The sequence below is a fragment of the Myxine glutinosa genome, unplaced genomic scaffold (genome assembly GCF_964187855.1).
Source record: "Myxine glutinosa unplaced genomic scaffold, kmMyxGlut1.1 SCAFFOLD_619, whole genome shotgun sequence".
Classification (NCBI taxonomy): Eukaryota; Metazoa; Chordata; class Myxini; order Myxiniformes; family Myxinidae; genus Myxine; species Myxine glutinosa.
Genome location: NW_027616714.1, coordinates 125,167 through 197,255, shown reverse-complemented (window position 1 = coordinate 197,255; position 72,089 = coordinate 125,167). Strand labels below are relative to the sequence as shown.

Genomic DNA, 72,089 nt, shown 5'->3' with positions numbered 1-72,089 from the left:
GGCTGGGTGTGGGTACCTCTCTCACCAGCCATGGCTCCTCAGCAAAGGACTTCTGCGACTCACTGGGACTGACACAATCTGTCAATTTCCCGACCGGGATCTCAGTCAACGGAGCATCTTCTCTTCTGGACTTGGTTATGACTAACTTCCCTGAAAATGTCTGCTGCTCTTCTTCTGCTCCAATCGGCTCATCTGATCATGTGCTTGTTAAAGTGGACATCTCTCTGACCATTCTCAGAGAGCCTCGTCAGCGTCGACGAGTCTGGCATTTCACTCAGGCCAACTGGCACGGTCTTCAAGCAGCCATCAATCATCTGGACTGGTCTCCCATCTCTACCACCTCTGACATCAACTCATCCTGGGAATTCTTCCAAAGTAAATTACTCTCTCTCATGCACAGATTTATCCCATCTCGTCTTCAGTTGTCATACCCTTCCTCCCGTCCATGGTACACGGAATCCTGTGGTGAGGCTGTTGCCCAGAAACAACTTGCCTTCGTCTCCTGGAAAGCAAATCCAACGGAAGGAAATCTCATTTCCTTTCACAAAGCCCGAAACAAGTGTGTGTCCACCCTCAGGAGAGCCAGGAAACAATATCTCTCCATTCTCAAGACCGAACTCTCTTATCTGTCTCCCTCTTCCAAATCCTGGTGGCGTCTGGTCAAATCTGTTTCTGGTGTTTGTTCCCCCTCCATCCCCTCCCTTACCTCAAATGGCTACACAGCTGACTCCGCACGTGAAAAAGCTGAATGCCTCAACTCTGTGTTTGCCTCTAAAGCTTGTGTCCCAAACCCATCCCTCTCTGTACCCACCATACCCAGTCATACCCAGCTGCTCCTGGACTCCGTGTCCTTTCCTCCTGACAAGGTGGAAAAGTTTCTGTCAACCCTCGACTCTGATTCTGCAACTGGACCTGACGGCATCAGCCCACGGGTCCTAAAATCCTGTTCTGCCGCTCTTTCACTTCCTCTCTCTGTTCTCTTCACCCTCTCTTTTGCTCAAGGTCAACTGCCATCTGCTTGGAAATCAGCCAACATCACCGCTTTGCACAAAAAAGGTGCAAAAACAGATCCTAGCAACTACAGACCAATCAGCCTTCTCCCAATTATCAGCAAAGTCATGGAATCCATCATTGCTTCGGATATGAAATCTTTCCTCTTCTCCAATGGCTTGTTCTCTGATCATCAATTTGGTTTCAGACCAGGTCACTCTACTCTGGACATGCTGCTTCTGCTGTCTCAACAATGGATGGAGGTCCTCAATGTCAAACAGGAAATTAGAGCTGTCTCCCTCGACATATCACGTGCCTTCGATACGGTCTGGCACCCCGCTCTGCTCACCAAACTTTCCTCCTTTGGTATCCATGGAAATCTCCACGCATGGCTGGCGGACTTCCTCTATAGTCGTAGTCAACGTGTGGCCCTCAATGGTTTTCTCTCATCTCCTCTTCTTGTTCAGGCTGGAGTTCCCCACGGCAGTGTTCTGGGCCCTGTGCTTTTTCTGGTCTTCATCAATGATCTCTCTGACTCTCTTGAAAATCCTCTCTATCTCTTTGCTGATGACTCCACTCTCTGCCGCTCCATTCCTCATCCCTCAGATCGGCAGTCTGCAGCCTCCTCACTCTCTGCAGACCTGGACAAAATCACAGACTGGGCAAACAAGTGGAACATGTCTTTCAATCCTGACAAATCTCACACTCTTACGATGTCTCTCCAAAAAGACCGACTGGACAACCCTCCCATCTACTTTCTGAATAATCCTCTCCAAGAAGTTCTGTCACTCAAGCTTTTGGGTCTCACTATCTGCCATGATCTTTCCTGGGAAAACCAAATTTCCAAGCTGGCCTCCAAAGCCAGTCGCCGACTGGGCATCCTCCGTCGTGCGAAGTCCTTCCTTGGCACACCTGAGCTCCTCACCACATACAAGGCTTTCATCCGCAGCTCAATGGAGTACTGCTCTCCCCTCTGGGCCGGTGCCCCTGCCTCACACCTACCTCGTCTTCATGCTGTTGAAACCAAAGCGTTCAGAATCATTGGAATCTCCCGCGATGACGCTATCTCCGAGGGCCTTTCACTTACTCACCGCAGGCAGGTTGGTGGTCTTTCCGTCTTCTACCGACTCCTCTCCGGCCTTGCTCCCCCAGCTCTGTCTGTGCTCTGTCCCCCAAATATTCCTACAGGTCGCACAAGATCAGCCTGCAACCCTCTTATGGTTAAACTGCCAAAATCAAGACTCTCTGCTCACCTTCACTCCTTCATTCCTCTTTTCTCCCACCTCTGGAACAAACTCCCTCACTCTCTTCAATCCCACTCCTCCCTCCCGGTCTTTAAAACGGCTGTTCACCACCATCTCTTATCTTCCCCAATCCAAAACCTTGATCTTTTCTACCCCCACTAATTTCACCCCAAATAACCTTTTTTAGGTGACTTTTGACTTCTTTCCTGGAAGTCCTTGGTGGCCTTACGTTTTGTACCTATCCTGCCTCCCCCCAGGCCCTCTTCCTCCCACACATCTCCCGATGTCCCTGCTCTCAAATGTTGTGTTTGTGTGCTTCCTCCCCTTCTCTCCCCATCTTGTCGACCGCTCCCTTTTTTATATCGTTTGTTTGCTTGCTTGTCTGATTTGTTTGTTTGATAAATATGTTAGCTCTTTCACGAGCCTCGACTCTGTATACAAAAAAAAAAGAAAGAAAAAAAAAAGTGTTTGAATTTACATTTTAACCCTCGGGGGCTCGAAGGGCCGATCAATTGGCGCACAGCACAGCTTATTGCATCAGCCCTTGGGCGCAGAGGGTTAAATATAGTTTGGGGATGATGTGTAGAACTTACTCATGTTGGTTTCTTTGTGATGGCCCGTGCTTTCCATGATGGTCAATGTAGGCGTAGTTAGCTGTTCGCAGCACATATGTGTCAAAACAGCATGATGCAAAACCAGGGTGGTTGATAATGCATGAAAGTACTCCAGCGTTTTCTATTTCCTCTCTAACTTTAGGTATCTCCCTGCAGCACTTGCACTCATTCACCTGTGGCATGGCCTCACAATTACCACAACTGCACCTGTTACTAAAGCTTGTACATGAACACTACAACTGATACACCTGCAGTGCTGCACTAAGTCAATAAAGTCGTATTTCGTTTCTGTGTTTCTATCCATTTCTTGCCTCACGGCACCGGACATTAATTAAATATTAGTTATGTATTCCATTGACCAGAAAAAGAAACTTTTTCAATTAAAAGAGACATAAAAATGAATACCATTCAGTATTTTGGAGGCACCCGAGATCAAAATCGATCGCCATTGTGTCTGTGTCCTACGATTTCTCTTCTTCACCCTCTGGACGGTATGGTTTGAATCTGTATGGGAGAATCGAGTGTGATTCCCCAAGATTATTAACTTTCTCTTCATTTTCCGCATCAGATTGGTCAGAAATATCGCTGATATCCAGACTTACGCAACGATCGGAGTCGGTGTCTGCCATTGTTTACTATTGCACAGTCACATCAGCTTCCTCCGATGACGTCACATCGTGGAGGGCAGATTATCGCGAGATGCTGGCCGGCGCGAGAGAAATCGTCTGCTATTGGCATTTTAAAACTCGGATATCTCACGATTCACGCATGCTGGAGCAACAATTTTTGCGCCAAACTTATCTTTTTTGTTGCTACAATGAATTAATCTTAAGCATTTGATGTTTATACTCATGTCCGTTCTCTTTTAACGTCCACCAAACTCATGCCAGCAGACGGGACACCCGGCTTAATGTCCTTGTGAAGCACCAACCCGACAGTTTATAGGAATATGGGAAATCCAACATCGATGCATGTAGATTGACAGCTCAAAGGTAAGATGCCTCCACCACGATTTGCAGCACCCTGTCACACTACATTAATCTCACTGAACATTGACACATCCCGAATTAACATGCAGGTAACAGGTAGGTAATTTCACCCAGGTAGTGGCACTGGCACACAATGAGAAACTCATTTTCAGAGCTTCCGGTGAGATCTTAAAAGACAACGTTCCGCTTTCCGTACCCACCAAGGTGTACTACAGGTAAAACCTCTCTGCCAGCACTGCACCAGAACGGCAGTCCTTTGCTGGGCATCCATAGTAATTAGCTGTGTGGTTTCCAGAATCGCATCTATAGTATAACACGTCTTCCCTTGAGCCGGTTTGGATCGCTGATCTGAAATACCTCTCCCAGCGAGTCTAAAGGGTATTTTGCTGCTCTGCGAATCCTGTGTCTGCACAGGGTGTATGTTTGGCCTGGATGGCACGAGCAGCCCCTTGGCCTATGATCTTGGCCTCCGCCATTGCCGACTCAGTCTGTCTGGCGATGGTTATAGCTTTCTGTAATGTCAGTCCCGTTTCTAGCAGTAACCGCTCTCTAATGTGAGGTGAGTTTGTTTTCTCGACCAGCTGGTCCCGGATCATTTCGTCTGCCCGCTCTCCAAACTCGCATGTGACGACCATCTCCCTTAATGAGGCGATGTATTGTGCCGTAGATTCGCCATTTTCCTGACCACGTTGCCGAAATTTATATCGTTCTGCCACGACATTAACTCTTGGGACAAAAAAAAATTCCTCAAGTCCTCAAGTGCATCTCATAGCTTTTATCAGCCACTGTTAGTGTATGGAAGAGTCTCTGACCTTCGGTGCCCAAGCAATGTATCAAAAGTGCGCGCTTTCTAGCATCAGCCAGTGTAGTCTCCTGTATCGCCAGCACGTAGTTTTCAAAGACACGAGTCCAGGCCGTAAAAGGCATCGAGGGCTCACCCGGGTTTTGCAGAAAGGATGTCGGTGGATGCAAGTTCAATCCCATTCTCGTCTCCAATTTGTTGTGTCGTAAAGTACTCCAATAATTAAGATTTCAGGAAGGTCCAACAATTTTATTCAATCCAACATCGGCCCCACGTCCTGTTCCTATCCTCTCCATGCTCCGTCCTCTACCCGGGTCCCGGAGGCCAGAACTCCTCCTCCTTTTCGCCACGCCCCCTCTAACGTACCTCCCACTTCCACATCCTATTGGCCACGCCCCCTCTAGCGTACCTTCCACCTCCTATTGGCCACGTCCCCTCTAGCGTACCTTCCGTGCACAACACCACAAACTGTTCCCCAAAATAAATATATAACGATTGATTTGTTTCAAAATTAATAAATAAAATAACGTTGAAGACTTAGAATCCACCAATCTGATCGCGGTTAAACTCGTAATTCTTGGATCCGAACATCCGGGTACTTTCACCGGAAGCGATCACCAAGCGATCGAAACAGAAGCTAAAAACCGAGGTGAACCAACTGCAACGCTGACGCAATCAATACAGCGGAGAGTTTTGTTTTCACCCACCCTGAGTATCACTCGGTCGGATTCAAGGCCAATGCCAGGAAGTGACGTCACGTCGGATCCGATAATTATTTAAGGACGAGGAAGGCGACGTCACAAATGTATCCTGTGGTGACAAGGGAAGCATTTCCACGCGGATTTCTTGTGAAGCAGGGCGTGTTTTCGACGCCTCTCGGATTTTTTAAACTGAAATTTTCTTTGGAAGCGTTTTTTTATCTCCCAACATGCGGATTTTAAAGAAGAAATCGCAACGGAGGTACCAGACGGGTTTTCGCAACATTCAGTGAATTTTATCTTTTAATGTCGAGTATTGACTATTGTGTGCTAATAAATTATTAATTTCCCGGAAATAATTTCCCGCGCGGATCATGAAAGGGACATTTCAAATGACAATATGAAATTTTGTTCCCAAGGGAATGGGGAAAATTATTATTATTTTGTGAAATTTGAAATGAAAGTGACATTTTGAATGGATTTGTGACCGATTTTTCATTTTTGGCTTAATTAGTCTGTGGCGCGCCAATTAAAAAAGTGCTGACTCTGCATTTCTTTATTTAATTAATATTGTGATGCCTGAACTTTGTATCGACCTACAGGCCAAACCGTTGGTCAGATTAACTTGATACCTTGACCACTTATGGTATGGCACGTGATTGTATACATATCATAAATATGACGTCATAGGTCACGTGACATGGCGGCCATTTTGGATTTTATGCAAACCTTTAAAATGAATCCCCACCTTCAGTTTTCGACCGGATGCATATCCTACTTATGACGTCATAGGTCACGTGACATGGCGGCCATTTCGGATTTTTTGAAAACTTTTAAAATGGATCCCTGCCTTCATTTTTCGATCGGATGCATATCCTACTTATGACGTCATAGGTCACGTGACATGGCGGCCATATTGGATTTTTTGAAAACCTTTAAAATGGATCCCTGCCTTCATTTTTCGATCGGATGCATATCCTAATTATGACGTCATAGGTCACGTGACATGGCGGCCATATTGGATTTAATGCAAACCTTTAAAATGCATCCCTGCCTTCATTTTTCGACCGATTGAGTTGAAACTTTGACCACTTATGGTATGGCTTGGGATGGATGAACTTGGGATGGAGCTCTCTGGTCCCCGGATCATCACTGCCCGCAGTTCAAGTACGAGAAGCAAAAATGAGCAGTATATCTTCAAAATTACACAAAATTTCATCGATTTGGCATCTAAGTACGCAATTCATGCCATTATTGGCTAATTACATATGCTAATTAGGTGCTAAATGATGCACACAAAAATAAATTATATCAATTTGTAACAAGTTCAAGTACGAGAAGCAAAAATGAGCAGTATATCTTCAAAATTACACAAAATTTCATTGATTTGGCATCGAAGTACGCAATTTACGCCATTATTGGCTAATTAAATATGCTAATTAGGTGATTAATTATGCCAATTATTTCATTTTTTCGAGTTTCATCTTAAAGAGCATACAATTTTCATCTGACTGTCCAAATTTCATCCATGTGAGTATACTGTAGATGAAACCATGACATTTTGATGGGAAAAAACTTGCTAAGTACAGCCAATTATGGTGCTATTATCTATTACATAACTGCAAGGCAATTGTTTCTCTGATTCCACCCATTTCCCGGATCTTCAAACTGGAATAACTCTGGAATGCCTTGACCAATTGACATGATGTTGGTGTCATTTTTTTCAGACAAGGTTTGTCTATCTATTTAACATGGTTTAGAAGCTGCAATATGAGAATATATTTTTTCCCTGACGTCCCTTAAATTTAAATTAAATATTAGACATCCTACAGACGTAAATGGACACTCGTTTTACTCTGCGCACTTTGCACGTCACGGTCAGCGAATGTCACCTCCCTGTGCCTTTTATTTATTGTGATTAAAAAAAAACGCTTCCGTACACCGACCTTGAGGCTCGGTTTGCAAGCCACCGTCTACAATTCCAATGTAAGAGACATGATTACTCTTATTTTGGGTCTTTAGAGTCCTTGGGGTCTTTTGGTTCCTCTGGTTCATTTGGGACTTTTGGGTCATTTGGGTCCTCAGGGTCTTTTGGGTCATTTGAGTCTTTTGGGTCCTCTGGATCTTTGGAGTCCTCGGGTCTTTAGGGTATTTTGGGTCTTTGGGGTATTTGGGTCTTTAGGGTATTTTGGGTCTTTGGGGTAATTTGGGTCTTTAGGGTCCACTGCACCCTCAGGGTATTTTTGGTGTTTTAGATTGACATCCTACAGACGTAAATGAACACTCGTTTTACTCTGCGCACCTTGCACTTCACATTCAGCGAATTTCACCTCCCTACGCCGTGTATTTATTGTAATTTAAAAAAACCGCTTCCGTTCACCGACCTTGAGGCTCGGTTTGCAAGCCACCATCTACAATTCCAATGTAAGAGACATGATTACTCTTCTTTTGGGTCTTCAGAGTCCAAAGGGTCTCTTGGGTCCTCTGGTTAATTTGGGTCCTTTGGGTGCTCAAGCTCTTTTGCATCCTTGGGATCTTCAGGTTAATTTGGGTCTTCAGGGTGTTTTAGGTCATTTGGGTCCTTTGGGTCCTCTGCCTCTTTGGGGTCCTCGGGTCTTTTCAGTCATCTCGGTATTTTGGGTCTTTGGGGGTAATTTGTGTATTTGGGTTCCACTGGGTCCTCAGGGTCTTTAAGAGTCTTTTTGGTGTTTTGGATTGTTTGGTTCTGTGGGGTTATTAAGGGTCTTTGAGGTATTTTGGGTTTTCAGGGACTTTTTGGTCTTCTGGGTCTTTTTGATTTTTGGGGATCTTTGAGATATTTTAGGTCTCTGGGGTCTTTTGGATTTTTGGGTCTTTTTGCTCTTCTGGGTCTTTAAGGGTCTTTGAGATATTTTGGGTCCTTGAGGTATTTAAGGGTCTTCTGGGTCTTTTGGATCTTTGGGTTTTTTTTTTTAGTTTTCATGGTCTTTTGGGTCTTCTGGGTATTTAAGGGTCGTTGGGGTCTTTGGATCTTCAAGGTCTTTGGATCTTCAGGGTATTTTGGGTCTTTGGGGTATTTTGGGTGTTGGTGGTCTTTTGGGTCTTTTGGGTTTTCTTGATATTTAAGGGTCTTCATGGGTTTTTTTGGTCTTCAGGGTATTTTTGGTGTTCATGGTCTTTTGGGTATTTAAGGGTCTTTGGGTCTTTTCAGTCTTTTGGGTCTTTGGGTCTTTATTGGTCTTTGGGGAATTTGGGGTCTTCAGTGTCTTTTGGTTTTTTGTGGTCTTTTGGGTATTTAAGTCTTAGTTAAGTTTAACAGTCTTTTGGGTGTTTGGGGTCAATAGTGTTTTCAATGACTTTTCTGTCTTTTGGGCCTTTGGGGACTTCTGGGTCTTCATGGTCTTTTGTGTCTTTAACAGTCTAGGGGTATTTTGGGTGTTTAAGGACTATTTGGTCTTTGGGGTCTTCTGGGTCCTTGAGGTCTTAGGGTCTTTGGGGTCCAATGAAATATTTCGACGCGGCTTTTGTTTTAATTAAAACTTGTTTTTAGATGTAAAGCTCTCAAAGGTTAAAAAAAAAAAAACTTTACATTAATGTGAGCACACAGAAGAGGAAGAAGAAGATGTAGTGAATGGTTGTGCTGTGATTGTTTGTATGTTTTCAGGGAAAAGCACGTGGGCCTGCCGTGTACAAGATTGAGGTCTACCATTCCTGTTGTGAAATTCCTACCCGAGGCAATTGTTTGCAAGATTCCAGAATGCAAGGTTCTGGGAGGTATGGTTTGTTGTCCAAACACTTTATTCACTCGCTCATCACGATTATTGTTTGTTTGTAACGAGTATCACCCTTTTTTAATCGCTGCAGAACGTCATCATTTGGCCTTCAAGCTTTTTGGGAGCTCTCGACCCCACCTCATCCGCACTGTTCTGGAAGCGCACGGCTTTTTTGAGGTGATACGTTGCACGTATTCAGGGCGAATGATATTTCATTTCATTTCACATTCATTTCCATCACTCTTCTCAACCAGTCACTTTCATCCTTCCTCAAAACATGACCAAACCATCTCAACCTGTTCCTCTTCACAGCATCAATCACAGGCTCTATTCCCATCATCTTTCGCAATTCATCATTTGTCTTCCGCTTGGGTTAACGATATACACCTTGGCAGGATTTTTTTTTTTTTTTTTTTTTGTATACTGAATCGAGGCTCGTGAAAGAGCTAACATTTATTTCACAAACAAATCAACCAGACAAACAAAATATACAAAAAGAGGGAGCGGAAGACAAGATGGGAGAGATGGGGAAGGACACAAAACACACACAGAGAACAGTAGTGTATATATGTTGCTTCTGGGACACTCTCATTTTCCCATTGACTTACATGTTAATTTTTCCCCTCCCTCATTGCCCCTAAACACCTCTATTTCTCTCACCCTGTTCTTTACAAACTTTTTTTTTTAAACCCCCTTAACTGTTGCTCATCCATTTCTATGCACCCAGTGAGTACTACTGACACCAGTATGCCAATATAGGTGTGCGAGTTTAACAAATATGTTGCAGGTACACGTGACATCGCGTTCTGAGTATAAATAACGTAACAGCGCGTTCATGGCTGCCCCTTGGTTTAAGATTCACAATGCATTCCGTTTTAAAACTCACAATAGTTCTAATAAGTCTGATTTTCTTTACTATTTTCCCATATCATCTATGCCTAATACACATCCATACATGCAGCACAATTTATATGCTGATCAAATTCAAGTTTATATATATATTGTTACAGATCGCGGTTATGATGTTATAGACCGAGCGGTGGTTTAAAACCGCGACCTAACAAAAACTCACCCGATTCACCCAGACTTTGGCCGGATCGCACCGCAGCTGCTCAATGAGGGGAAAAGACAAAAACGACGAATGCAAAGAGGAAAAGGAATAAAACGAGAAGACGTACAGACGAGTAATGGGTTTTATTATTTACACACACAAGCAAAAAGGGGCAATCAAGTTTTATTTACAACACATAGTCATAAGACGCAGGTGACACAGTGCAAATTTAGCTTACCTACAGGCTTAACTTATCCCAGGACAGAACAAACAGAACGCTGACTCACGCGGGGGATGCCAGGAATGGCAGAAGGTGGATGGCTGGAGGGAGAGGGAGAGGTCCAAGGGGGGGTCCCGCAGCACAACCGGCGCGTTCAGCAGCCGCCGTTCCTCTTTGGCCCTGCTCCAAACCGCCGTTCAGGCCCCCTTTGGCGGTTGGGTGGTCTTGCGGCTGCGGCCTCTGTCCGCTACGTTCTCAGGACTTGTCTGGTCCAAACCCTCAACTCTTCCTTGCTTCTTTCACTCCTCACCACCGACTCCTCACCGCAACCAACAACCTTGCAACCAACTCCTCAACCAACTCTTCTCCCTCAACAACCCTTCTCTCTCTTTTGCGACCGACTCAGTCCAACCCAGAGTGCATCTCTCTCTACTCACTTCCGGTTGCGCTTTTTATAGCGCCCCCAGCGATCACGCCCCCGGCGCTTTGGACACGCCCATCGGGGGTGCTCACCTCGGCCCTGGTTGGTCGCGCGACCCTCGGGCTCCGCCCTGGATGACGACGGGCGGGCGCGCCCCTCCTCCCCTCTGACGAGGTGCGACACGCCTTTCTTCTCCGACTCAATGCCTCGTGGTTAATGGCGGCAATTGGATCGGAGGTAATTGGTAATCGAGGGCTCAGCAGTGACGAGAGGGGGAATGGAGGTTTTGGGAATGGGAATGAAGGGAATCTATCTCTTTCACTGGTGCAATGGAGTATTTCAATTAATGGAAGACACAGCCTTACACTAATACACAGAATAAGATATAACTGTCAAAAGAAAGGATATATCGTGTCCTGCATGTATGTTTTATGGACTAACTACGGAAACGCCCTTTGACCTTTATACAACCACAAACGGAGGGAGGAGGGGTGATATTTTACAACAACCTTTTACAACAACATTTTACCACAACAACAAAATAAAAAAACATTCTCATATCCACAACACTGCACCCTCCTCCCCTTAGGCACGTCCCGGGCCTATTACTTTTACCTTAGTGTGGCATGTAGGTGTAGTTCCCTCTACTTTTAGCCTGACCCTGAGTGCGACAGTTTTAAAACATAAATAAATGTGTCCCGCTGCTCCATTGCACCCTGCCTAACAGACTTACGCCCACAGTTAACCGAATTGCGGAATGGTCTTCAAACTACACACTGACGGTGGGAAGCATTATTTACAATTGACGCTATTTTTATTTACAAAACTAACCCAGGACCTGTAATTGTTCTTTCTGGGGGGAGGACAGTCTGCTCTGCATCAATGCACCATGAAAGCACCTATAACGCACCAATCAGTGCAGTCACCACTGTTCATCAATAAAATAAATCCAACAAACCCAAACCCTGCAGGTGATCTCTTGCTCTTCGGCTCCCTCTGCTGGTTATTATTTGTTCTTCCAGATGTTGTCATTCTTTTGCTTTGCTTACTGGCGGCCTATTTTCAATAAAGTGTGCCCAATGTGTCCTTTTTTTATTTGATTTTATTTATGGCCCACAGGGCCGACTAGTGTGGTTCACCTGTGGGGCATCGGTGCCCTGTGGCCAAGGTCCGCCAGCAAGATTTCGGGCCCTCATGGCCGGTTCCAGCAGAGGGGCCTTGCCCCAACCCATGGGGTCCATAAGTGGTGCTCGGCCACTGACATGTGGTCCATAACGTGGTGCATCGATGCAGACAGCTGGTTCTGGGAATTTCGGGCGCACAATGGCCGACCCACGCACGCTCCCCTCGGCGCCCAACGGCGCTCAGGTCCTCATGTGGGAGACAAAAAGGGGGGACAAGACAGATGAGCGAGGGGTAAGGTCTCAAGGGTACACGTCAAAAAGGCAATGCAAGGCAAAATGCGTACGGAGGGCGAAGTGAGAAAGCTCGTCCCTACCGTACGTCACCCCCCTGTCACCTAGCCTACCCTTGCCCTTACGCCATATGTACAAAATCTACACATTACCAATTCGTCACTACTGTCACGTCTTCCCCATATTTCCCCTATACCAAATTCGTCACCACAATCCCTCTACTTCAAAAATTTGCCATCATCAATTCATCATCAATCCTCATAAGGAGGAAGAGATGGAATTACGCACAATGTCACACCCACGTCATGATGCGTCTCACATTCCAAACATTTGCACAGTAAAAATAATTAAACATGGCATGGTGTGGAGTACCTGTCACCTCAGGTGAGTGGATGCAGATGGTGCGAGGAGATCCTTCATCCTAACTATCCTCTAAATGATTTTAACACACTTTACACTACCCGGGTTCTTTCTCCGGCCAAACCATTGGCCCTCTTACACTATGGGTTCTAAAAACCAATTCCCATTGGCCAAACTGTGGTGCTTCTCAATTTGGGGTCTCACTCCCCCGATTCATCTCCCGGTGCTCTAGCACAATTTCTGGGCTGCGACGTGTACCTCTCCCAGTGGGTCTACCCACCTGCACACCTCCACCACTGCAGTTGCCACCCGAGCTTACCTAGCTCCTCACCCTAACCTATCTAACTGGGGCAGGCCCCTCCTGGCTCTGTCACCCCACTCGGTGCCCTCTGGCACTGGGCTACCCGGGTCCGTCCTCCGGATCCTCGGGCCCCATCCACAACAACTACTACCGGCTCCCAGAGCCCACCTGCGGCCTCACCTGGCCGACATCCTCACAGTGGTGGAGCGCCCAACCAACTACACACACTAACAGGCTACACGCCCAGCCATTTCCACAACACCAACGCACCCATCCACTTACCATTCTGTCACCCGCACCACAGATGCCAATATCCAACTACAATTTACCTGTACCCTCTACCTAACACTTACACTACCCGCCCCGGGTATCCGTGATGGGGGTCCACTCTTCCCCCATTCACACCTTTGCACCATCCACTCCACTCCACAATTTCCACCATTCTCACTCCACTACCATCCATTCCACTACTCCATACCATTTATTCCATACAACCACATACACCTGTTGTTGCACACCTGTGCAATCCTACCTGGTGCCACCTGCACCCTCCTCCTCTTCCTGGACCAGTTGGTCAACACAACACACAATCACCACTACTCCCTCATACACTGCTCCACACACCTGTTCAGTTGCACACCTGTGCAATCACACCTGTCCAATTCTCACCTGTTCAATCCTCACACACACGGCATCATCTCAGCTAACTACTCCCTTCTGAAACTTGCGCTTCCCAGTCGTCCCTTTAAACTATTGCGCTCCCACGTCATTATCATCCACACTAATCTACCTGCGTCCCCACTACAGGTATCAGTCACTAACTAACCTTAACGTTACCTAATGTCAATCTCTTCTAGATCCCTACAATATAACCTAACCCACCCGGGCTAGTTTTCACTGCCATACACCCCATAAACTATAGCTCCTTTGCCCCACGTCTGTGAGGGATGGTGGATTTGCCATCCCACCACATCGGGGGTCTCTCACTATCAATTTTGTACACCTAAATTCCAACCAATCAAAAATTTGCCAATCACTACTCATCATCTGCCAATCATTACTGCCAATCCTTTGCCAATCATCAAATTTTGTTTTTCTCTAATTTTGGGCCCAAAACACTATTACTATCACGATCACCATCATCACAGTCCGCTATATCCTAGCCTCGGTGCGTCATGACATCATTAAACTCGGCTTCGTAAAGCCGAGCAATGAATTCGGGTGGTTTGGTTGCCTGCAGGTTGAATCCGTCCGGCTTTCGGTTCAAGGGAGGTGGTTTGGTTGGACCGAGATTCCACGCACCATCTCGGCGCGGCACCTTGCGGTCCCGGGCCCGATGGCTCCATCTCCCCCGGTCGGAACCCCGTCCCCACGAGGGGGCACCGTTCCGCCTCCTCCCACTCGCCCTTGAACCGGACCGGTCGCCTCGCCCGACAAAGCCCGGACTCGACCGTGCGGGGCGGGGCCAAGCCCGAATCGGCAACGACGCTTCGAAGAGAAACGACGCAGCTTCGATCGACGCCGGGCCTCGCACCCAACCAAGCACCCCTCGCACCGAGTGCTCGCATCGGCTATCCGTCGCTCTAACCACTAAACCGGTTACCATCGACGCTTCACTTGCATGCTTACAAGCATACGCTACCCCTTTCACCCTCACAAAACCTGGCGTTCCAACGCCGTCCGTACATTCCACCAACGCTCTCTCTGTTACACACCACACCTCTTGCGCACACTTCGGTCCACACCTCTCCTCCGTTACGTCCTCCGTAACACTCACCATGGGCGTGCACTCCGTATTGCTCTCACTCCCTGTGTCACACCCCGTACACACCGACGTGCATTCTTGCTCGCACTCGGTTTCACTCCCACACTTTATACCACACCCACTCGCCGACGCACACTTTTTTTTTCCACGCGTGCCATTTCCACTCACACGGGACCCTTCACCAACGCCCGGGTGTTTCCTCGATCCCAAGCGCGCGAAAATTCTTTTGTCGCTAAACATCCTCCTGCAAAATCTACCCGCACAATATACAGCACGACTCACCTGGGGGATCCTTTTCTCCACGCGAACCTGCAAACTTCCATTCGGGTTAGCGAGTACAGCATCATGATTTGAGCAGGGACTTTGTACATAATCCATTTCTCCCTGCAATTCCCGGGTTACCTCCGTCATCTCTTCAATTTTAATTCCCGCTACTGCTTTTTCTTTATTAACCTCGGCGACCGTTGGCTTTAATAAAATTCCCTCTACTTCATCGGTCGCCGGCTTTTCCAAACCCCGTGTCGCGATTTCTACCCCCGTCATTGTACCCGTGCTTTCCTCCGCTTCGCTCAACCAGCGCTTTTCGACACGCGTTACCTCCCCGTGCACCCCTGGGACCCTTTCGCCCAACTTGCGGTCTCTGTCCCTCTGCTCCCTTGCCTCCCTATCGGCCCTCATTCCGTTCGTTGTTTCTTTTAGTTCCTTAGTCATTTGAACACCCATGTTGTTAATTTCCCTGTTGGATATGAGCCCCTGGGCATACATTTTGTTTTCTTCATCCCACTGGGTCAAAAATTTCAACATATTTGCAAGAAATGGATCCCAGGCCGTTGGCACCGCGGGCTCGGCTGCCGCGCGCTCGTACGAGGCGCCTTTTTGCGCGCCTGATACCTCGTGCGTGAGAGCGCCATTTTGTGCACCTGATACACCCTCAACCACACCTTCTTTACTCTCCTCCACCACTTTTCCCACTTCTTCCCTGGGGTCCTGGGTCGATTCTACCCCGTCTATCTCTCCCACCGGCATCCCGTCGCCTTGAACAGCCATGGCGCGATTTCAAAATTCGGGTTTTGCTTAAAAAAAAACCAAATTTCGGCAGCTCGTAATTTTGACCAAAATTTTTTTTTAGATGTTTTAAAAATTTGGTTCGGGACCCGAATTCCACTCCCAGACACCAATTGTTACAGATCGCGGTTATGATGTTATAGACCGAGCGGTGGTTTAAAACCGCGACCTAACAAAAACTCACCCGATTCACCCAGACTTTGGCCGGATCGCACCGCAGCTGCTCAATGAGGGGAAAAGACAAAAACGACGAATGCAAAGAGGAAAAGGAATAAAACGAGAAGACGTACAGACGAGTAATGGGTTTTATTATTTACACACACAAGCAAAAAGGGGCAATCAAGTTTTATTTACAACACATAGTCATAAGACGCAGGTGACACAGTGCAAATTTAGCTTACCTACAGGCTTAACTTATCCCAGGACAGAACAAACAGAACGCTGACTCACGCGGGGGATGCCAGGAATGGCAGAAGGTGGATGGCTGGAGGGAGAGGGAGAGGTCCAAGGGGGGGTCCCGCAGCACAACCGGCGCGTTCAGCAGCCGCCGTTCCTCTTTGGCCCTGCTCCAAACCGCCGTTCAGGCCCCCTTTGGCGGTTGGGTGGTCTTGCGGCTGCGGCCTCTGTCCGCTACGTTCTCAGGACTTGTCTGGTCCAAACCCTCAACTCTTCCTTGCTTCTTTCACTCCTCACCACCGACTCCTCACCGCAACCAACAACCTTGCAACCAACTCCTCAACCAACTCTTCTCCCTCAACAACCCTTCTCTCTCTTTTGCGACCGACTCAGTCCAACCCAGAGTGCATCTCTCTCTACTCACTTCCGGTTGCGCTTTTTATAGCGCCCCCAGCGATCACGCCCCCGGCGCTTTGGACACGCCCATCGGGGGTGCTCACCTCGGCCCTGGTTGGTCGCGCGACCCTCGGGCTCCGCCCTGGATGACGACGGGCGGGCGCGCCCCTCCTCCCCTCTGACGAGGTGCGACACGCCTTTCTTCTCCGACTCAATGCCTCGTGGTTAATGGCGGCAATTGGATCGGAGGTAATTGGTAATCGAGGGCTCAGCAGTGACGAGAGGGGGAATGGAGGTTTTGGGAATGGGAATGAAGGGAATCTATCTCTTTCACTGGTGCAATGGAGTATTTCAATTAATGGAAGACACAGCCTTACACTAATACACAGAATAAGATATAACTGTCAAAAGAAAGGATATATCGTGTCCTGCATGTATGTTTTATGGACTAACTACGGAAACGCCCTTTGACCTTTATACAACCACAAACGGAGGGAGGAGGGGTGATATTTTACAACAACCTTTTACAACAACATTTTACCACAACAACAAAATAAAAAAACATTCTCATATCCACAACAATATATATAAATCCATGAGCAGAGTATTCTGGGAAGTCAGTGTAAGACCTCTCCCAAATTTGGATAATTTGGTACTCCCTCATTTCCTTTTATGAAGCTCATATCCATAAATAGATGTTATTCTCATATAAATTCTATCAAAAATGGAATCCCAAAATTACTCACAATTTTACTATTAATTAATGGCTGCTCATAACCCAGCACATCAAATCTTTATATTCCATTTCCCTTGACAAAAGAGATAATGTTCATAATCAAATTATATTTCTATTTTATTTTACGGATTCTCTGGATATTCAATCCCATCCACATATCCCAATCCCATCCACATAAAACTATCCATTTCCAGACAGGCACACTGTCGGTGTCAACAATCTTGTAAGATTGATATACAAAACAACAAAAACAAAAACACTAACATTGACACACATAAACACACACACACATGCATTATGCGTATTTGTTTGCGTTGGAACCATTATTTACAGATCAAGATGGGTGTCAATTTTATTTCAATTTCATAAAATTTGTCCTTCAATTTTAAAAAATGCTAATACACAAATAGACCAAAAAGTTTATTCTTAGAAAACCCCTATAATGTCACATTGAAATTACCCTTTCAGTTCCCACCATAATTTATCCAAATTTGACTACACACCCATTTGCATGTCAGTCGACCACTGACCTATCAATCATGCGGAACACTAGTCCGAAATTCCCACCTGATCATCATGTGACTCTTGTCACTTAGTTTCAAAAATTTGCAAAGCAATTGTTCCAACTTTGTAAATTTAAAATTGTGTGCCCAACATAAAAGATCCAATTTCGGCATTTGATCAATTAATTACTAATTTGCTTACAAGCAAAAGAAAGAATGAATAATTCTTGCTCCGAAAACTTTTCAGACCCAAGAATCATCGACAGTTATTCATGTTTGTCCAGTAATCTAATTTGTTGAGGCCAATCGTCATTTGGGATTTGTCGCAATGAAGGCCTAATCATTGTCTGAGGTATTGGTCAGCACTGGTACCCTTGATCTTGGTTTACCCTATTAACTTGTCTTCCTTTTGGTATACGGACATCCTCTTTTCCAATGTCCCATCCGTCCACACTTGAAACACCGGTTTCTGTCGTTGCCTGGTATGTCCACTTGTTGACTTGTCTTGCTGGGTTGCATGTCTGGGTCTCTGGGTTGCCATTCTGACCTCTGGTTTTCTCCTGATTCATAGTTGTTGTCTGTTGCATTGTTGCGTTGTTGCATAGAAAACCTATTGCGTTGGTTCGTAGTCATCAGGGCTTGTGTCTGTAGTTGCATCAATTTTTCAGCATTTATAGCACTGTTCCTGGCCTGAATTCGCTGATGATGCAAAGCATAATTCAATATTTCTTGCATCGGCTTGCCTTCCCAAGCAATACACTGTCTTTCCACTTCACTCTTCAATTTCGGCAACAGACCATTAATAAAAAGGGGTTTTAGGGCATTGTCGATTTGTGCCCGGTCTATTCCCGAATATAGTCGAAAAACATCTCTCAATCTGTCTAAATAATCACTAGCATCCTCTCCTGTTCTCTGTTTGCACGTAACCACTTTATTCCAATCAGTCACGGGCGGCAATTTTTGTATGGCCTCTATTAATTTATTTATCTGTGCCATTTTAGCCTCCGTGGGTATGTCTAATTCTCCATTTACTGCATGTACCCAGTTTGCCTCACTCATTAATGTCTTCAAAGTGGTGGTATTAGGAATTACCCACTTTAAGAGTATTTCCATGTCTCTTACAGTCGGCAATTGCGTCTCCACGATCAATCGTAGCTCTTCTGCGAATTGAAGTGGATCTGTTTTGATTGATGGCATACCGCTCTGTAATGCCTTCAATTGGTGTATTTGCCAAGGTCTATACATCAAATCTGGGCGTTCCTCATTTGCCCCTGGAAATTGCCGTTGCGGGAAATTCATAACGCCACATTGTTCAAAACCTCCCTGTGGGAGAGTCAAGTTTTGAATGTTCATTGGCAGATCATATTGATCGTTGGATAGATTGGCATTCATCACAGAACCCTTACTCCTTGTATGGTGGTATGGGACGTATGTTGAAGTTGTTGCAGCTGGTTGTATTGCTTGCCCACTTTGAGTCGGTTCCTGTCCTCCAGTTGCACCCTCTGGGGTAGTTACCTCAACTGGGGCACTGCTTTCACCTGTCTTCTGTCTGCTAGAGCCAATCGTTTCACTCTGTACTGGCCCTTCGGCAGGTAGAGGTACGGGTACCTGTACTTCCTGTGGCTGATATACAATATTTCGCCGATAGGGTGGAGGAGTTTCCTCTTCTAGTTCATTTATCTCATATGACCTTGCGTCTGGGTACAATCTGGACTGGGATCGCTTTCCATTGCTAACTTCAAGAGGCATTTGAGTGGATACCTTTTCCAACCTATGTTGTATCTGCTTCATTTCTTTCTTCACACCCCCCATTTTCGTTTTGGTCTCCCTGTCTCTAGACTCGATGTCCCAGTAATAAAATGGTTTCCAATCCACCTTCAACTTCTGTCTGTCTCTTGCTTCTAATTCTTCTCTGAGTGTTTCCAATGTGTTCCTGTCAAACGTGCCATCCTTGGGGAATTCCTTCTTTCTCCCTTTTGTCCATTCATGCCAAGATTCCAAATCTTTAAGTGAATGTGGACCATATTGCTGATACATGTGGTTGACGCAAGCACCTCTTTGGGACAAGTCTAGCTGACCTTGTTTACCCTTGCAGACTCCATTTCCCATTTTGCCTGTATGTGAATAACACTCAATATTCACTCAATGTACCAGGTAGATTACTAGGATCTGCGCTTTGGAATGCACCTGTACACACCTGTACTATATGTCCTATAAATAAAATCTACTGGAGTTTGTTCCACCTTTTATCAAAGTAGCGTTGGATGCGTTGTAGCTTGCTCCAGGTTCCTCCAAAGCTTCCCTCGTACTTCCAGGAAGGATCTCTCCACCTGTTCACACGGTGATTTCCAGAGAATCTCTCTCACCTGTGGCTTTTGCACAATCCAATCTCACAGATCAGTATTTGCAGATGAGCCAAAGGGTCAGTATGAAATGGGTGAATCCTCAGGTGTCCGCTCTGTTGGCGGGGAAATCACACAATGGTAACCGCACATATATATCTGTATATAAACTCACCACCTTGCTCAATTTTCCCAGGTTGTCTCCACATTGATAATATCTCGCAAAGATATCAAAGCTTCTTTCTTGAGACCGCATTTTCATCAATCAAACAATCAATATATTCAATTCAATTTATTCAGTTCAATTTATTCAGTTAAATTTATTCAATTAAATTCAATCAATTAGATTCAATCAATTAACAATTCAATCAATTATTCAATTTCAATTAATTCATCAATATTCATCAATAAATCAAATTAATCATTTTGAATGACTCCTTGCATAAGCCCTTTCCCCAATGATGTCAGGACAGGTCCATCCATTGACTGAGATCGAATCTCATCGGTCGTCACCTCTGGTTCGTACCTCATGTCAATTGATGAATCACCGTCCTGTCCTAGGGTCATTTCTGACATATTTCCCCATTTTGCCTGGTCTCCACAAATTTTCTTTGCAACCACTAAAGGCAACTCATCCTTCATTCGTGAGACAGCCAAAATGGATGGCAGATATTAAAGTTCATTGGGAAAAATATCTCATCATTTTTTCCTTTAATAGTACCCAAAATCTCTTGGCAATTTAAATTTCGTAAAACTCCTGAAATAAGACTGTAAAATTCCTTCAATCATGCTAAATTTTGAAACTCCATCGCTTGTAACACCCAATTTATCCCATAGGGCTTGAAAGTTCTTTCCCAAGTTCATGCAATCATTCTGCATTTGAACCCTATGATATCATTCATAATAATCATCATGATTTTATAGTCATGGTCATATCATAATCATCTATTTAAAACGAACATTTCCTTTATCACCACAGTTATGTGGTATAATCAACAATATAATAAAACTGTACATAGCAACAGGCTACCTCATGGCCACTTAGTATACCTATTGACAATAAGTCATAACAATATCGAATAATCATTGAACAATTCAAAAATCGCTTCCACTGCTCCAGCCGCAGCATTCGTCATTTTGTCTGCTCGTCCGCATGACCAAAACGAAATAAAGGGAGCTCAACCATTACACAGCGCTTTTAATGGCGCATGCCATAGGACCTCAACGCAATTTCGACTCAGCCAGAAAACGAGCAAATTTTGCAGGATGTTAACTGGAATTAGTCGTGAAAATATATCCAAAATACACAAAAAATACACACCCACAAAAATAAACAACAAACCCAAACAAACCCAAGGTCGACCCTCTTACACAGTAAATTACATCATTTCAGCATCGTATTGATTGCTGAAATATTCCAGGGTTTATACACACCTTAAAAGAGGTATGCGTGGTGTTGCCCCCTCCCACGTTTATTCCAGGGTTTATACACACCTTAAAAGAGGTATGCGTGGTGTTTCCCCCTCCCACTTTAAATTCCTCATTAAATTCCTCATTAAATTCCTCATTAAATTACTCATTAAATTACTCATTAAATTACTCATTAAATTACTCATTAAATTACTCATTAAATTACTTATTAAATTACTCATTAAATTACTCATTAAATGACTCATTAAGTTACTCATTAAATTACTCATTAACTTACTCATTAAATTACTCATTAAATTAACTTAATTAATTAAATTAAATTAATTAAAGGCTGGGGAACTCCAGCCTGAACAGGAAGAGGAGATGAGAGAAACCCATTCAGGGCCACACGTTGACTACGACCAGAGAGGAAGTCCGCCAGCCATGGGTGGAGATTTCCATGGATACCAAAGGAGGAGAGTTTGGTGAGCAGAGCGGGGTGCCAGACCGTATCGAAGGCACGTGAAATGTCAAGGGAGACAGCTCTAATTTCCTGTTTGGCGTTGAGGACCTCCATCCATTGTTGAGAAAGCAGAAGCAGCATGTCCAGAGTAGAGTGACCAGGTCTGAAACCAAATTGATGATCAGAGATCAAGCCATTGGAGAAGAGGAAAGATTTAATATCTGAAGCAATGATGGATTCCATGACTTTGCTGATAATTGGGAGAAGGCTGATTGGTCTGTAGTTGCTGGGATCTGTTTTTGCACCTTTTTTGTGCAAAGCGGTGATGTTGGCTGATTTCCAAGCAGATGGCAGATGACCTTGAGCAAAAGAGAGGGTGAAGAGAACAGAAAGAGGGAGTGAAAGAGCAGAAGAACATGATTTTAGGACCCGTGGGCTGATGCCGTCAGGACCAGTTGCAGAATCAGAGTCGAGGGTTGACAGAAACTTTTCCACCTTGTCAGGAGGAAAGGACACAGAGTCCAGGAGCAGCTGGGTACAACTGGGTACGGTGGGTACAGAGAGGGATGGGTTTGGGACACAAGATTTGGAGGCAAACACAGAGTTGAGGCATTCAGCTTTTTCACGTGCGGAGTCAGCCGTTAAGCCGTTTGAGGTGAGGGAGGGGATGGAGGGGGAACAAACACCAGAAACAGATTTGACCAGACGCCACCAGGATTTGGAAGAGGGAGACAGATAAGAGAGTTCGGTCTTGAGAATGGTGAGATATTGTTTCCTGGCTCTCCTGAGGGTGGACACACACTTGTTTCGGGCTTTGTGAAAGGAAATGAGATTTCCTTCCGTTGGATTTGCTTTCCAGGAGACGAAAGCAAGTTGTTTCAGGGCAACAGCCTCACCACAAGATTCCGTGTACCATGGACGGGAGGAAGGGTATGACAACTGAAGACGAGATGGTATAAATCTGTGCATGAGAGAGAGCAATTTACTCTGAAAGAATTCCCAGGATGAGTTGATGTCAGAGGCGGTAGAGATGGGAGACCAGTCCAGATGATTGATGGCTGCTTGAAGACCGTGCCAGTTGGCCTGAGTGAAATGCCAGACTCGTCGACGCTGAGGAGGCTCTCTGAGAATGGTCAGAGAGATGTCCACTTTGACAAGCACATGATCAGATGAGCCGATTGGAGCAGAAGAAGAGCAGCAGACATTTTCAGGGAAGTTTGTCATAACCAAATCCAGAAGAGAAGATGTTTCGTTGACTGAGATCCGGGTCGGGAAATTGACAGATTGTGTCAGTCCCAGTGAGTCGCAGAAGTCCTTTGCTGAGGAGCCATGGCTGGTGAGAGAGGGACCCACACCCAGCCAACTGGCATGATGACAGTTGAAATCACCACATATGAGGAAGAGAGAGTTGGGATGAGTAGATAGAAGTTGGTCCATATTATCAGACAGCGAGATGTAGATGGAGTCATCACTGTTTGGTGGACGGTACAACACACATATGAACAAGAGGTGGGAGCGAAGGGGAAGCCGTAGCCAGAGGTATTCCTGGGGGTGAGGTGGAGAGAGGGCAGTGGAGGGCGAGTGAGGAAGAGTTTTTTTATAAAGATAGCAACCCCACCTCCAGGACGAGGCTCAGGTCTATCATACCGGAGGAGGGAGTAACCTGGGAGAGATACCAAGGCATCAGAGACATCATGAAGGAGGAAAGTTTCTGTTAAGCAGATCACGTCTGCTTTGTCAGAAGCAACCTGTATGGAGAGGTCAGTCAAGTTTGAGCGAAGGCCCCGGATGTTTGAGGTCCATACCGTTAATGAAGAGGAAGGGGGAGCATCGGGTCCAGAACAGGGGGGGGGGAGGGGTAGGGTAAGATGTGGAAGAGGAGGAAGAGGTAGGGAGAGCTGTTGAAGGTGTGTCAGAGATTTCAGAATAGCTTGGAGAAAGGGAAGAATGGGGCAGACAAAAGGTTTGATGGAGATTGGGTGAGGCACAGTGAGGTGTTATTTGAGGAGGGGGAAGAGCAAGGCAGGAGGTTTGGGGAGATGAAGGTGAAAGTTGGAAGGAGGAAGAAGCAGGGAGGTTGCTTTGAGGAGGAGGGGTGAGAGGGGAGGCTAGGAGGGGAGGAGCGAGGGAGAGTCTCGGAGGGGAGGGGTGTGGGGGGAGTTTAGGAGGGAGGGGAGGGAAGGGGCAAGGGCGGAGATTTGAAAGGGATGGGTGATGGGGAGGATTTGGAGGGGAGGGGTGAGATTGGATTTTGAAAAGTGTACGATTCATGGGAAACGAACATTTTTTGCAAAATGAGTTTGAGACCTTCGAGTCAAAAATACGTTTGAGGACACTGGAGGAGGGATGGAGTTCTGGATAGTTTATGGAATGTAGAAAGGAGGAACTGTAAGAGATGGTATTATATATATTTTTTGGAATGAATAGATTTGGTGAGCAAGACGAAAGCATCCTTTTGTAGGAAAAGAAGAAAAGGGTGTTATAATATATGAGAGAAAATAGTTGTTCAGGGGAGAGATTATACATTTCTAACCGCATGATCGCGAACGAAGAACGAACGAACAAAAAGAACAACAAATAAACGAATAAGACCTGGGAAGGAAATATTTTTTGGGTTTTTTTTTTTTTTTTTTTGTGAGTACAGATATTAAACAAGGAGGTACGGGGTGAACGACTGGTACGAAACAGAGAACGAAAATAATTTCAGCGCATTCGACGAATCGCTGAGAGAAAAACAAACCACAAGGTCTGAGACGGTACGGTAGTCTAAGCCTACGAGTACTAGGCCGCAGAATACTCGATACCATTAACCGCCGATTGTGTATACATGAACGAAAAATTAGCACCGAAAATTTTCCAAAAGATACGCTGTAGGTACATACACCGAAAGATAGATACAGTCTCGACAAAAACACAATTGAGAAATGTCACTTAGCTTCGAAAGCGTGAGCGCATGGAGCAGCTTCGAAAAGACGTGACCTCGCCGTGATCTCGCGAGATCTCGAATACTTGAAATAAACTTACTTGAATATAGCTGATAGTTTCTTGCTGTGTAAATTTAAATTCACTAAGGCTGCAAATAATACTAATGCTACACTCGTAAATGATTTCTTCTGGAAAATGTTTGACAGTGTCCGCCTGTATATTGGAACACAAGAGGTTGAAGCAGTTGATTATGTCTCTGCTACATCTGAAATGATGAAATTTACACTATATTCGTTTAGTGATAGAATGGGTAAGGGAGCTGTTGAAGGTTTTATTCCTGATATGTCAATGGGTACAAACGCAGACCCTGGTTATAGTCAAAGGAAGTCAATGTATAATGATGACGCAAAAGCTGAGAATAGTTTTACCGTAGCAGTACCTCTGAAAGGTATATTTGGATTTTGTGATTATGACAAAGTTTTGTATGGTCTTAAAATTAGATTTCAACTACAAAGGAATGATAATGTAAATAGGTTGCTTTTTGGGGTTGAAAATGCTTTTGGAGACAACAATAAATTTGTTATTAATGATTTGTGTTGGTATATCAGTGAATATACTCCTAATCTTAAAACGGAAGAGATGTTAAATAGAAGACTTAACTCAAAGAAACCACTAAATGTATCATACCTTAAAAGAAGATGTCAACACGTTAAACTGGAACACACTACCTACACTTGGAATTTAGGTGTTCTTCAAGGAAAGCCATGATACCTATGGCTCATTTTTTAAAAAACCAGATGGAGAGGACGGTACTAATAAGAATAATGCGCTGAGTGATAATGCTAAGGTGAAACAACTTCGGGTTTCTCTTGATGGCACATTTTATCCGCGAGATAGATTGGAAATTGATTGGGAAAAAAATGATTATGCGGAAGCCTACAAGTCCTACCAAAAGGTGTGTGAAAGTAATGGTAATAATGATCCTATTTTGGATATGGTTGCGTTTCAAAAACTTTATACAATCTACGCAATTGACCTGAGTTCTCAAAAGGAAACTATAAAGTCTAATCGAGTGGATACTTCTCTATACATTGAAAGAGGGGAGAGTGAAGAGGTTAATGCATATTGTTTGCTTTTGGAGGAAACAGAATTACAGATTAATACAGATAATGGTGTTATGATTAATATCACATAGGTTTTTTCTCATAAATAAATGGTTGGGGTATATGTTAATCAAATCAATCTTAATAAATTAACATCTTGTATTCAAAATCAAAAGCCTTGTATTATTAATGTTAATACAATTCAAAGAAAAGGAGCTGTAAGAATTGATGTTTTACTCACACACACACAAGTAAAAACACTAAATGATACTAGTTCACTTAAAATTAAAATGACGAAACCTATGTTAAAGAAATATTCAATAGACGAGTCAAGAGGAGGATTTCTCCCATTTCTAATTCCTTTGTTTGCTGGTTTAAGTGCGGCGGGAGCATTGACTGGTGGTATTTCAGCAGCGGTAAAAACTGCTAATGAAAGGAAGGCACAACTAAAAGCTCAAAAAGAATTGGAAAGACATAACAAGGAGTTGGAGAAACAAATGAGTGGAAGTGGTGTAATTGTAGATTTTGCTCAAAAACTTGAAAGTCTACCTGATAAAGCTAGATTGTTGGTTGGAGATATGCTTTCCTCTATCGCTCAAGCGGGTGTTAAACTAACTAAACGGGGTAATGGATTGTATCTTTCTCATAAATAAATGGATAAATGGTTTAAACAATTTGGAAAGAATACAACGGCAAATATAGAACTAGCTAAGTTTTGTAAAACACTAAAAATTGATAATGTGGTTATTTGTATGAGAGATGAATTAATACATATAAATAAGAATACAAAGAATATTATTATGAATTTAGACACACAGAATGGTTCTCATTGGGTTTGTATTCATAATAGTCAGGATAAATATTATTTTGATAGTTATGGTATGCCACCACCTGTTGAAGTAATACAATTCTTACAGAATGGTGTTTATCAAACATTTCAAGTTCAAGAAATTAATTCTAAATGTTGTGGTCAATTATGTTTATATGTATTATTTCAACTCAACAATAATGAAAATTTTACTGATATCATTTTAAATCTAATATAAATGACTTATGTTGGAAAAGATGGTTCTATCTTTGGAAAATCCTCTCAGGATATTGATTTATCAAATTATTATACAAAGGCACAGGCTGAACGACAAAAATATAGTGTAAGTAAAAATATTAATATGAAGAATACTTATAAATTAATCAATTATCCAAACCCTACAGATGCGAATGACTTAATTAGATTTAGTGATTTATCACAATATATACAGTATATTTAAAGAAAACAGCACGTTTTGTTAAACAAGTAAAATTTACAACCACAACACCTGGTTATACTGACCATACACCTTTCCTCATTGAATTTAACTACCTGCTTACAATTGAATTTTATAAAGAAGGACATATAGTTAATATGCGAATTAATAAATGGGGGTACGATATGCCTGATTTAGGGTATAATTGGTCTTTTTCAATAAACATAGAAGACCTACATGATTTGAATCAGTCTCGTAAAGAAGAATATTATCCACTTGGTGAGGATAAGGATTTATGTGGAAGTACAATTAATAAACAACAAATACATGGTTTTAAGAAAAGAAAAATATATGATAGTATAGCGATGGTTAGCATGACAAAGAAGGAAGGTCATGAGATAAGGATAGAAAGCCAAGGAATACAAACCAATTTGGTAGTGGGAAGATGGGGTGGTATTACCTGTCATAATATTAATCTCACATATATTTCTGATACATAAATGGCAGGAAGAAGACTACAAGAGAATTATAATTTTTGTATTCAAGGATACCTACAAGAAAAGGGTGCTCAGTATTACATACCTTATGATTTGGAGCATATACATACATGGGAATTTTGTCATTAAAAACTGGCCTTATACTGATATTGTTAAACCCACAAATAGAGACTTGTTTAAAATATTAAATAAAAATGAACTTCTCAAAGTTATGAAATATAAAACTCTTTTAGAAATCGTCAACAAATCTTATTGGTATCCTATTATGAGAAAAATAATTATAGATACAAGAATATCTCAAAATCCAGATGAGTATATGTATAATATTCTTTGGGGTTCAAACTCAAGGGTAGCAAGGGATGAGGAAGGAGTTGAAGAAGAGAAGGAGGAAAGAGAGAAAAGAGAGAAGGAGGAGAGGGAACAAAGAGAGAGGGAGGAGAGGGAGATGGAAATCAGAGCGATTCAAAAAAGAGTGGATGTATTACAGCAAGAAGATCAATCTCAACTCACCGAAGAGGAAAATAAAGAACGAATGAATGCTGTGAAAATATTGATATCAAAAATTGCTAAGATAAATGAGGAAGGAGTTAAAGAAGAGAAGGAGGAAAGAGAGAAAAAGGAGAAGGAGGAAAGGGAGAAAAAGGAGGAGGAGAGGGAGAAAAAGGAGAAGGAGGAGAGGGAGGAAAGGGAGCAAAGAGAGAGGGAGGAAAAATATAAAAAGATGGAAATCAGTGAGATTCGTAAAAGATTGAGTGTATTACAGAAAATAAATCAATCTCAACGCACCGAAGAGGAAATTAAAGAATTAACAACTCTTATGAAGATAATGGTTTCAAAAATAACAACGTCAATGTCTTCAATTTCAGGGAGGAGATTTAAACGAGAAAGTGGTGAAGAAGAAGAAGAAGGAAAAGATTATGTGATTGATGATGTTGGTGTCATTGACTTTAGTTAGTTTTTATTTGTAAATAAATGGAGGAGAGAGTGAAGGCATTCCTTAGGATTCTTTATGTTTTAAAAATAAAGATTGAAATGTATATGTTGAAAACCAAAAAGGTTTTGATACTCTGTCGGAATTTTTCTGATAAATAAATATGAGTTATTGTCTCAAATGTAAAAAGAAAACTAAATCTAAAAATATCTCTTATGTTAAAGCTAAAAATAATAGAGTTTATCAAAAAGGAATATGTCAAGTGTGTGGCTCTAAAAAGTGCCAATTCATCTCTCCTAAAAGTGGAGGAGACATACAAAAGTTTCTGTCAGGAAGTAAATTTACAACAACTGGAATTCCAGGGGAATTACACCTTCCAGGGTATTCTTTCTGTGGTCCAGGAACAAACTTGGATAAAAGATTAGATGAGGCTGACAATCCTAAACCTTGGTCTAAACCTACAAATAGGGTTGACGAAGTGTGTATGAAGCATGATATTGCTTATGGGAAAACCACTACGTTGACTGAAAAACATAAAGCCGACAGCGAAATGTTGTATAATTTGTCTTTGATACAAAATCCAACGTTGAGAGAGAAAGTTGATAGGTTTATTGTGAGAAATTTGATAAATGCTAAATTGAAACTTGGTCTTGGTTATTCCTCAAAAAACTATTAGGCTCTAATGATGTCATCAAGACTGAGGAGCTTTTGGCTGAAGAATTACACAAACCTATAATCACAAAGTTTAAAAGAAGGAAGGTTTATTCTAAATACACCGACCACATATGGTCCGCTGATTTAATTGAATTGAATAATGACAGGGGATACAGGTATGCTTTAACCGTTATTGATTTGAGGAGTAGATTTGCCTGGGTTGTCCCTTTAAAAAATAAAAGGGGTGATACTTTAATGTTAGCCTTTAAGCTAATATTTGATCGGGATAAAAGGAAACCAAAGAAGTTATGGACTGATGAGGGAACAGAGTTCTATAACAAAATATTCATGAAATTTCTTAAGGGGAAGGGTATTAAATTATACAGCACCTTTAATGAAGGAAAGGCAGTTGTTATTGAGCGTTTTAATCGTACTTTGAAAGAGAAATTATATAAAAAATTCACAGAACTCGGTTCTCAAAAATGGGTGTATTTAATTCAGGATATTGTAGATGATTACAACAATACAGTTCATTCATCAACAAAATCAAAACCATCAGAAACATTTACAAAATTAGAATATGAAAAGGAGATTAATTTGAGAAAGCCCAAGTTCAAAGTTGGTGATATGGTAAGGATATACAAATGGAAAAGCCATTTTGAGAAAGGTTATACACAAAAATGGACTCGTGAATTATTTAAAATCATTGATGTAATGGATACAGTCCCTTGGACCTACAAATTATATGATTTAAATGGAGAAGAAATCTTGGGTTCATTTTACTCGCAAGAATTACAAAAAACACAAGTAAGCAGATAATACCCTTGAAAATAATAAATAAATAAAATGTAATGGGGATACGTTTTTAAATCTGTGAACCCCAAACACAGAATCCCACAACTTTTTAGTTGGGGCTTAACTTTTGTGTGTGTATAATGGGGATACGTTTTTAAATCTGTGAACCCCAAACACAGAATCCCACAACTTTTTAGTTGGGGCTTAACTTTTGTGTGTGTATAATGGGGATACGTTTTTAAATCTGTGAACCCCAAACACAGAATCCCACAACTTTTTAGTTGGGGCTTAACTTTTGTGTGTGTGTGTATGTGTGAGTGAGTCATAATAATATACAAACCCTAACCCAACCCCAACCCTAACCCAACCCCATCCCTAACCCAACCCCATCCCTAACCCAACCCATCCCTAACCCAACCCCATCCCTAACCCAACCCCATCCCTAACCCAACCCCATCCCTAACCCAACCCCATCCCTAACCCAACCCCATCCCTAACCCAACCCCAACCCTAACCCTCACATTCAAAATCCCAACCCTAACCCAACCCCATCCCTAACCCAACCCCATCCCTAACCCAACCCATCCCTAACCCTCACATTCAAAATCCCAACCCTAACCCAATCCCATCCCTAACCCAACCCCAACCCTAACCCTCACATTCAAAATCCCATCCCTAACCCAACCCCATCCCTAACCCAACCCCATCCCTAACCCAACCCCATCCCTAACCCAACCCCATCCCTAACCCAACCCCAACCCTAACCCTCACATTCAAAATCCCAACCCTAACCCAACCCCATCCCTAACCCTCACATTCAAAATCCCACCCAAACCCTATAGTCTAGTAGGAAGACTAGGTCCCCCTGCACCCCCCGGAGATATACTTCTAATCAGTGTTTCTAGATTGGAAACAATGTGTAGAAAATGACTAGCTATGGCCCCAAGCTGAAAAAATGTCCCACATACCATTTTTATGCAAATTACTGCTGCCATTATCAAAAAAAGACTAGGTCCCCCTGCACCCCCCGGAGATATACTTCTAACCAGTGTTTCTAGATTGGAAAAAATGTGTAGAAAATGACTAGCTATGGCCCCAAGCTGAAACAATGTCCCACATACCATTTTTATGCAAATTACTGCTGCCATTATCAAAAAAACGATTTTTGACATATCTCAGCCAATATTGCAGATAATTGAAAAATGAAGGTGTCTAGACCCATGTTTTGAAGGGCATAGATCATGATAGAACTATTCATAACATGATTACATGTGTCTATGGTATACTAGTATGCTAATTAGTGCTTTATTTACAAAATAATCACAGTTTTACGAAATAATAGACTCATATTAAGGTCCGTCTACACAGACGTTAACACAAAGTTTTATTTTTCTAAATACCCTGTGAAATTCACCGAATGCCCTGTGAAACCTGGGATTCTTCTCCAGCTTTTTCAAGGGCCCGACTTTTCCCTTCCCTTTGAAGGCACTGGTGCAGTCTTCTCCGCTGAACACATAGTACCCCAGGAGAGTGGCACAGTAGTCCTCTCCCAGGGATTCTGCCAGCTCAGAGACGTTGACAAGTTGGCGATGCTTCCCTGACCCTGTATCCAGGTACACCGTCAGCTTGATGTTGTGGGCATGGTGGAGCAGGATCAGGAGGATGTCTGTGTCCGGTGTTCTGACTACAGCGTTCTTGTATCCGATGGTAGCAGCATGATGGAGGTACAGAACCACCCTGGTATCAGTCTCTTCCTGGTTGCTGTAGATCGTGGGGAGTTCACGTACCTCGACCTGAAACACAAAAAGGCACCGCATTTCAATCACCAGTCACTGCCAGTTTCAGTATATCTCCGGGGGGTGCAGGGGGACCTAGTCTTTTTTTGATAATGGCAGCAGTAATTTGCATAAAAATGGTATGTGGGACATTTTTTCAGCTTGGGGCCATAGCTAGTCATTTTCTACACATTTTTTCCAATCTAGAAACACTGATTAGAAGTATATCTCCGGGGGGTGCAGGGGGACCTAGTCTTTTTTTGATAATGGCAGCAGTAATTTGCATAAAAATGGTATGTGGGACATTTTGTCAGCTTGGGGCCATAGCTAGTCATTTTCTACACATTTTTTCCAATCTAGAAACACTGATTAGAAGTATATCTCCGGGGGGTGCAGGGGGACCTAGTCTTTTTTTGATAATGGCAGCAGTAATTTGCATAAAAATGGTATGTGGGACATTATTTCAGCTTGGGGCCATAGCTAGTCATTTTCTACACATTTTTTCCAATCTAGAAACACTGATTAGAAGTATATCTCCGGGGGGTGCAGGGGGACCTAGTCTTCCTACTAGACTACTAACATAATCTTTCTTTTCTTCTTTTTTTAAATACGTATTTCTTTTTTCTTTTTTTCCTCTTCCTCCAATTCTGTCTTTCAAGGCTTTCAAGTTTGAAGAAGTAGAAATGGGAAGAAAGAATTTTCCAGCATTTTCTTCCTCGAACTTTCTTGATATTGCTTAAATCAAGCGTCATTAAATAAAGAACATTGTTCATTGCTTTAGAATCCAAAGAGTCTCCAAGAGGAACCCCACAGGTAGAGTCTCCAAAATAAAACCAACTTTCCAAGTTCCCAAGGTATAACCACATTCCTGTTGAGCCTCCAAGATAGGTATCACATTCCGAGTCATCAAAACAAAACCCCCATTCCGAGTCTCCAAAAATATAACCATCTTTCCAAGTCCCCAAGGTAGAACCACAATTTTCAGAAATATTGGGGGTTTCCGTGATAAGTCTCACATAGTATAACTGCGGACCATCAGGGAAAACTTCCCTTTCCCAATTTTTTAGGGTTTCTATGATGTGTCTCACATAGTATAACTGCGGACCATCAGGGAGAACTCTCCTTGCCCAATTTTTTAGGGTTTCTATGATGTGTCTCACATAGTATAACTGCGGACCATCAGGGAGAATTCCCATTTCACAATTTTTTAGGGTTTCTATGATGTGTCTCACATAGTATAACTGCGGACCATCAGGGAGAATTCCCATTTCACAATTTTTTAGGGTTTCTATGATGTGTCTCACATAGTATAACTGCGGACCACCAGGGAGAACTCTCCTTGCCCAATTGTTTAGGGTTTCTATGATGTGTCTCACATAGTATAACTGCGGACCATCAGGGAGAACTCCCCTTTCCCAATTTTCAGAAATTTGTGGGTCTCCAATGTATGACTTGTATTCTGGCTCATCAAGGTAGAACTTGTTCAGTGGGTTTTGTTTTGATAACTCACAACAAGTATCATCATGGTAAAACTCTTTTTCAGGATTTTGTGGATCTCCAAGGTATAACTCTTTGGCTGGGTCATCAAGGTAGAACTCGTTCTGGGGGTCTTGGTTGTTCAAAATGTCTTCAAACAAAAAAATAACTTCATCCCAAGTTGTGTTAAAAGCAGAATTTTCATTTCGTATCTCAGATACAATTTCCTGTGAAAGAAAATAACAATGTATTAATTTAATACAATATTTTTTATTTGTATAAATCAAGCTCTATGAATATCTATCTATAATTCCATTAATCTCTGTGTGTATGTGTGTATGTGTGTATGTGTGTTTGTATGTTTGTCTGTGACCGCTGTTTCTCGACAACCACGGGTCCGATATACTTTAAACTTGCCAGGTATATTGCTGGGGACCCGAGGATGTGCCTTTTCAAGGTTTCATATTAATCGGACAAGTACTTACCGAGCTATGTCCAAAAAACGATTCAACCAATCGGAGAGCAGCGAGTTATCGCGTGTGCCGAACGTGGCGAACACACTCTGCCTCGGACGGCACATTTGAGAGCGTATTCATTTATTTCACGTTGGCAAACTATGTTGCCGCTATGTTGGCGTTAAACTATGTTTTAAAACTAATTAAAACTAATTTGCGATTCTTTCGCTTTCCTGCGCGTTTGTGCACGCTATGGCGATTTCTTTACCAAACTCCGGAAGCCGTTCGCTTTGGACCAAACCATTTCATGTAAATAGAGGGGGGGGATTGTCACCGTACTCGCAAGCCGTTCGCTTTGGACCAAACCATTTCATGTAAATAGAGGGGGGGGGGGATATAATTTTAGATATAGATATAGTACGGGCATGCCCTAGTTAAAATAAACTTTGTTAACTCTAACACGAGTCTCATCTAAAAAAAAAAATTAAAATAAATAATTAAATTAAAAAATTAACAAACTTACCTCCATTGATAAGAGGTTCGAGTCCAGTTCATCAATCTGAAGGTTGAGTTCTACACAGGAAGTAGGACTCCAAGGAATAGCAAAGTTATCCCATTCCATTTCGGCATAGTAGTCCATTCTCAAGTGAAGCAGAAAGCGTGTTTGAAAAAGCCTGTGTGGTCGGTGCCTTTTATAAGGACTGGGTGTGTCATTTCCTGTGGAAATTCCCTGGGCGTGTCTTAACTGGAAATGATGTGATGGAAATTCCCTGAAAATGATGTAATGTATTACCTGGAAATGATACAATGCTGAAGAGTTTATAAAGTGGGTGGGGCTTAGCAAAAGTGGGCGGGGCTTAGCAAAATGGGCGGGGCTTAGTAGAAAGGTGGGCGTGGCTTAACAAAAAGTGGGCGTGGCTTACCAAAAAGTGGACGGAGCTTAACAAAAAGTGGGCAGAGCCTACCAAAAAGTGTGTGGCACTGGAGGCGCTCAAACAAGAACATTGAGGGAGGTTTACCATTTTATCTTAGCTCAGTTAAAATATCTTAATAAAGAACCAAACTCAAACATCTTTTTTGTTAATATATTAGATGGTGAAGGGAGTGGCAAGAGAATTAAATTATTTCCCACGCATAAACAAATATTTGTATGGTCGTTGTTTGAGTGGGTCAAAGATGATTCACCAGATGATATTAAGAGTAAAAGGTTAAAAGGTCCATAAGGTCAGAAGGATCACAGGTTCACACAGAAGGACCATTGTTTAAGTGGTCTAATGAATAAGGATAACATGTCAAAAGGTTAGAAGGTTCGTAAAGAACAGGGTGAGAGAAATAGAGGTGTTTAGGGGCAATGAGGGAGGGGAAAAATTAACATGTAAGTCAATGGGAAAATGAGAGTGTCCCAGAAGCAACATATATACACTACTGAGAACACACACGCACACACAGAGAACACAGAGATGGGGAAGCACACAAACACAACATCCGAGAGCAGGGAGATGCGTGGAAGGGAGAGGGCCCGGGGGGAGGAGGCGTGGGAAGGGGGGGCGGGGGGGAGGGAGAAGAATAAACACCAGAACACCAAGGACTTCCAGGACAGAAGTTGGTATTTCAAAAAAGTGGAATTGGGGTGAAATTAGCGGGGGTAGAAAAGATCAAGGTTTTGGATGGGGGAAGATAAGAGATGGTGGTGAACAGCTGTTTTAAAGACCTGGAGGGTGGAGTGGGATTGAAGAGAGTGAGGGAGTTTGTTCCAAAGGCGGGAGAAAAGAGGAATGAAGGAGTGAAGGTGAGCAGAGAGTCTTGATTTTGGCAGTTTAACTATAAGAGGGTTGCAGGCAGATCTTGTGTGACCTGCAGGAATATTTGCGGGACAGAGCCCAGAGAGAGCTGGGGGGGCAAGGCCAGAGAGGAGTCGGTAGAAGACGGAAAGACCACCAACCTGCCTGCGGTGAGTGAGTGAGAGGCCCTTGGCGTTAGCTTCATCGCGGGAGATTCCAATGATTTTGAATGCTTTGGTTTCAACAGCGTGAAGACGAGCTAGGTGTGAGGCAGGAGCACCAGCCCAGAGGGGAGAGCAGTATTCCATTGAGCTGCGGATGAAAGCCTTGTATGTGGTGAGGAGCTCAGGTGAGCCAAGGAAGGACTTCACACGACGGAGGATGCCCAGTCGGCGACTGGCTTTGGAGGCCAGATTTTAAATGTGGTTTTCCCAGGAAAAAATGGAAAGGGATGACCAATCAAATTCTTTTGACGAATCAAATGTTTCAATTTTTTGTGTCACAATGAAGTGATTCTAAACTGACTAACATTTATTCACCTTATCTGGCTTGTGTGCAGGTGTCAAGGATAAGTGCGGATTTCAACTTGTTGTGGACATATATGTATTTAGAAGAACATGTGTTCCGTAACCTGAAGCATTTTCAAAAATGCAACGATTTCCCTAGGTAAGTTGAGAAACTTTTCCACCATCGATTGATACTTTAACAAAACAACAACAACAACAACAACAACAACAACAACAACACCCGTCTACTCACCCATTCCCGGGCCCGTGACCACATCACCCCCGTCATTATAATTTTCACTGGCTCCCCATTCCCCAGAGAATCCAGTACAAAATCCTCCTCTTGACCTACAAAGCCCTCCATAACTTGGCTTCAGATATCAAATCCTTCCTCTTCTCCAATGGCTTGATCTCTGATCATCAATTTGGATTCAGACCAGGTCATTCTACTCTGGACATGTTGCTTCTGCTGTCTCAACAATGGATGGAGGTCCTCAATGCCAAACAGGAAATCAGAGCTGTCTCACTTGACATATCACGTGCCTTCGATACAGTCTGGCACCCAGCTCTGCTCACCAAACTCACCTCCTATGGTATTCAGGGAAATCTCCACTCATGGCTTGCGGATTTCCTCTCTGGTCGTAGGCAACGTGTGGCCCTGAATGGACTTCTCTCATCTTCCCTTCCTGTTCTGGCTGGAGTTCCCCAAGGCAGTGTTCTGGGCCTGTATTTTGGCCCAGAACATCCAGAGGACTCTCTGGAAAATCCTCTCTATCTCTTTGCTGATGACTCCACTATCTGCCACTCCATTCCTCATCCCTCAGATCGGCAGTCTGCAGCCTCCTCACTCTCTGCAGACCTGGACAAAATCACAGACTGATCAAACAAGTGGAACATGTCTTTCAATCCTGACAAATCTCACACTCTTACAATGTCTCTCCGAAAGGACCGACTGGACAACCCTCCCATCTACTTTCTCAACAATCCTCTCCAAGAAGTTCTGTCGCTCAAGCTTTTGGGTCTCACTATCTGCCATGATCTTTCTTGGGAAAACCACATTTCCAAGCTGGCCTCCAAAGCCAGTCGCCGACTGGGCATCCTCCGTCGTGCGAAGTCCTTCCTTGGCACACCTGAGCTCCTCACCACATACAAGGCTTTCATCCGCAGCTCAATGGAATACTGTTCCCCCCTCTGGGCTGGTGCTCCTGCCTCACACCTTGCTCGGCTTCACGCTGTTGAGGCCAATGCTTTCAGAATCATTGGAATCTCCTGCGATGTAGTCAATTCCGAGGGCCTTTCACTCACTCACCACAGGCAGGTTGGTGGTCTTTCTGTCTTCTACCGACTCCTCTCCGGCCTTGCTCCCCCAGCTCTCTCTGTGCTCTGTCCCCCCAATATTCCTTCAGGTCGCACAAGATCTGCCTGCAACCCTCTTATGGTTAAACTGCGTCTAGGCTCTCTGCTCACCTTCACTCTTTCATTCCCCTTTTCTCCCGCCTCTGGAACAAAGTCCCCCACTCCATTCAATCCCACTCCTCCCTCCAGGTCTTTAAAACAGCTGTTCACCACCATCTCTTATCTTCCCCCATCGAAAACCTTGATCTTTTCTACCCCCGGTAATTCACCCCAGAGTCCTTGCAGCATTCATATGTTTTATTCCTCTCCCACCTCCCCCCAAGTCCTCCCGATGTCCCTGCTCTCAAATGTTGTGTTTGTGTCCTTCCCCCTCTCTCCCCATCTTGTCTGCCGCTCCCCTTGTTTTTTGTGTTTTGTGTGTCGGTTTGTCTTTTTTTGTGATTAATGTTAGCTCTTTCACGAGCCTCGATCTTGTATACAAAAAAAACAAAACAAAAAAAAAAATGGAGGTATTTACAAAGAATGATTACATTATTTACAGCGAGTGATATTTACAAACACAGGATTCTCAAATTCCACAACATTATTAATGGATTCTTCAACAGTATCAATTTTTTTGCTTTTGGTTCATAGTTTATTCTCCTATTTATTTGATGTCTCTCTATGAAGCTCAGCAGAGATAACCAGAAAAGACGCGTTGTGCAAGAACATAAAATCAATGCAGGCAACACATGGAATGAAGAATTTTGATTTTTTCCCGCAAACATTCCTGCTTCCTTCACAATTGAATCGATTTAAAGGTGAGATTTTCATTATTTTGTTTCCATACATATATTGAATGTTAAAGTTCAGTATGTACTATCTACCACTAGCTTAAGTACTCTGCGTTGCCCGGGGACATTCAATGAAATATGTATTTAAATGCAGACCTTTAGAAAGTAATCACACCCCTTGACTTTTTCACATTTTAAAAATTTAACATTTTTTTTACCTTTCTCAAGCCAAAGTTGCCCAGACGGAGACGGAAAATGTTCTGTGGATTGCCAAGCCGGTGGCATCGTGTCAGGGTCGAGGAATCTTCCTCATAAAGTCTGTAAGTGAACTCTGTATATGTGTCTGTATTATGTCTCTGATTTTTTTGTGATTAATGTTAGCTCTTTCACGAGCCTCAATCTTGTATACAATGTGTCTTTCACTGAGGAGAGGCTTCCTTCTGGTCACTCTGCCATAAAGCCCAGATCGGTGGAGTGCACATATAATATGCAGGTCCAGGCACAGGAAAACAGATTTGGTTGGTATATATATATTGTTACTGATCGCGGATTAAGATGTTATTTACCGAGCGGTGGTATTGCCGCGACCGTTACAGGATCCCTGACTCACCCGATTCACCCAGAACTTTGGCCGTATCGCACCGCAGCTGCCCAATCTGGGAAAAGACTAAAACGACGAAATGCAAGAGGAAAAGGAATAAAACGAGAAGACGGACAGAAGAGTAATTGGATTTATTATTTACACAAGCAAAAAGGAGCAATCAAGGTTTATTTACAACACATAAGACGCAGGTGACACAGTGCAAATTTTAGCTTACCTACAGACTTAATTAAATACCCAGGGACAGAACAAACAAAACAAACTCACGTACACAAGAAGGGTGGAAAGGCAGGAGGTGGATGGCTGGAGGGAGAGGGAGGTCCAAGGGGGTCCTGCAGCTCAACCGGCGCGTTTAGCAGCCGCCGTTCCTTTTCGGCCCTGCTCCAAACGGGTTTGGGCGCCCAAACGGCTATCTCGAGAACCACGTAACTGCGGAAGCTCAAACCAGGCTTGAAACGTGCGCATCCGAATATTATACAACAAACCTTTTTTTCGGTTCGATTCGGCCAAGGAATAGCACAGATAATTGCAATTAAGTGAGCCGTGACGTCACGGATCGCGCCGCCGATAATGATATGATAATTTATGATAATCTATGCAGCACGACATGGTCCTCACGTCACACAAGACGCCTTTGCCGGCGCAAAACGGCTCTCTCAGGGTCAAACTCGGTATCGTTTTGAGCGCACGGTTCAGCCCTTCAAGAAAAAGTTTATTTTGTAAAAATCGAGCCACGCGTTCAAAAGATATGACTGGTTTTGTTCGCCGGCACGTCGGCGCTCGAATCGGCTCGCGGTAAAATCCAACACGTCCTTTGTCGGGTCCGTCTGAACCAACCACGGGGCCTAGAAGGCTGGGACTGGTCTCAAAAGTTAGGTCTGGATCATATCTCGAAACGCTGGAAGCTGCACCTCTCTGTGATAATCTTGTGGACCATGACAAGAGATCGTGCGACACCTTCGCAACGGCTTGCAGCACATCCGCATTCGACCATTTCGTGAACACCGTACGCCCCGCCCATCAAAGTGCGTACGTGAGATAACGTAAGCGTGCACACGTGACCTTGCGCTCCAGCGCGACCATTTGCGCATGCGCAAATATCCATCCACATATTACGTACGCGTGCACACGTGACCTTGCGATCCAGCGCTACCATTTGCGCATGCGCGCGTACGTAATACACGAAAATACAGTCGCCCAGGTGTCGTCATTTGCGCATGCGCAAATATCCATCCACATATTACGTACGCGTGCACACGTGACCTTGCGATCCAGCGCTACCATTTGCGCATGCGCGATTTTTTCAGGGTTTCATTGCTTCAAGTTCAAGTGCAAGTGTTCAAGTTCAACTGTTCAGGTTCAAGTTCAAGTTCAAGTTCAAGTGATTCGGCAAACGACTGTCGCACCACCTGCGCATGCGCAGGGTTGACGGGATTGACGCATTACAATGTTTGGTGCTGTGCGAGAAGGAAATGGCTGTCATGGTCACAAGTGGTCTCAAAATTTGCGCATTTAAATGCCCTACACGATGCCGTTTATTCCGTCAAAATCCATCCAGCGGATCTGAAGTTATATGAAGAAATGCATTTACGTCGTGACGTCATCACGCGATTGTCGAATGCCGACGTCTTTTCGCAAATTAAATAAAAATGGAAATGAATCATGTCCGCGATCTGCGCATGCGCGGTTTTCTCAGCCGCTTTTCAGTGGCATCGCAGTGCAGCCCATCTGCGCATGCGCCAGCTCTTGAAAATTGGGTCGCCACAGCAAAATCCAAGATGGCCGCCAACATGTATGTCTGAACCTTGCAACCTGCATATCTTGAAAAATAAGCGAAGTAGAAACTTCTAACTTGGTGTGTGCGTGTATCTAGGCACAAGGAAGAACGCTATCGAAAATTGGGTCGCCACGTCAAAATCCAAGATGGCCGCCACAATATATATGTCTGACCTTGCAACCTGCATATCTTGAAAAATAGGCAAAGCACCAACTTCTAATTTGGTGCGTGGGTGTACCTAGGCATAAGGAAGAACGCTGTTGAAAATTGGGTCGCCACGTCAAATCCAAGATGGCCGCCACCATATCTATGTCTGAACATCGTGAGCGGAATATCTTGAAAAATAAGCAAAGAACAAACTTCTAATTTGGTGCGTGGGTGTATCTAGGCATAAGGAAGAACGCTGTTGAAAATTGGGTCGCCACGTCAAATCCAAGATGGCCGCCACCATATATACGTCTGAACATCGTGAGCGGAATATCTCGAAAGATAAGCAAAGTACCAACTTCTAATTCGGTGCGTGGGTGTATCTCGGCATAAGGAAGAACGCCGTCGAAAATCGGGTCGCCACGTCAACTCCAAGATGGCCGCCACCATATATACGTCTGAACATCGTGAGCGGAATATCTCGAAAGATAAGCAAAGTACCGACTTCTAATTCGGTGCGTGGGTGTATCTCGGCATAAGGAAGAACGCCGTCGTAAATCGGGTCGCCACGTCAAAACCCAAGACGGCCGCCGCCACGTACGTCTGAACCTCGTGAGCGAAATATCATATCGTAGCGAACCCTTCGAAAAAAAAACCGACTTTTCCACTTTCGGGTCTCCGTCCGAAGCCACGCTCCTGCCTTTACGGCCCGGAGGTTTCACCGGAGGGCGTAAAGGCAGGCACAGGGAAAAGCAAAGGCGCGCGTGTTTTTGGCGGGGCGACCACGCGCCGCACCACGCCTCGCACCACGAGCACGCACCGGCGGACCTCTCCGGCGCCGCACCCCACGAGACCCGCGCTCGCCCCGGCTCGGCGCAGAAGAGCACGGACCGTCGGTCCGGGCGTCGGCGAACGCGCGGCCTCGAGCCCCCACGCGTTTTTGTCCCCCGATACAATAAGCTAACGACACCCTCGGTGACCACGAGGTCGAGTCCCTACTATCATCGACGGTCGAAAGGAATGTTTTTGAGATTCCAAGTTTTAAAAAAAGAAACGTTTTTCAGCGACGCATCCATACGTACGCGACGGAAGCACATCGATTTTTGCGATCCCGCACAAAAACCAGCACGTACGTGATGCCATAAATAACGTATAACGAGGAAGGGACCAACACACACCGTGCCACACCACGTAACACCGGCAGGGGCATTTTATTGTTTATCGCATCATACGCGGCATCCATAAATACGTACCCATCGCAAGTTCGTTTTGTGGAATGGAAGCACGTATACGCACACGTAACGACGACGTTCCATCCACGGTCTATCGCACGATACCACACCATATACCATAGGTCTTTTAAAAAGCACTTTAGCCTTTCGTGTGGAGTGGATAATTTTTTTTTTTTTAAATAACAAAACAGCATTTCGGGTTCACTAAATCCAACTACGTTTTTTAACGTTTCCATTTTCAGCACACACACAGCACAAGCACAAGCCAAGCACAATCGTCTTTAGCGTCCCTCACAAGGACCAAGCCCTACGTTCGATTTTTTGTCACGCGCGTCGGGGGGCACCCACCCGATATTTTCCACACGGGCACACGTGGGCACGCATCGAGTGTCTTTTGTGACACCCACCCCCGGGGCCTGTCGCCCCCATTAGGACTCCCCCCAGGAGTGATTTGAGGCCCTTTCCTGGGCCCACACACACCACATTCCTCCAGTTGTATGGGTGTCATGTCTTCTGGATGCGACATTTAATGGGGGAAATAGGGGGAGGTCGGGTCTACAGAGTGTTGTTTACAGAAAATGGGACTAGGGAATGGGGGATTGGGGAGAGTTGGGAAGTATTGAGGAAATAGGGGAATATTTACAAGCGGATATGGATGGATGCAAATCCCATATCCGCAACAATATTGTTACGGACCGCGGAGAAGATGTTGGTTTGCCGAGTGGATGGCACCGCGGCCCTAACAGTTACCCCGACTAACCCGATTCCTGAACGTTGGGCGAATCGCGCCACAGATATTCAATGGGGAAAAGACTAAAGCGAAGGATGTGAAGAAGAAGAAAGACAAAGGGTAAGGAATACAAATATGATTTATTTACTATTTACAAGACCAAAAAAACCAAGGAGAAGGAAGGATAATAAAATAATTTACAGAAGAGGCAAGGCGACACAGCGAAACTTAGCGTTAATTTAAGGACTGTTCCGATTATCTTTGTTGAGCACCAATCTGTCTTCCAAATTTCGTCTATGTCCATCACTAAGCTTTGAGACATGCGTCACGCTTAATGAAAGACAATAATCTATCTATAATTCCAGCAATCTCTGTGTGTCTGTGTGTCTGTGTGTCTGTGTGTCTGTGTGTCTGTGTGTCTGTGTGTCTGTGTGTCTGTGACCGCTGTTTCTCGACAACCACGGGTCCGATATACTTGAAACTTGCCAGGTATATTGCTGGGGACCCGAGGATGTGCCTTTTCAAGGTTTGTAATTAATCGGACAAGTACCTACCGAGCTATGTCCAAAAAACGCTTCAACCAATCAGAGAGCAGCGAGCTATCACGTGTGCCGAACCGTTAATGCAATGCAAGCGTTAATGCGTTAGTGCAAGGCTTTTCTTTTTTTCCCTCTTCTCTTTCTACTTTTCCTTGCGATTAAATTGCAAACAGCCAAAATACGTTGGCGCTAATTGAATAATTGGCCATTAACACTAAAATAATCGTAACTGCGATATGCCAACTTCCGGACAGTGCAGCCTTCCATGTTGTTGTTGTTTGCAGCAGCTGTTTGCAGCAAGGCAAGGCTTTTCTTTTTTTCCCTCTTCTCTTTCTACTTTTCCTTGCGATTAAATTGCAAAAAGCCAAAATACGTTGGCGATAATTGAATAAATGGGCATTAATAGATAGATAGATAGATATGCGATATGCGAACTTCCGGACAGTGTGCGCGTTACGAGCTGACCGCCATTACGGTACGTAATTCGATTTCTTATGCGCATTATTTCTCCCAATTCAGTCAGAGCGAAGGGCGGAAGCGAAGAGCGTTGTTATTTTTTGTTTACGGGCGTACGGGCGGGGTAGAGCGTACGGGTAGCGTTTTTTTTTTTTTTTGGCAAGGAACGGGCACCCACGTACGGGCAATGCCCTAGTTAAGGGAAATGAGGGAAAAATGAATTTAGATGATTTCAGCATGAGGCTGCAACATAAAAACCACCGTTTGGAGGCCATTTTTCCCCGCAAAGCGGGGGTTGGCCTTTTCGGGGACCGTGGTTGTTGTTGTTTTTTTTGGTCCCCTTTTTGAAGCAATGTTTTACGGCCGGATGCCCTTCCTGCCGCCAACCCTGCTGCAACATAACAAAATGGAAAAATGTGAAGGGGTCTGAATACTTTCTGAATGCACCGTAGTTGTCCTTTTAACTGCTCGAGTTTCAGCCTGAAGGAAGATACGGTGTTCTGCGTGTATACGTATTCACCGAAAGCATGTATATTTGTGTTTTAGTCTTGGAATAATTATTTTTCACCTTTGTTGTTCTTTGTGTTTCAGCAAAGAGATGTACCAGATGGAAAGAAATTGGTGGTGTCTCGTTACATTTCAAACCCCCTCCTCATTGACCGTGAGTCCCCAGACAAACAAATTGTTCCTTCTTGTGCTTTCTCCACTCCTAACTTCCTCAATGCCCATGTCAATACTTTGCGTGGAACCCGATCGAATGCTTTCTCCAGATCAACAAACCCAAGAAACAACTTCTTCCTCTTCTCCATGTACTTCTCCTGCAACTGCCTCACAATGAAAAGCGCGTCTGTCGTTCCTCTTCCTGGCATGAATCCAAACTGCATTTCGTCGATCTTCACTTTCTTCCTTATCCTCCTCTCTAACACCCTTTCCAATACCTTCATTCCATGCTCCAATAACTTTATCGCTCGGTACGAGCCACTCTCCAGAGGGTCACCTTTCCCCTTGTATAGAGGGACGAGGGTACTCAGTTCCCAAACCACTGGAATGCGGCCTTCTTTCACCACCAGATTACAGATCTCTGCCATTCTCTTCACACCCCAAATTCCTGCTGCCTTCAACATATCTCCCACAACTCCCGTCGGCCCTCTCGCTTTTCTACCCTTCATTGCTTTTATCGCTTCCTCAACTTCCTTCTCAGTTATCTTCTCTGCCGGTCCTAAAACTGGGTTACTCTCTATGTTGCCATCCCATTCATTCTCTGTATTCAACAGCATTTCCATATATCTTTTCCATCTTCCTTTAATTCCATCTGGGTCGACAACGATTTGTCCCGCTTCATCCTTCAAGCAACTCACCCCCATCACATCACACCTCTCTTTCGCTATCTGCTTTGCAATCCTGAATACTGCTTTCTGACCCTCTTCCGAATCCAAGCGTTCTCCGAACATTTTCCTACATGCCTCCTGCGCCTTTGCTACCTCTTTCTTTGCAGCCTTCCTGGCTGCCTTATAACTTTCATGCTCTGCTGTTTCTGCTCCCGTACCCTTCGCCTTCTGCCACTCCTTGAACTTCTTCCTCTTCTCGTCAATCCTCTTTCCAACTTCATCATCCCACCACCATGTTTCCGAGTGCCTCGGTGGTCCTTTTGTCCATCCACATACCTCACCAACGGCTCCCAACAGACTAGCTTTCATGGACATTCAACCACTTTCAAGCTCAACCACATCATCCTCGACCCTACTCAGCCTCTCTTTTAATGCCTCCCTTACTGTCACCTCCTTCAACCTCCACACCTTCATTCTCGGTTGGTACTTCAACCGCCGAGCTCTCCTCGCACCTTTCACCCTTACGTCGCAGACAACCAAGTGGTGCTGTGAAACAGCCTCCTCCCCCGGGATCACCTTTGTGTCCCGGAGGTGCCCCCTATCTCGCCTACGCAGCATCAGGTAGTCAACGGTTGTCGTCGACCCACCTGACGTGTATGTAACAAGCTTATTATCCTCTTTCTGGAACTGAGTATTACAAATCAACAAATCAGCTCCATCAGCAAACTCCAAAATCCTTTCACCTTCTCCATTTCTCACACCATAACCGTAACCCCCATGAACTCCATCAAAACCATCCATACTCCTTCCCACATGTCCATTTAGGTCTCCTCCAACCACAACAACTTCCTCATCTTTCACGTTTTCCATCAGCTTCTCTATCGCACACCAGAACTTGTCCTTCTCTTCATCGCTCCGACCAACCTGCGGAGCATATCCTGAGATGACGTTCACCAAGAGCTTTCCAATCATCATTTTCACCATCATCAACCTATCACTCACTCTCGTCACACTCACCGCACTGTCTACAAACTCCTCAGAAAACAGGACACCAACACCATTCACGCCCTCCAGGCACCCTTGCCACACAAACTTGTATTTCTGTCCCTGCCTACCCTTCACCATTCTCACACCACTTCCCTTCCATCTCGTCTCTTGCACACAACATATTTCTGCTCTTCTTCTGACCAATACTTCCACCACTTCTCCTGATCTCCCTGTCATTGTCCCTACATTCCATGTCCCAAACCTCAGAAACCGATCTCCACTTCGGGCTGTACCCTGCCCATATGCAGTTGCAATTGTCATGGTTCTCTTTTGAGGAAAAGGTTTTAATAGCCGGATGCCCTTCCTGACGCGAACCCTCTTAGTCGCCTCTTACGACACGCAGGGATACGGCGTACCTATTCTTATCCAGGGTATACACTGGGAAACGTTTAAAACATGGAAATTCTGGGGGGTTAGGGAGGGGGGGGGGTGGCTTCTTTCAATTGAAACACCTTATCAATAATTGTTGCCCATCTCATGTTCCACTGTCTTTGTGCTTGTGTACCAGCAGAATTCAAGTTTGATTTGAGGCTATATGTTTTGGTGACGTCATTTCACCCACTACTCATTTACCATTTCAAAGAGGGACTGGCAAGGTGAGATAAATAAATGTCCCTTTAAGAACATGTGGTAAGGCTTCGTGATTCTGGTAAGGCCTTTCACACTTCCCTAAATTATAAAGGGCAAGTCTTTCAAATCCAAGAGGATCATCTCGCAGCACTAATTATAACGATGATGTGTGTGTGTGTGTGTGTGTGTGTGTGTGTGTGTGTGTGTGTGTGTGTGTGTGTGTGTGTGTGTGTGTGTGTGTGTGTGTGTGTGTGTGTGTGTGTGTGTGTGTGTGTGTGTGTGTGTGTGTGTGTGTGTGTGTGTGTGTGTCGGGGTTGTATCCAAGGGGGTTGTGTCAATGCATGTCCAATGAGAAAAGTGGGGTTGTATCAAAATTGGGGTTGTATCAAAAATGGGTGCGATTACCTCGTCATCACTGTGGTCATACAACACGAGCAGCCTTAATACTTAAATTAGGGGGCTACGGAATAATCCGACTGTCTCTTATACCATTCTTTCTCTCATCTAAACTATTACTAATTATAATTTATATCGCTCTTTGAGGAGCAGTCATAACTGATCATCTGTTATAACCATTTCTTCCGTCTGCTGCAGATTCAGTACCGAAAAATATGATGTCAGCCCGAAAAACTTAGAAAACATGTTTATTCATTTGACCAACACATGTATAAACCAAAAAAGTCCGAAATATTTCAGGTGAGATGGCAATTTTGTTATTATTTTTTGTATTTTTGAATACAGAACCGAGGCTCATGAAATAGCTAACATTTATCACAGAAACAAATCAAACAGACAAACAAAGTATATAAGAAGGGGAGCGGTAGACACGATGGGGAGAGAAGGGGAAGGATATCATGTGTGGGATATCATGTTCTACGAACTCTCTAGTTCCTTGACTGTCTCTGTTCTATTCTGTGGTACTTGTGGCAGTTGTGATGACCCAGAAATAGAAGATTGTGGCACCCTCTGGTCGATGAGTGCAGTGTTGCGTCGGCTTAAACAAGAAGGAATTGACACTGCAGGTGTGTTGTATGACTAATGTTAGCAAAAACAACATTTTAATTCCATGGTTGAGTTGGTATAAGCTTGCATAATGTAATATTTATCGTGTTTTTTTTTTATTTGGTTTTTATCCTGCTTCAGAGCTAATGTCAAAAGTTGAAGATATGATGATCAAAACAATCATGGCCGGCACAACCCCCATTGCCGGTCGAGTCAAGGAATGTGTGCCACACCCTGGAAATTGTTTTGGTAGGTGTCGACATTTAACAGATTGGTGTGTTTGTAAACTTTTTTTTTTTTTTTTTTTTTTTTTTTTGTATACTGAATCGAGGCTCGTGAAAGAGCTAACATTTATTTCACAAACAAATCAACCAGACAAACAAAATATACAAAAGAGGGAGCGGAAGCCAAGATGGGGAGAGAAGGGGAAGCACACAACCACAACATTTGAGAGCAGGGAGAAGTGTGGGAGGGAGAGGGCTTGGGGGGAGGCGGCGTAGGAAGGGGGGCGGGGGGGAGGTATAAAACACAAGGGGACCGAAATTAGCGGGGGTAGAAAAGATCAAGGTTTTGGATGGGGGAGGATAAGAGATGGTGGTGAACAGCTGTTTTAAAGACCTGGAGGGTAGAGTGGGATTGAAGAGAGTGAGGGAGTTTGTTCCAGAGGTGGGAGAAAAGAAGAATGAAGGAGTGAAGGTGAGCAGAAAGTCTTGATTTTGGCAGTTTAACCATTAGAGGGTTGCAGGCAGATCTTGTGCGACCTGTAGGAATATTTGGGGGACAGAGCCCAGAGAGGGCTGGGGGGGCAAGGCCAGAGAGGAGTCAGTAGAAGACGGAAAGACCACCAACCTGCCTGCGGTGAGTGAGTGAAAGGCCCTTGGAGTTAGCTTCATCGCGGGAGATTCCAATGATTCTGAACGCTTTGGTTTCAACAGCGTGAAGACGGGCTAGGTGTGAGGCAGGAGCACCAGACCAGAGGGGAGAGCAGTATTCCATAGAGCTGCGGATGAAAGCCTTGTATGTGGTGAGGAGCTCAGGTGTGCCAAGGAAGGACTTCACACGACGGAGGATGCCCAGTCGGCGACTGGCTTTGGAGGCCAGATTTCAAATGTGGTTTTCCCAGGAAAGATCATGGCAAATAGTGAGACCCAAAAACTTGAGTGACAGAACTTCTTGGAGAGGATTATTCAGAAAGTGGATGGGAGGGTTTTCCAGTCGGTCTTTTCGGAGAGACATCGTAAGAGTGTGAGATTTATCAGGATTGAAAGACATGTTCCATTTGTTTGCCCAGTCTGATTTTGACCAGGTCTGCAGAGAGTGAGGAGGCTGCAGACTGCCGATCTGAGGGATGAGGAATGGAGCGACAGAGAGTAGAGTCATCAACAAAGAGATAGAGAGGATTTTCAAGAGAGTCAGAGAGATCATTGATACAACAACAACAACAACATGCATTTTAAAGGCCATTTTCCCTGCTAGAGCGGGGGTTAGCCTTGCGGTCCCCATGACAATCTTCTCCATTTTGCCCTATTTTCTGCATCTCTCCTTGTTAACCTCCTTGCCCGCATTTCTTCTTCCACCATCTTTAGCCAAGTCTTTCTCGGTCTTCCCCGTCTTCTACTTCCTTCTACATTCATTTCCATCACTCTTCTCAACCAGTCACTTTCATCCCTCCTCAACACATGACCAAACCATCTCAACCTGTTCCTCTTCACAGCATCAATCACAGGCTCTATTCCCAGCATCTTTCGCAATTCATCATTTGTCTTCCTCTCTCTCAACGATACTCCGCACATCCGTCGAACCATTCGCATTTCCACCCTTTACAACCTTCGTTGCTGCTCTACGTTCATTACCCATGTCTCGCTCCCATAAATCATAACACTTCTCACACATGCAGCATACACCTTTCCCTTCAGCTTCAACGACACTCCCCTCATCATCAGCACGCCACTCAATTCCCGAAACTTCTTCCATGCACATCTCACTCAAGCAACCGTTGCCGAGTCTGATCCACCTTCTCCATTCAGCATGTCTCCGAGGTAGCAAAATGTTTTCACACCTTCCAGCTTCACGCCGTCTCCAAGATCCAACTCAACATTTCCTCCATCTGCAGCTCCCTCTGTGCACACCTTACATTTGAATGTAGCTGCCACACTGGTTAATGACCCTCTCAGACCACTACATTTTTGATGAACCCACTCAGCGCACATTGTACACTGAATGGAGTTCACTCCGACACCCTTCCTACACACAGCACAGGGCCACTTCCCAGTTTTTTCCACCTCACCACATGCTTTACCACTTGCCATCACCTTCGTCTTTCCGATATTCACCTTCAGACCTTTTGTCTCCATACATTCCTTCCACGTGTTCATCTTTTCCTTCAGTCCATCCATACTTTCCGCAATCAACACCAGATCATCTGCATACAACAACTCCCACGGTAAACCCTCCTTTACGTTCTGAGCCAGCACCTCCATCACAGCTACAAATAGTAGTGGACTTAGTACCGACCCCTGATGCACTCCCACCTTCACCTCAAACTCACCACTGTTCCCGTCCTTCGTCCTTACAGCTGTGCGTGCTCTTTTGTACATTGCCATCACTACTCTGATCAACCATTCCTCCACTCCTAACTTCCTCAATTGCCGCTTCTTCCTCTTCCTTCTTCCTCCCCTGCTCGCATAGTCGAATCCGTCATTGATTGTCACCTCCGTTAAAGCCCATTTGGCCATCCGCGAGCCCACAGTATTAACCGAGGGATTCGCGCGACAATATGTTATTTAATTCAATATTAGATAAGTATATATATTTATTTTACATATATTTCAGCAATATCGAGAGATCTAGGAAGAAAATGGTGGAAAATTCTTCCTCCCCATTTGTACTTCTTCAAACTTGAAAGCCTTGAAAGACAGAATTGGCAGAAGAGGAAAAAAACTTATTTAAAAAAAAATATATATACAGTGCAGTCAGAAAGTATTCAGACCCCTTCATCTTTCATGGGGTCATCATGGGGCTTCATGGGGTCATCAGACCCCATCAAAGACTGGCTTTGGAAGCCAGCTTGGAAATGTGGTTTTCCCAGATTAGTCAAGTGCAAGATCAGTCAGGTTTGAGCGAAGGCCCCGGATGTTTGAGGTCCATACCGTTAATGAAGAGAGAGGGGGAGCATCGGGTACAGGACAGGGGAGGGGAGGAGTAGAGTAAGATGAAGGATGAGAGGGGAGGTCGGGAGAGCAGTTGATAGTGTGTCAGAGATTACAGAAGAGTTCCAAGAAAGGGAAGGATGAGGAGGATGAAAGGTTTGATGGTGAAGGGATGAGGCACAGTGAGGGGTTGTTTGAGGGGGGGGGGGGGCAGAGGAAAGTAGAAGGTTGGGGGGGGGGTGGAGGTATGAGATAGAAGGGAGACGAAGTGGGGAGGAGGCAGCTTTGAGGAGGAGGAGGGGGGAGGAGGGAGAATTGGAGAGGAATGGTATGGGGGGAGATTTGAATGGGAGGGGTTGGGGGGAGTTTTGAAGGGGAGGAGTGAGGGGGGAGTTTAGGAGGGGAGGGGCAAGGGGGGAGTTTAGGAGGGGAGGGGCAAGGGGGAGTTTAGGAGTGTAGGGGCAAGGGGGGGAGTTTAAGAGTGGAGCGGCAAGGGGGGAGTTTAAGAGTGGAGGGGCAAGGGGGGAGTTTAGGAGTGTAGGTGCCAGGGGGGGGATTTGGAGTGGAGGGGCAAGGGGGGAGTTTAGGAGGGGAAGGGCAAGGGGGGAGTTCAGGAGTGGAGGGGCAAGGGGGGGGATTTGGACGGGAAGGGCAAGGGGGGAGTTCAGGAGTGGAGGGGCAAGGGGGGAGTTTAAGAGTGGAGGGGCAAGGGGGGAGTTTAGGAGTGTAGGTGCAAGGGGGGGGGATTTGGAGGGGAGGGGCAAGAGGGGAGTTTAGAAACTGGATGATTAATGAAAGACGAACATTGATAACAAATTGGGTTTGTTGTGATTTTCAAGTTAGCAATCCGATTCAGAACGATGGAGGAGGGATGGAATGAATGTGAATTTAGACCATGTAGTGAGGGAGACGTATAAGAGATTGAATTTCTTTTTTTTGAAGTGGAATGAGTTGGAGAGGAAATTGAGAAAAGCCTTTTAAATAGGAAGAAAAACAACGTTTTGTAATATACCACTGAATAAAACACTGAAGGGGAAAGGTTAAACATATTTAAATAATATTTAAACAGGACCGTGAACAATCTTACATGCACAAAATACCAACGGGACCACCACGAGTCACGTGAACAGGGCAAAAGGTGGATGGCAAGGAGATAATGGGGGCGGGGCAAACAGCACACCTGGACAGAAAGTACAGGATGAGACAACAGCACACGTGGAGAAAGGAAAATAAATGTTGTTTTTTTTGTTTTTTTTTTGGGGTGGGGGGTGGGGATTTAAAACGTTAGACAAAGAGTATTATGTTCGAGGTAGAAGGGAAAAAACTAAGAGCCAAGCAAAACACGATGTAGGGGACTTAAGTTAACAAACACCGACGGAGGTACAAGGCCACACACGAGGAGCAGAACATGATTAATTAATTACGAGTTACAGGAAATTCAAACCAAAACTAACTATAATCAAACGATAACGCATGGACGATAAAGTAACGAGTTGAAATTTGACACACACGAATGAAAAAATAACCGCTTTGGATGCCCGGAGGAGAACCAGGCGTCAAGGTCGGAAGCTTCAACAACTAGGCCGCGTGGCACGAAATACTCGACTATTTTTTACAGGTATGAAAGATTAACACCGATAAATCTTCCGGGGGACACGCAAAAGGTACACACACGTAAGATAAATACAGTTTCGACAAAAATACAAATGTGACAATTACTTAACTTCGAGCGTGCGTGAAGATCATGGAACAGCTTCAAAAAACCGTGACCGCCCCGACAAGATCTCTTTGTTGAGTTTTTGCTTGGACATCTCACTCCCTTTCTGTCAACACAGTACCTCTCTGTATTTTTATTTTCTATCTTTTTCACTGTTTTATATTTTCAAGGCTCTTGGAAAATCTTTTAATAAAGTCGTGGCCCAAAAATATTGGCATGTTTTTGTAATTTGCGGAAAAATATATTGCATGTTATTGATTTATATCATTCAAGCAAGTATGTGTGGTTGTTCTTTTTCTTGACTTTATATTTAGAATGAAAGTGATTCCTAATGAAGTGAATTTGTGTTCTGGATGCAGGACTTTTATGGCTTTGATGTCATTGTTGATTCCAACCTCAAGCCCTGGCTCCTGGAAGTCAATAGGTCTCCTTCACTTGTCTGGTAATGCTTTTACTAATTTTGTTCTTGATAGTGGTAAATATACTGCAATTGACACCTCAGAGGTCATACGTTCAAATCTGGCTGATGGCAGCAGTATATATATATATTGTTACGGTCCGCGGATTAGATGTTATTTACCGAGCGGAGGTACCGCGGCCGAACAGTTGTTCCCCGACTAAACCCGATTCACCCAAACGTTGGCCGTATCGCGCCACAGATATTCAATGTGGAAAAGACTAAGACGACGAATGCAAAGAGGAAGAAGAAGAAGACGTACAGAAGAGTAACGGGGTTTATTATTATTTACACACACATAAGCAAAAAGAGCAGTCACGGTTATTTACAGGTGACATGAAAACGCAGGTAACACAGTGAAAATTACTAGCTTATACAGACTTAGTTTACTACCCAGGACAGCACGAACAGAACAAACTCACGTACGCAAATGGATGGAAGGGTAGGAATCGTTTGGAGGGATGAGCAGGTGGGATCACAGGGCACAGCGAGCGGGTCCACTCCGGGCCGGAAGCGGGGACGGCAGCTCCTTGTATTCGGCTTTACAGCGCACGCCGGCAGCTCCTTGTATTCGGCTTTACAGCGCACGCCGGCAGGGTCACTCGCTGCCCCGTCAGGGCTTCACGCGGCTGGTTGAAATGGGGCTGGACTCATCTGCCGTATCTCTGGTGTATCTTCTTTCTCTCTCTTGGACCTCACAACCCAGCTCTCTCTTGGACCCTTTTTGCGACTCTCGTGTAAAAGCTCCTCTCCTTTCTCAGCTCATCTGCGATCTGTTTGGGAACGTCCCGCAGCGGGTTATATAGGCCCCGCCCCTCAACCTTCGCGAACCTCCTTGATCTTTCTCTCCAAGTCCAACCCCTTGTTCGTGGTTGGTTGAGTGGGGCTGACTCACTCCTCCCCTCTCTGACGAGGTGGGCACCCGCCTTTCTTCCCCAACCCTGCCTCGTGGTCAATGGCTGTGGTGATGTGGTCAATTGTGGTCAATTCTATGATTGGCTGTGGTGTGGATGCTTTATGGACTAATTATGGGATGCCCTTTGACCTTTACACAGCTCCGGAGGCAGGAGGCGCAGAATAAACAATAATAATAATACACACAATCAAAAAAAAATACAGTCCTCATATCCGCAACAATATATATATATATATATATATATATATATATATATATATATATATATATATACAGTGGAACCTTGACTTACGAGTGCCCCAACTTACGAGTTTTTCGAGATACGAGCCGTCGCTCGGGCGGTTTATTGCTTTGAGATGCGAGCCGAGATCCGAGTTACGAGCTTTCGCCACCCGGTCACGTGGTTATCTTGCCGTGCACGTACAGTACGTATCTCTGTCGTATAGCGCTGCATTTTTTTTTTCGCATTTTGGTTATTTCGAGTTCACGCCGCCAGGTGGGTTCTGGTCACGTGGTTATCTTGCCGTGCACGTACAGTACGTATCTCTGTCGTATAGCGCTGCATGTTTTTTTTTCGCATTTTGGTTATTTCGAGTTCACGCCGCCAGGTGGGTTCTGGTCACGTGGTTATCTTGCCGTGCACGTACAGTACGTATCTCTGTCGTATAGCGCTGCATTTTTGTTTTCGCATTTTGGTTATTTCGAGTTCACGCCGCCAGGTGGGTTCTGGTCACGTGGTTATCTTGCCGTGCACGTACAGTACGTATCTCTGTCGTATAGCGCTGCATTTTTTTTTTCGCATTTTGGTTATTTAGAGTTCACGCCGCCAGGTGGGTTCTGGTCACGTGGTTATCTTGCCGTGCACATACAGTACGTATCTCTGTCGTATAGCGCTGCATTTTTTTTTTTCGCATTTTGGTTATTTCGAGTTCACGCCGCCAGGTGGGTTCTGGTCACGTGGTTATCTTGCCGTGCACGTACAGTACGTATCTCTGTCGTATAGCGCTGCATTTTTTTTTTCGCATTTTGGTTATTTCGAGTTCACGCCGCCAGGTGGGTTCTGGTCACGTGGTTATCTTGCCGTGCACGTACAGTACGTATCTCTGTCGTATAGCGCTGCATTTTTTTTTTCGCATTTTGGTTATTTTGAGTTCACGCCGCCAGGTGGGTTCTGGTCACGTGGTTATCTTGCCGTGCACGTACAGTACGTATCTCTGTCGTATAGCGCTGCATTTTTTTTTCCGCATTTTGGTTATTTCGAGTTCACGCCGCCAGGTGGGTTCTGGTCACGTGGTTATCTTGCCGTGCACGTACAGTACGTATCTCTGTCGTATAGCGCTGCATTTTTTTTTTCGCATTTTGGTTATTTCGAGTTCACGCCGCCAGGTGGGTTCTGGTCACGTGGTTATCTTGCCGTGCACGTACAGTACGTATCTCTGTCGTATAGCGCTGCATTTTTTTTCCCGCATTTTGGTTATTTCGAGTTCACGCCGCCAGGTGGGTTCTGGTCACGTGGTTATCTTGCCGTGCAAGTACAGTACGTATCTCTGTCGTACAGCGCTGCATTTTTTTTTTCGCATTTTGGTTATTTCGGAAAATTTCTTAGTTTTAACCATGGGGCCTAAGAAAGTGAGTGGCAAGTGCAGTGCTGAGAAGAGGAAGAGGATGATGTGCTTGGATATAAAACACGCAATCGTCGAAAAACATGAGCGAGGTGTCGAGGAGGACGTATATAACGGCAGAGGAGAAGAGCATGCCAGGCCACAACTTGTTCAGAATGCCGGCGATAGCTCGCCTTCTCTTTGTGGAAAACACGGTGACATCCTTAACATCCAACAACTAATGGGACGCAAACGGGGCGCCCAGTTTAGCGGTACACACATTGATGAATCACCCTGCCTGTGATTCACCCATGACAGGTTATAGCTGGGTCGGGATTCAAACCCAGGCTGGACAGTTTAGACTTTAGATTCAAGTGTGCGTACCTCCAGTCCAGGCCATCCTGCCAACTTGTATGCTGCATACAGGTGAAATATAAAGCGCGAGATATTTTTATATATACTGTATATTTTAAAAAAAATTGGTGTGGTTTTTGGCGGGCTGGAACGGATTAATAGCATTTCAATGCATTTCAATGGGGAAATTTGATTTGAGATACGAGCAATTTGAGTTACGAGCTCGGTCACGGAACGAATTAAACTCGTAAGTCAAGGTTCCACTGTATATATATACATACACACACACACACACACACACACACACACACACACACACACACACACACACACACACACACACACACAGTGACCTTTCTCAAATTTTGAGCTGAGCGTGTCCTTGTTAACAATGGAAAAAACTTCAATATTTATCCATTCAATGAGGCTGTTGGCTGGTTATGGAATATTGTTTCAATGGTGTCTGAATGTTTCACGTGTTGCTGCCATTACTTTTTTGTTATATACCTCTCATTCAGTGGTACACCTCTCGCTCGGAAGATCAAGGCCAGTTTGGTGGCCGACATGTTTACTCTGGTTGGTAAGAAAGACTTTATTTTTTTCCATTTTTCCTATTTAATCTCTGTGCATCTTCTTGGTCAGAAAGCCACTTTCTGCCACATCTGTTGTTGTAAAATATGCAAAGTCATTCATGGCTGTAATGCCTTTGTTAAATTTTTTATGGTGGCTTGAGATTCAATGAGGGTGTTGCCTATTGAAACAAGCGTTACGCCTAGGTCCCCCGTCTGTGAAGTGATGCGAGTTGACAAAGTGGAAGACGCAGAAAACATGCTATGATATGATATTTCGCTCACAAGGTTCAGACATACATCTAGGCGGCCATCTTGGATTTTGACGTGGCGACCCAATTTTCAATAGCGTTCTTCCTTATGCCGAGATACACCCACACACCAAATTAGACGTTGGTACTTCGCTTATTTTTCAAGATATTTATCTCACAAGGTTCAGACATACATGGCGGCGGCCATCTTGGATTTTGACGTGGCGACCCAATTTTAAACAGCGTCCTTCCTTGTGCCTAGATACACCCACACGCCAGATTAGAAGTTGGTACTTCGCTTTTTTTTCGCGATATGTCGCTCACAAGGTTCAGATATATATGGTGGCGGCCATCTTGTATTTTGACGTGGTGACCCAATTTTCAATAGCGTTCTTCCTTATGCCGAGATACACCCAGACACCAAATTAGACGTTGGTACTTCACTTATTTTTCAAGATATTCATCTCACAAGGTTCAGACATACATGGCGGTGGCCATCTTGGAATTTGACGTGGCGACCCAATTTTCAATAGCGTTCTTCCTTATGCCTAGATACACCCACACACCAGATTAGAAGTTGGTACTTCGCTTATTTTTCAAGATATTCATCTCACAAGGTTCAGACATACATGGCATCAGACATACATGGCGGCGGCCATCTTGGATTTTGACGTGGGTTGCACCCACACACCAAATTTGAATGCGGTCCTTCGCTTACGCACGCACGCCCGCATGCAAACATGCACGCCCGCACGCACACGCACGCACGCACGGACTGACACACGGACGGAGGGGAAAGCCATAGTCTCCCTTTCGCTATGTTGTGCGATGGGGGACAATAAGAAGGTGCTCAAATATGAAAGTATGATATTGTTGCAGATCTCCTCGTCGGCCTTTCCCCTCACCAAGACCGAGGGCGGTGCCAGGACTCACCGCAGTCCCCTTGCCCTTGTCTTTTACTAGCCGACGGGATGCGGGGCTATGACGTCACTTCCGGACAGCATTGAGTAGGGTCGTAGGCCGAATTCCTATTATCTAATTACCAACGCCGCCCAGGAAGCAAGGAAATAATCGCTGCTCGAATCACAGTTATAAGTGGAAACGCCGAGCGATAGCGAACCATGACCCAAGCCGTTAACAATCACTAGACCCAATCCGAGTGGTTCCTATCGTGCCACGCTTACCCAATGGAGGAAATCACTGATACGGTCGACTCAGGAAGAAACGAGGAAGAACAATTGGTTTATTTATTTCACTGTGCACGTAGTGCAGCTTAATTACAGTCTTAACTTATCCCAGGGCACAGGCCCGTTTCACACTCAGAAAACACTCACACGGGGATGTAGATGGTCAGGGCGATGGTCCAAGGATGGCGTCCAGGCAGTCCGCTCCGGTCCCCAACTCGCCCCGCGAAGAAGATGGTAGGACGGCAGAAAGCTCCCTGCGTGTCGTTGGCGCAGATTTGCGCTTCACACTTGAATGTCACATTTGAATGGGTTGATCACCCATGCTGACACCGACTGTTCTAGCATGTCTCTGAAACGCTGCTCCATATCTCCACGAATCTTCTCAAGGTGATTGCAATAAACGAGCAGCTCTTCATCAGAAACAGCAGTTTCCTTTGCCAACTGGGGAAAGTGGTACATATCTCTGCAGCCAAGGGTTTCCCTGTGCAGAGTCGCCTTGGTTATGAATGTGCCGATCACTTTCTTTACTTTAATCAGCGTCATAAGGTCACCCTGGAGTTGTTTGTTGACATCATTCAGTATACTGAATATGTCCGTGAGGTAAGCCACATCATGCTCAATCGCATTCACTTTCTCCGATAGCTCCGTATCAGTATCAATTTCCGACAGAAACTCGACCACTGTTGAGAAGAGGGCATGGAAAAGCGTCAAACCTAATAACTGCATCACATCAGATCGGCAGTCTCCAGCCTCCTCACTCTCTGCAGACCTGGACAAAATCACAGACTGGTCAAACAAGTGGAACATGTCTTTCAATCCTGACAAATCTCACACTCTTACGATGTCTCTCCGAAAAGACCGTCTGAACAACCCTCCCATCTACTTTCTCAACCATCCTCTCCAATAAGTTCTGTCGCTCAAGCTTTTGGGTCTCACTGCAAAATCTGCCATGGTCTTTCTTGGGAAAACTACATTTCCAAGCTGGCCTCCAAAGCCAGTCGCCGACTGGGCATCCTCCGTCGTGCAAAGTCCTTCCTTGGCACACCTGAGCTCCTCACCACATACAAGGCTTTCATCCGCAGCTCAATGGAATACTGTCCCCCCCCTCTGGGCCGGTGCTCCTGCCTCACACTTAGCTCGGCTTCACGCTGTTGAAACCAAAGCTTTCAAAATCATTGGAATCTCCTGCGATGAAACTAACTCCGAGGGCCTTTCACCCACTCACCGCAGGCAGGTTGGTGGTCTTTCTGTCTTCTTCTTGCTCCCCCAGCTCTCTCTGTGCTCTGTCCCCCAAATATTCCTACAGGTCGCACAAGATCTGCCAGCAACCATCTTATGGTTAAATTGCCAAAATCTAGCCTCTCTGCTCACCTTCACTCTTTCATTCCCATTTTCTCCCACCTCTGGAAGAAACTCCCCCACTCCCTTCAATCCCACTTCTCCCTCCAGGACTTTAAAACAGGTGTTCACCACCATCTCTTATCTTCCCCCATCCAAAACCTTGATCTTTTCTACCCCCGTTAATTCACCCCAGATCCACTTTTTTGAAATTCCAACTTCTTTCCTGGAAGTCCTTGCAGTGTCCATATGTTTTAAACCTCTCCCACCTCCCCCCAAGCCTTCTCCCTCCCACAGTTCTCTCGATGTCCCTGCTCTCAAATGTTGTGTTTGTGTCCTTCCCCCTCTCTCCACATCTTGTCTACCGCTCCCCTTATTTTGTGTTTTATGTGTTGGTTTGACTTTTTGTGTGATTAATGTTGGCTCTTTCACGAGCCTCGAACTTGTATACAAAAAAAAAAGAAGTAAAATAATAAAAATTTAATAAAACAAAAAACTCTTTTTTAAATAATAGCCTTTATGGAGGTTGGTACGTAATTACGGGCGTTCGTAAGTCGGGCGTTCGTAACCCGGGGACTGCCTGTATACATTTTTATTTATTTATTTTTATTTCAACAGTTAACGCAAAATCCCATCTTTTCTCCCAACTTTAAAGGAAATATACTAGCTGGCCTGTTGCTTGCTAATGGCCAATGTTTCTGCTCACTCTTTCCTTCAGGTGTTACCTGCCAGGACCCCACAGTGAACAGGCAAAGAGGTGCACGCATAGGCTCAGCAAGGCAACATTCAAGACCCCAGGTAAGACTGTGACAAAGTGCACCTTGCCAGAGATGGCTAGCCTACTAGACTTTAGACTAACTTTTATCAAACACTAATAAGCTATAAGTTTTATTTGATTCAGTGTTTAATTATCGTTCTTTTGAAAGATTTACTGAGAACATTAACAATTCCATAAAACTATCTGTTAGATTAACCTGTAAGTGGAAGTAGAAAAAAGTGCACTGGGCCAAATCCCCCATCGGCCAGCGCATCGGTCATCCACTTCTATTGTATCAGGGAACTCTTTTTTCAACTCTGCAAAATAATTACCATGTATTTTGCATTTACTTATCAAATCAATGTTATTTTCGACCTTGTACTGAGTCGATTATTCACTAGTTTTACCAAACCCAATGGGATTTGTAAAGCAATTCAGTGGATGCTAATTACTTCAGGCAGCCGTGTCAGACATCGTGGAACCAGTTGTATTATTTAATTATTTACCAATAAAACAATATCTTTTGCTTCAATTTGCTTATGGAACTTCAGTAAGGCATACTCGATCTAACATTACATTATTTCCAAAAAAACATCCTATTTGTAATCATATTACCCTCAGTCATAAAAATGATTTTGAATTTCTTCTTTCTAAGGAGATTTCTTTCTCATAGGTCTTCTAAGAATTTACTTGGCCTCTCATACGAATTTGCTTTTCGCGAACAAACGAATTTGGTCAGAGTGTCGGAGATGATTTGCCTACTGAAGGAAATCTCAAATTCTGCACAAAAAACTTGCACACGAGGTGAGCAGGTTGTAGCTCATAGAAATTACTTGCTTCATGAATTTTACACTTCCACACACACAAGGGCTGTTATGTTTAATCCCTACAACTACCGAGCACACGAACATCCTGGTATGTTCACAGGTATACTCCTTAACCGACAAACCGGACTAAACATAGAACTTGTTACAGGGTCGATTCCCTACCGCGACAGACGAAGCAGGGAAAATGGCCTTAAAATGCCTGTTGTTGTTGTTGTTGTATCCTTTTAATATTTAACTCCTCTGTGTCTGCTTCCAGACTACCGTGCTAAGACGGGTGCAAGAAGAATATGCACGACGGGGAAACTTCATCCGAATCTTCCCAGCTCAGCACAACTCGGACTTTTATCTGTATGGCAGCAATGTTCTCTCTCTGACCATTTGTTTTGAGATCTCGCTGCACTTGCATGTAGTCTCAAAAATATAAATAACCTTCTTTCCAAGAGCCTATCTATTCATCTGCCCACTCCCAAATAACTCCCACACATCTGCTCAATAACAAGAGCCACCATAAATTCAATGCTTGGTTAAACATTTTTATTGTTTCAAGACCCTTCCCTTCAGATTCCCTTCGAGATTTATCCCTTCGTTTGATCTCATGTATTTCAAAAATTATGTATAGTTGCAATGTTATGAAATTTATGTCATAGTCACAATTTGTCATTGGACACAAGAAATGTAAATTATTTGTTCGTGTTTTTATTCTTTTCTCTTGGGATTTTTTTTTTTCAGTCAGTTCCTCAAGGACAGGACCCTCAATACCTTGCTGGCCTCCAATCTCTTCAAAGATGGGTACGGAATGTGTGGTGTGATATATGTGTGTGTGATATAATAGAGGTTGTGACACACACACGCACACACCAACACATGGAATCAGACCACCATATTTGGTGTGGCAGCAAGAAAAATTCCCTCGATGACGTCGCCAGTCACATGAGCAATCAAATCGCCGTTTTTTGGGTGGCGGGAGCCAATCGAGTGATATATATATTTTTTAAAGGACGATTAGGTGTTAAGTGAAGCAATATCTATTAATTAAACCAAACATGATTTTCTGTGTCTGTGGCCCTTTAACATATACCCAAACAACGGGCCCGTCTCACACACACAGGGAATTGCAGATGTAGATGTTCCCCAACCAGCACGTCGACGTGGTCGTCCAGGATCGGTCCTCGTGCGGTCCTCGTGTGTCCCGCGAAGATGGTGGTAGGCGAAGGCAGGGGGCTCGTAGCGCGTCTCTCGAACAAAGCAGATATTGGGGGAACGGCAAAGGGCGGACTTTATCGCGGCTGGCGGTTACTCAGCCGTTCTTACTCACGCATCTCAAATGTATGCCATTCGGTTCAAGCGCGTCTGGCTGCGCCCACGTATCTGTACCGTTCTCGTGCAAAATGCGTGAAGCTCATCAAGTTCATCAACTGTTGCGAGTCCTTCTTTATGCACGTCCTCTGCTTCAAGTCCTCTCTCAACCGCGAGTCCTGACTGTAAGTCCTTCGCTGTAAGTCCTTTTGAGGGCTTTTACGCCCTGCTCCTTCTGGAACCCTCTTACCACGCCCTATGACACGACACAGCTGCCACCATTTCTGAGCTCTGATTGGCGGCTCGCGCTTATCGTCCCCACTGCTGACGCCGCTCCCGACCCGATCCTCCTAGCCAGCCTCGCCCCAAAATGAACGAAAGTCAGCGCACAGGTGCGCGAGGCTAGGGTAGCTGGAAAGCCGACAGCAGTATGGCCTCGACCAAACAGTATGGTCTTTACCAACGCAGAACTAACATAGGAAATGGACTATTCTCACACATACTAAGAAACGCCTCACATACTTTCACAAACATACAAACACAAACAAACATACATACACAAACACATACATCTCACACATACTAAGAAACACTAAACAAGAAATCACAGTCTAACACCTTTCTTTATTAAAACTCAGGACAGCTATCCCATTAAGGGTTCACAGCAAATGGATTAAGGCAAGCCAGCAAGCGAAGAGGCATGGAGGTGTGGTATGCTCATCTTCCCCATCTCCCAGCAACGTGCTTCAGTATGATAGGAAGCTCCTTTCATTAGAGAAACGAGGTGAGTGTCTAAGACTGGTAATTACATTTACATTTCTGGTAATGTGATTCAAATTTAAGCAAATACAATAATAATATCAAATTACATGGTTTTTATTTAGTTGCATTCCAGTGCCTCACACTCTAAGAATCACATCTGTATGCAGCCCAGGCTCACAAAGTGGTCCAGGAGGTGACTACGAGGGGTGAACACCAAGAGCTGACATGTTTGACGCAAGAAGCAGGAGTAGGTTCAAAGCCTGGAGTGAAAGCCGCTTGCTTGAAGGACGGAAAAAGCATCAGGTGGGTTTAGGACCAACTGTTGAAGTTAACTCTTCAGGCTGTCTGTTTGTCTGATTCTTATATATAACCACCTTGAGAGGCCATTTTTCCCCGCAAAGCGGGGGTTGGCCTTTTTCGGGAACCGTGGTTGTTGTTGTTTTTTTTGTCCCCTTTTTGAAGCAATGTTTTATGGCCGGATGCCCTTCCTGACGCCAACCCTTTTTGCCGCCTTTAACGACAAACAGGGAATTACCAGTGAACTGGTACTCAATTCGCCGACCTCGGAAGGATGACAGGCTGGGTCGACCCCCCTGGCGTTGATTCAGCGATTGACCGGGATTCAAACCCAGGATCCCAGGATCCTAGGATCCTAAGCCGGCACCCTAGCCGCCAGCCCAACATCAGGGTTTGTCTGATTCTTATATCCTCTAGGATTGTGCTGTCCTGCTTCTCCTTGAGATAAATGCTAATTATTTTTATTTTTTTATTTTTATTTTTGTATACTGAATCGAGGCTCGTGAAAGAGCTAACATTTACTTCACAAACAAATCAACCAGACAAACAAAATATATAAAAAGAGGGAGCGGAAGACAAGATGGGGAGAGAAGGGGAAGCACACAAACACAACATTTGAGAGCAGGGAGATGTGTGGAAGGGAGAGGGCTTGGGGGGAGGAGGCGTGGGAAGGGGGGGGGGGGGGTGGAGGGAGAAGTATAAAACCCAAGGACTTCCAGGACAGAAGTTGGTATTTCAAAAAAGTGGCATTGGGGTGAAATTAGCAGGGGTAGAAAAGATCAAGGTTTTGGATGGGGGAAGATAAGAGATGGTGGTGAACAGCTGTTTTAAAGACCTGGAGGGTGGAGTGGGATTGAAGAGAGTGAGGGAGTTTGTTCCAGAGGCGGGAGAAAAGAGGAGTGAAGGTGAGCAGAGAGTCTTGATTTTGGCAGTTTGACCATAAGAGGGTTGCAGGCAGATCTTGTGCGACCTGTAGGAATATTTGTGGGACAGAGCCCAGAGAGAGCTGGGGGGGCAAGGCCAGAGAGGAGTCGGTAGAAGACGGAAAGACCACCAACCTGCCTGCAGTGAGTGAGTGAGAGGCCCTTGGAGTTAGCTTCATCGCGGGAGATTCCAATGATTCTGAATGGTTTGGTTTCAACAGCGTGAAGACGAGCTAAGGTGTGAGGCAGGAGCACCAGCCCAGAGGGGAGAGCAGTATTCCATTGAGCTGCGGATGAAAGCCTTGTATGTGGTGAGGAGCTCAGGTGTGCCAAGGAAGGACTTCGCACGACGGAGGATGCCCAGTCGGCGACTGGCTTTGCAGGCCAGATTTGAAATGTGGTTTTCCCAGGAAAGATCATGGCAGATAGTGAGACCCAAAAGCTTGAGTGACAGAACTTCTTGGAGAGGATTATTCAGAAAGTGGATGGGAGGGTTGTCCAGTCGGTCTTTTCGGAGAGACATCGTAAGAGTGTGAGATTTGTCAGGATTGAAAGACATGTTCCACTTGTTTGCCCAGTCTGTGATTTTGTCCAGGTCTGGAGAGAGTGAGGAGGCTGCAGACTGCCGATCTGAGGGATGAAGAATGGAGCGACAGAGACTAGAGTCATCAGCAAAGAGATACAGAGGATTTTCAAGAGAGTCAGAGAGATCATTGATGAAGACCAGAAAAAGCACAGGGCCCAGAACACTGCCTTGTGGAACTCCAGCCTGAACAGGAAGAGGAGATGAGAGAAACCCATTCAGGGCCACACGTTGACTACGACTAGAGAGGAAGTCCGCCAGCCATGCGTGGAGATTTCCATGGATACCAAAAGAGGAGAGTTTGGTGAGCAGAGCGGGGTGCCAGACCGTATCGAAGGCACGTGATATGTCAAGGGAGACTGCTCTAATTTCCTGTTTGGCACTCCCAAGTGCACATTTCTCCCCAAATCCACCTTTTTTAGGTGACTTTTGACTTCTTTCCTGGAAGTCCTTGGTGGCCTTACGTTTTGTACCTATCCTGCCTCCACCCAGGCCCTCTCCCTCCCACACATCTCCCGATGTCCCTGCTCTCAAATGTTGTGTTTGTGTGCTTCCTCCCCTTCTCTCCCCATCTTGTCGACCACTGTCCTTTTTGTATAGTTTGTTACTTGCCGGAAAAGATTCCGGCAATTATGTTGATCTGTTCGTTTGTCTGTTTGTCTGTCTGTCTGTTTGCAGCACTGCATCTACACCGTTGCACGTAGAATCGCCAAACTTTGCACACTTATTGGTCTTGCCCTGGAATAGACTGTGCCCAATTGATGACGTCATCGGTGACGTGGTTCGGCCGCCATCTTGGAAAAACCGAAAACCTTTGCACCTCTATATCTCCGAAAGTACTGAACAGAAAAAATTGAGACATGGCTCATTGTAAAGAACTCTCCATGGGGAATAAATTATGTAAATGATGACGTCATCAGTCACGTGGTTCGGTCGCCATCTTGGAAAAACGGCAAAACGTTGCGCCACTATATCTCCAAAAGTGCTGAACAGAAAAAATTGAGACATGGCTCATTGTAAAGAACTCTCCATGGGGAATAAAATATGTTAATGATGACGTCATCAGTCACGTGGTCGGCCGCCATCTTGGAAAAACGGCAAAACTTTGCACCACGAAATCTCCAAAAGTGCTGAACAGAAAAAATTGAGACATGGCTCATTGTAAAGAACTCTACATGGGGAATAAAATATGTTAATGATGATGTCATATGTCACGTGGTCGGCCGCCATCTTGGAAAAACGGCAAAACTTTGCACCACTATATCTCCAAAAGTGCTGAACAGAAAAAATTGAGACATGGCTCATTGTAAAGAACTCTCCATGGGGAATAAAATTTGTTAATGATGACGTCATATGTTACGTGGTTCGGCCGCCATCTTGGAAAAACCGAAAAACTTAGCACCTCTATGTGTCCAAAAGTGCTGAACAGAAAAAATTGAGACATGCCTCATTGTAAAGAACTCTCCATGGGGAATAAAATATGTTAATGATGACGTCATCGGTCACGTGGTTCGACCACCATATTTGTCCTCAATGGCCAATAAAAAAGTACATGCCGGCAAGTCCTCGGCCTCTGACCGATTTTTCATTACTTGCCGGAAAAGATTCCGGCAAGTATGTTGATCTGTTCGTTTGTTACTTGCCGGAAAAGATTCCGGCAAGTATGTTGATCTGCTCGTTTGTTACTTGCCGGAAAAAATTCCGGCAAGTATGTTGATCTGTTCGTTTGTTTGTCTGTTTGTCTGTCTGTCTGTCTGTTTGTCTGTCTGTCTGTTTGCAGCACTGCGTCTACACCGTTGCACGTAGAATCGCCAAACTTTGCACACATATTGGTCTTGCCCTGGAATAGACTGTGCCCAATTGATGACGTCATTGATGACGTCATCGGTGACGTGGTTCGGCCGCCATCTTGGAAAAACCGAAAAATTTTGCACCTCTATATCTCCGAAAGTACTGAACAGACAAAATTGAGACATGGCTCATTGTAAAGAACTCTCCATGGGGAATAAAATATGTTAATGATGACGTCATATGTCACGTGGTCGGCCGCCATCTTGGAAAAACGGCAAAACGTTGCGCCACTATATCTCCAAAAGTGCTGAACAGAAAAAATTGAGACATGGCTCATTGTAAAGAACTCTCCATGGGGAATAAAATATGTTAATGATGATGCCATCGGTCACGTGGTCGGCCGCCATCTTGGAAAAACGGCAAAACTTTGCACCACTATATCTCCAAAAGTGCTGAACAGAAAAAATTGAGACATGGCTCATTGTAAAGAACTCTCCATGGGGAATAAAATATGTTAATGATGACGTCATCAGTCACGTGGTCGGCCGCCATCTTGGAAAAACCGAAAAACCTAGCACCTCCATATCTCCGAAAGTGCTGAATAGAAAAAATTGAGACATGGCTCATTGTAAAGAACTCTCCATGGGGAATACAATATGTTAATGATGATGTCATTGGTCACGTGGTTCGGCCGCCATCTTGGAAAAACCGAAAAACTCTGCACCTCCACATCTCCAAAAGTCCTGAACAGAAAAATTGAGGCATGGCTCATTGTAAAGAACTCTCCATGGGGAATAAAATATGTTAATGATGACGTCATCGGTCACGTGGTTCGGCCTCCATATTTGTCCTAAATGGCCGATAAAAAAGTACATTCCGGCAAGTCCTCGGTCTCTGACCGATTTTTCATTTGTCTGTCTGTTTGTCTGTCTGTCTGTTTGTCTGTCTGTTTGCAGCACTGCGTCTACACCGTTGCACGGAGAATCGCCAAACTTAGCACACATATTGGTCTTGCCCTGGAATAGACTGTGCCCAATTGATGACGTCATCGGTGACATGGTTCGGCCGCCATCTTGGAAAAACCGAAAAACTTTGCACTTCTATATCTCCGAAAGTACTGAACAGAAAAAATTGAGACATGGCTCATTGTAAAGAACTCTCCATGGGGAATAAAATATGTTAATGATGACATCATCAGTCACGTGGTCGGCCGCCATCTTGGAAAAACGGCAAAACTTTGCACCACGAAATCTCCAAAAGTGCTGAACAGAAACAATTGAGACATGGCTCATTGTAAAGAACTCTCCATGCGGAATAAAATATGTTAATGATGACGTCATATGTCACGTGGTCGGCCGCCATCTTGGAAAAATGGCAAAACTTTGCACCGCTATATCTCCAAAAGTGCTGAACAGAAAAAATTGAGACATGGCTCATTGTAATGAACTCTCCATGGGGAATAAAATATGTTAATGATGATGTCATATGTCACGTGGTCGGCCGCCATCTTGGAAAAACGGCAAAACTTTGCACCACTATATCTCCAAAAGTGCTGAACAGAAAAAATTGAGACATGGCTCATTGTAAAGAACTCTCCATGGGGAATAAAATATGTTAAAGATGAGGTCATATGTCACGTGGTTCGGCCGCCATCTTGGAAAAACCGGAAAACGTTACACCTCCATAACTCCGAAAGTCCTGAATAGAAAAACTTGGAACGTGGCTCAATGTAAAGAACTCTCCATGGGGAATAAAATATGTTAATGATGACGTCATCAGTCACGTGGTTCGGCCGCCATATTTGTCCTAAATGGCCAATAAAAAAGTATATTCCGGCAAGTCCTCGGTCTCTGACCGATTTTTCATTACTTGCCGGAAAAGATTCCGGCAAGTATGTTGATCTGTTCGTTTGTTACTTGCCGGAAAAAATTTTCCGGCAAGTATGTTGATCTGTTCGTTTGTCTGTTTGTCTGTTTGTTACTTGCCGGAAAAGATTCCGGCAAGTATGTTGATCTGTTCGTTTGTTTGTCTGTCTGTTTGTCTGTTTGTCTGTCTGTCTGTCTGTTTGCAGCACTGCGTCTACACCGTTGCACGTAGAATCGCCAAACTTTGCACACATATTGGTCTTGCCCTGGAATAGACTGTGCCCAATTGATGACGTCATCGGTGACGTGGTTCGGCCGCCATCTTGGAAAAACCGAAAAACTTTGCACCTCTATATCTCCGAAAGTACTGAACAGAAAAAATTGAGACATGGCTCATTGTAAAGAACTCTCCATGGGGAATAAAATATGTAAACGATGACGTCATCAGTCACGTGATTCGGCCGCCATCTTGGAAAATGGCAAAACTTTGCAACACTATATCTCCAAAAGTGCTGAACAGAAAAAATTGAGCTCATTGTCAAGAACTCTCCATGGGGAATAAAATATGTTAATGATGACGTCATCGGTCACGTGGTTCGGCCGCCATATTTGTCCTCAATGGCCAATAAAAAAGTACATTCCGGCAAGTCCTCGGTCTCTAACCGATTTTTCATCTGTCTGTCTGTTTGCAGCACTGCGTCTACACCGTTGCACGGAGAATCGCCAAACTTTGCACACATATTGGTCTTGCCCTGGAATAGACTGTGCCCAATTGATGACGTCGTCGGTGACGTGGTTCGGCCGCCATCTTGGAAAAACCGAAAAACTTTGCACTTCTATATCTCCAAAAGTGCTGAACAGAAAAAATTGAGACATGGCTCATTGTAAAGAACTCTCCATGGGGAATAAAATATGTTAATGATGATGCCATCGGTCACGTGGTTCGGCCGCCATCTTGGAAAAACGGCAAAAACTTAGCACCACTATATCTCCAAAAGTGCAGAATGGAAGAAATTGAGACATGGCTCATTGTAAAGAACTCTCCATGGGGAATAAAATATGTTAATGATGACATCATCAGTCACGTGGTTCGGCCGCCATATTTGTCCTAAATGGCCAATAAAAAAGTACATCCCGGCAAGTCCTCGGTCTCTGACCGATTTTTCATTACTTGCCGGAAAATTTTTTCCGGCAAGTATGTTGATCTGTTCGTTTGTCTGTTTGTTACTTGCTGGAAAAAATTTTCCGGCAAGTATGTTGATCTGTTCGTTTGTCTGTCTGTTTGTCTGTTTGTCTGTTTGTTACTTGCCGGAAAAATTTTCCGGCAAGTATGTTGATCTGTTCGTTTGTTTGTCTGTCTGTCTGTTTGTCTGTTTGCAGCACTGCGTCTACACCGTTGCACGGAGAATCGCCAAACTTTGCACACATAATGGTCTTGCCCTCTAATATACTGTGCCTCAATGATGACGTCATCAGTGACGTGGTTCGGCCGCCATCTTGGATAAACCGAATAAATTTGCACCTCTATATCTCCGAAAGTACTGAACAGAAAAAATTGAGACATGGCTCATTGTAAAGAACTCTCCATGGGGAATAAAATATGTTAATGATGACGTCATATGTCACGTGGTCGGCCGCCATCTTGGAAAAACGGCAAAAATTTGCACCACTATATCTCCAAAAGTGCTGAACAGAAAAAATTGAGACATGGCTCATTGTAAAGAACTCTCCATGGGGAATAAAATATGTAAATGATGACGTCATCAGTCACGTGGTTCGGTCGCCATCTTGGAAAAACGGCAAATCGTTGCGCCACTATATCTCCAAAAGTGCTGAACAGAAAAAATTGAGACATGGCTCATTGGAAAGAACTCTCCATGGGGAATAAAATATGTTAATGATGACGTCATATGTCACGTGGTCGGCCGCCATCTTGGAAAAACGGCAAAACTTTGCACCACTATATCTCCAAAAGTGCTGAACAGAATAATTGAGACATGGCTCATTGTAAAGAACTCTCCATGGGGAATAAAATATGTTAATGATGACGTCATCAGTCACGTGGTCGGCCGCCATCTTGGAAAAACGGCAAAACTTTGCACCACAAAATCTCCAAAAGTGCTGAACAGAAAAAATTGAGACATGGCTCATTGTAAAGAACTCTCCATGGGGAATAAAATATGTTAATGATGACGCCATCGGTCACGTGGTTCGGCCGCCATCTTGGAAAAATGGGAAAACTTTGCACCTCAACATCTCCGAAAGTGCTGAAATGAAAAAATTGAGACATGGCTCATTGTAAAGAACTCTCCATGGGGAATAAAATATGTTAATGATGACGTCATATGTCACGTGGTCGGCCGCCATCTTGGAAAAACGGCAAAAATTTGCACCACTATATCTCCAAAAGTGCTGAACAGAAAAAATTGAGACATGGCTCATTGTAAAGAACTCTCCATGGGGAATAAAATATGTTAATGATGACGTCATCAGTCACGTGGTCGGCCGCCATCTTGGAAAAACGGCAAAACTTTGCACCACGAAATCTCCAAAAGTCCTGAACAGAAAAAATTGAGACATGGCTCATTGTAAAGAACTCTCCATGGGGAATAAAATATGTTAACGATGATGTCATATGTCACGTGGTCGGCCGCCATCTTGGAAAAACGGCAAAACTTTGCACCACTATATCTCCAAAAGTGCTGAATAGAAAAAATTGAGACATGACTCATTGTAAAGAACTCTCCATGGGGAATAAAATATGTTAATGATGATGTCATAGGTTCCTCCATTATGACGTCATAATTCGCCAAGTACAAAACTTCATCCGATCAAGATGAAATTTCTTGAGCATCATCAAGGAATAAATTAGTTTAGAAAACAAGTAATGATGACTTCATCGGTCACGTGGTTTGGCCGCCATATTTGTCCTAAATGGCCGATAAAAAAGTAAATTCCGGCAAGTCCTCGGTCTCTGACCGATTTTTCATTTGTCTGTTTGTCTGTTTGTCTGTCTGTCTGTTTGCAGCACTGCGTCTACACCGTTGCACGGAGAATCGCCAAGCTTTGCACACATATTCATCTTGCCCTGGAATAGACTGTGCCCAATTTATGACGTCATCGGTCACGTGGTTCGGCCGCCATCTTGGAAAAACCGAAAAACTTTGCACCTCTATATCTCCGAAAGTACTGAATAGAAAAAATTGCGACATGGCTCATTGTAAAGAACTCTCCAATGGGAATAAAACATGTTAATGATGACGTCATAGGTCACGTGGTTCGGCCGCCATCTTGGAAAAACCGAAAAACTTTGCACCTCTATATCTCCGAAAGTACTGAATAGAAAAAATTGACACATGGCAAATTGACACATGGTAAAGAACTCTCCATGGGGAATAAAATATGTTAATGATGACGTCATCAGTCACGTGGTCGGCCGCCATCTTGGAAAAACGGCAAAACTTTGCACCTCCATATCTCTGAAAGTACTGAATAGAAAAAATTGAGACATGGCTCATTGTAAAGAACTCTCCATGGGGAATAAAATGTTAATGATGATGTCATATGTCACGTGGTCGGCCGCTATCTTGGAAAAACGGCAAAACTTTGCATCACTATATCTCCAAAAGTGCTGAACAGAAAAAATTGAGACATGGCTCATTGTAAAGAACTCCATGGGGAATAAAATATGTTAATGATGACGTCATATGTCACGTGGTTCGGCCGCCATCTTGGAAAAACCGAAAATTTTTGCACCTCCATATCTCTGAAAGTGCTGAATAGAACAAATTGAGACATGGCTCATTGTAAAGAACT

At 44.4% G+C, this 72,089-nt stretch overlaps 1 protein-coding gene across 2 annotated transcripts; it reads right to left on the bottom strand.

Moving 5' to 3' along the window:
* Positions 1–32,260: 32,260 nt before the first annotated feature.
* LOC144889052 (uncharacterized) lies at positions 32,261–58,444 on the bottom strand. Of its 2 annotated transcripts, none has more exons than XR_013621559.1 (2): positions 57,982–58,444; positions 32,261–33,560 (listed from the first exon to the last, which is right to left on the bottom strand). XR_013621559.1 is itself a non-coding variant. In XM_078768861.1 (2 exons), the coding sequence occupies exons 1-2, from the start codon at positions 34,426–34,428 to the stop codon at positions 32,433–32,435; spliced, it is 1,245 nt and encodes a 414-aa protein (XP_078624987.1). In that variant the 5' UTR covers positions 34,429–34,827; the 3' UTR covers positions 32,261–32,432. The 2 variants fall into 2 exon arrangements, 1 of the variants encoding a protein (XP_078624987.1); XM_078768861.1 differs by lacking the exon at positions 57,982–58,444 and adding an exon at positions 34,312–34,827.
* Between the last annotated feature and the right edge of the window lie 13,645 nt (positions 58,445–72,089).

What these genes read in the sequence shown, in the direction of transcription:
- LOC144889052 (XM_078768861.1), bottom strand. Translation starts at nt 34,428, where the DNA reads ATGGACTACTATGCCGAAATGGAATGGGATAACTTTGCTATTCCTTGG. An exon ending in CGAACCTCTTATCAATGGAG is followed by an intron (nt 33,561 to 34,311) that starts GTAAGTTTGTTA and finishes TTTCTTTCACAG; the next exon opens with GAAATTGTATCTGAGATACG.